This window comes from Papaver somniferum, chromosome 11 (genome assembly GCF_003573695.1).
Source record: "Papaver somniferum cultivar HN1 chromosome 11, ASM357369v1, whole genome shotgun sequence".
Lineage (NCBI taxonomy): Eukaryota > Viridiplantae > Streptophyta > Magnoliopsida > Ranunculales > Papaveraceae > Papaver > Papaver somniferum.
The window spans coordinates 101,866,377-101,936,916 of NC_039368.1; the positions used below are offsets into that span (position 1 = coordinate 101,866,377).

General features: G+C 36.7%; 1 protein-coding gene and 1 non-coding gene across 2 annotated transcripts; one reads left to right on the forward strand and one right to left on the reverse strand.

The window, feature by feature from the left end:
- The first annotated feature begins 43,528 nt into the window (after positions 1-43,528).
- LOC113323880 (cationic amino acid transporter 7, chloroplastic-like) lies at positions 43,529-46,475 on the forward strand. Its single transcript, XM_026572227.1, has 5 exons — positions 43,529-44,020; positions 44,122-44,344; positions 44,448-44,799; positions 45,066-45,297; positions 45,778-46,475. Exons 1-5 carry the CDS (start codon positions 43,621-43,623, stop codon positions 46,347-46,349), a joined length of 1,779 nt encoding a protein of 592 aa, XP_026428012.1. The 5' UTR covers positions 43,529-43,620; the 3' UTR covers positions 46,350-46,475.
- A 25-nt stretch (positions 46,476-46,500) lies between these two features.
- On the reverse strand, positions 46,501-46,574 carry TRNAT-AGU. Its single transcript has one exon. It is a non-coding gene; the product is annotated as a tRNA-Thr (tRNA).
- Positions 46,575-70,540: the final 23,966 nt, after the last annotated feature.

Genomic DNA, 70,540 nt, shown 5'->3' on the forward strand with positions numbered 1-70,540 from the left:
CTTTGACCCCATGGCACATGAAGAGCAGTGATGAGAGGTGGAGAAGAAGATGTATTCCAACACGTTGACATCATGGTACATGAAGAGAAGTTATGAGAGGTGGAGAAGAAGATGTGGTAATCTAATCAACTAAGTATGTGATGTTGATCGTACATGTAAGACATGTAGGTTTCGGCCAATCACATGCAAGCTATTCTGCAGGTGGGCAGTGGAAGGTCAAGTCTCATATGACTTTCCAGGAGAGAAACACTCAAATACTAGTATGTGGTGCTCTTGATTCAATAAATTATGTCATCAGGTTATTAAATGAATTTGATACATATAAAATATCGTTCATGAAAACATGGAGGTACCAAATTACACCACCAACATTTTTTTAGGCAAGCTTTATGGACAAACCCAATATTCAATATTCCAAGAGTTAAACTTAATGAATCTCAATCGAGAAAGAATATCTAGAGTTATATCATAACTCTCAACTTAGAACGTTTACACACACACAAGTCCGTGAACTTTATTTCCGGGTGAGAGAACTTGGGTGATTCCAAAGAACAATTTCCCAAGTAATCAATCAAGTCGTATCCAACAAACAAGGTCAGATGTATCTAATATGATTGATTAAGGTACAACCTGTGATATTTCAATTATAAGGATACACAATATAATGCGGAAAAGAAATAACACATATACCAGAAGTTTTGTTAACGAGATAACCGCAAATGCAAAAAAAAAACCGAGATCTAGTCCAGATTGAACACCAATTTGTATTAAGCCGCTATGAACACTAGTCTACTACCAATTAACTTCGGACTGGTATGTAGTTGAAACCGAATTAAACCCTCCCAGCAATTCAGTTACAGTTGTGTTCCTTATGCCTCTTGAATCCCATCAGGAAACCACTAAAATTGATTCCCTTAGCTGACGTCACACCAACTAAAAGTTACTTCAACTCAATTGAAGATTTTAAACCAATCTTCCTCCCACAGATTAAGCCTATATGTGTGATTTCCCTTATGATCAAAAACTTTGATCAAGGTGACTGAAACCGATAGAAATAGACACAGTTTATCTAACCTCAAAATCCAGACTTATGCAACCTGAAGTGCAGCCTAGATTAGTCAACAAAGTTTGAGACAAAGACAACTTTGATGATTTCTATCTATCTTGATCAAGAGAAGATAACTGAAGTCTTTTTGTCGCTGAAAACCCTAAAAGGGTTTTAGGAAGAGGACGACTCTAGTTACAACTAGGACACACCAAGAAAAGAAGTGTCGGGATTCAAAAATCCTAGTTGCTTGAGATTCCCCTTTTATAGACTTTCAAAGCATATGTTGCTTTAGATTTAAGCTCAGATAGCGTTGGAACCAAGCAATCAATAAACACCATTAGATGAATCTTTAAAAAAAAAAAATTCATAAACAAGATATACACTCTGGTTAGGTGAAACCGTAACCGAACTGGGTATAAAGACTATGTTCAAGGTAGTTAGCCGAAACTAGCCGATTTGAACTTACAAGCTTAATACTCATTTTCATGAACACTTAAGACTTAACTCGAACCACAATAAAGTGATCAAATATGTTTATGGTGTTTATAGAGATTATTCAAATGCAAATTATCTCAGAAAAACAATTTATGTGAATAATAATTTAATCGACATGGAAAGTAGGTGTACAAGGTTCAAATACCAAGGCCGTTCGTGAGTCATTTGAGTCACAGTACGTGTACCAGTTTACATACTACAGACATTGTCGAGTTCCGAAGTCAACACAGAATAATTGGGACACGTATACCGGTTTGCATACCATGACCACTTACAGAGTTCTGGAGTGTTGATGGGTGAAAACGATTTGTAAGTTTTTAAGGAAAGGTAGAGAGAAGAGTGGTCGGTCCCTTTCGAACGATCAAATTGCTAAAACCCTTTTCAAACAGATGCAGTGCACGAGAGTTCTTTGATTTAGAGAGATCAATCTGTATGACTCCGGCCTAAACCAATACAATGGTCGTTCCGGATTCAATTCGGTCACAAATAGAAATGAGGGTCGATCTGTAGGAGGGAAAGCTGAGAAGTGTGTATGAGATCAATTGAAAATGCGGGTTTACAATAACCACACCCAACAATTCGTTTGGCAATCTGAGAGAACTTACTCCAATACACTTTCTAGAGAATCAACTAGACAGTCAGACTCAATTTAGATTAAAGTATATCAAAGAGTTTAATATTTATAACTCTTAACTCAATCTGCAATCAGCAAATAGAAATCTGCGAGCCTGATTGAATATAAGAGGAATTACTTGAACAATACCAAAGACCAATGTTCAAGTGCCAATCAATGTAAATCAACAACCAAAGGTTGGATATTCTAATTAATGATCTTAACGCGCAACCTGTGATATTTCAATTATATAACAAAATATAATGCGGAAAAGAAATAACACGAACACCAGAATTTTGTTAACGAGGAAACCGCAAATACATAAAAACCCCGGGACCTAGTCCAGTCCAGATTGAACACCACACTGTATTAAGCCGCTATAGACACTAGCCTACTACCAATTAACTTCGGACTGGACTGTAGTTGAACCCTAATCAATATCACACTGATACAAGGCACAGTTTTGTTCCTTACGTCTCTGATCCCAGCAGGATACTACACACTTGATTCCCTTAGATGATCTCACCCACATCTAAGAGTTGCTACGACCCAAAGTCAAAGACTTGATAGACAAATCTGTCTCACACAGAAAAGTCTATAGGATTGAATAAATCTGTCTCCCACAAAAATACCCAAGATTTTTTGTTCCGTATTTCGATAAATCAAGGTGAACAGGAACCAATTGATAAGCCAGACTTATATTCCCGAAGAAAATCTCAGGACTATCAATCACCTTACAATAAACTTAATCGACTAGCGAAACAAGTTATTGTGGAATCACAAACGATGAGACAACGTTTGTTTGAGATTACTTTTCAAACTTTCCTATCGGAGATATAAAATCTCGAGACAATTATTTCAATTGCACTCAACACGATAGAAACAACAAGATCAGATCACGCAACTACTAAGATAATAGTTGGGTTTGGCTTCACAATCCCAATGAAGTCTTCAAGTCGTTTACCTACAGGGTCTCGAGAAGAAACCTAAGGTAAAGGAGAATCGCCTCTAGTTATACAACTAGTAACACACAGGAGGCGTGGGGATTAGTTTTCCCAGTTGCTAGAGTTCTCCTTTATATAGTTTTCAAATCAGGATTTGCAATCCAATTTACCTTTGTAACAAAGCATTCAATATTCACCGTTAGATGAAAAACCTGATTCAACCAAGCTAATATCTTTCAACTGTTAGATCGAACTTAGCTTGTTACACACAAATGAAATGTACCCTCATTTAGGTTTATGTAGCCGTACCTAAATGTGTACACCATGTTGGTTCACAAATAGTTAACCGAGGTTAGACATATGATTACTCTCATATCAACCTTATTCATTTTAACCATAACTAGTTTAAATGACTCAAATGAAACTAGTTTTAGAAAACACAATTGAAATCAAATCGGTTTGATTCACTTGAATCAATCCTGAAAATTATAGCCACGATTTGCAAAGATTGCATTCCTTATGATTTAAATGTTTAAGTTCATGGACTTGACTGATTTGAAAAAAGTAACCAGCTTAAGTATGCGTACTTAAGCAACCAGTTTTGAGTTTGTAAAGTTTCCAAACTCAGCAGAAATTTTCGGTTCAAAAACTTCCTCCAGTATGCGTACGGGTACGCATACTTAAGGTGACTGGTTTGTGAGTTTTTCCAAAACCAAACTCAGCAGAAATTCTTGGTTCGAGAACTTCCGCCAGTATGCGTATAGGTACGCATACTTAAACTGTCTCCTTCACCAATTTCGTATACACATATGCATACTTTTGGCTTCCGGTTTATGGACTTGTACACTAATGTGCGAACACATTATATATGCTTATATAGGATCCCATGTGCATAGGTTCAAATCAAGCAAGTAAGGAGACCCATCACCAATGCCAAGTCGATTGCCACGTTAGCGTTATGTGCCACGTCAGCACCGTATGTCATGTCAGCATGACACGTCAACAATATGGTTGACCGGAAAGTGCCATGTCAGCAATGAAGCACCACATCAGCAACACTGACCAACCAGCGTCTGCCACGTCATCTACTAATCCAGTCAGCTAGACACAATCAGCGATAATGTTTCTGTGCGGAATATTCCGTTACAGTTGGCATAATCCTGACGCCGTTAGCATATTCCTGACGTCGTCAGTTAAGTTAGACGTCGTTAGCGCTTCAGCGAATCAGATCGATCACAAATGACGGCGTTAGCGTTCCCGTCATCTTCTCAGTCACCGGTCATCTTATCTGGTAACGGTGCACCATCAGAATGGCCGCCGGCTCAACCCGGTGGCCAGAGCCGGCGGCTAATCCGTCCGACTGTTGGTGATGATTCGGTGTTTCGCGTCTTGGTGTATTTGCATAGGCCCGGGATATTTACGCCCCATTTAGTTGTTCTGCAGGATGTTTGCACCCCAAGCCGAGCCAAGCCACGCTGAGCCAGTTAGCCGAGTTGGAAGACAATCAAGCCATAAGCTCGAGATATTTCCTCCAAAGATGGTTACATCATCAACTCTTTATTTCAATCATTGAAAGATTCTTCTATAATGTTAATAGTCGTTTTCACACACTATCAACATCAAAGCAATTTTCAAGATATTGAAATAATCAATATTGAAACCTTCCAAGTCTTACACCAAATGATTGTATCACACAAACTATATAAGATGTTACTCGGCAATTTTCTCATGATATAAGATGAACTTGGTCGAAGCGAAAGCTTACCAACACATATTTCAAGAAATATGTAGGCGAGATATACTCAGCTCGAAATCTCAAATGTGTATAGAGAAAACTATATTGTAACACGACTTGTGTCTCAATATAGGAGATAGTAGAAATAGACTTTTCATGTGATAGATAAGTTCAAGTCTCCACATACCTTTTGTCGAAGAAGTTCCACAAGATCCCCTTAGTAGTTCTTCGTCTTCAAGAGATGAACATCGAGAGATTTAAGATCAACTACACTATCTATGTCCTAGTCCGAGACATATACAAATAAGCTATAAATCAAGACTTATAGTTTTGATCACTAACATTGACAAACATGCTTGAGATAGAAACGCATGCGAGTTTGACCGAACAATGCTCTAACAATCTCCCCCTTTGTCAATTTTAATTGCAAAACTATCAATACATATGGATTACAAAAAAGATAAAAAATAAGCTTCTTATCCACATGCTTGATCTCCTTGGCATCTTCAACGCGACTCGAAATCTTCGTCACTTCCATACTCCATGATCCTAAAGGTTTTAAGTTCAGCATCATAGTTGTTGAAGATCCGTAGCTATAACAATGAGGAAGAAAAATGTTCTTGATCATAGTTATACATTGTCATAGTATTATTACACAGCATCAGAGTTCAATTGTATCACAACTTTGACAATAACACTATGGTGATATGCATCACTCCCCCTTAGTCAATACGTATCTCAACATGAAAACCACTCCCCCTTACATACTGATCCGTAAACCATATGTATTTGTAGTATGAACTACACATTAATTCTCCCCCTTTTTGTCAAAAAAATTGGCAAAGGTACGAAAATTAGTGGGATCCTAATGAAATTTCCACGGAGATACATCATGACCAAAAGGTGTATTAACATACCAACAAATTTAGATGCAGTCATAAAACTGAAGCTAAATGCATTCATCAAGGAGTTTATAAAGATATAAGATAACCCCTAAAAATTCCACAGCCGCACTCCCCACAAAGATTTAGTAATTAAGGACAAGTTCAAAATGAACTCTCCCCCATAAAATGTCATCCCCGAAGGAACAACAAAGGCGACCTTAATTTCACAAGAAAAGAAGGATTTCTTTTGAACAAACAAATCACATGAAAACATGAATTTGTATCCACAAAATTCAATTGAAATAACCACAAAGGAACCCATAGTTAGTTCAATCAAACAATAACAACCAAATTAACCACAAGAGAACCCATGATTAATTCAATTGGAATACACAACCAAATTAATCACAAAAAAATGATAAATTTAATTGGTGATGCTCGACGTAAGCGAACTTACCGAGCAACAACTAAATAACCAAAAGAGAATGATTAATTTAGTTGATCATGTTCGACATAGGGAACCTCACGGAGCAACAACTAAGTTAATCATAAGAAAATAATCAACTCAATCGATTGTGCTCAACATAAGAAACCTTATGGAACAACACAATATATGCACAAAGATTTTGGATCGGAGATCGACCAAATACTGCGGAATAGACAAGGATTCATTCTATTTTGCATCACTATTTGCCTAATGACATATGATAGACTTAATCCTTGTAAACAAAAGTTTTATCCTTTCTTCCATCAAAACCATGACATACAAGGCTTTAACTTTTGTAATGTCAAAAGTTCATTCTATCTTCCATCAATACATTCATATCGACATAATAGAGATAAAGTTTGAGCAAGTATGGGACAATCACATGTTCACGGACGTAAACAACATATCCCATAACAATGTGCAATATATAAAATCATAAGGAATAAAATTGCAAAAATCATCTTCCAAAAAATACTTTAGAATTTAAATAAAGAAATCTAAAAACAATGAAGATGAAAATTGTTGGACATATAATGGCTATTCCAAACCCTAGTTATTCTTCTAAAAACACAAAAAGAAGATTTAGTAGACAATAAAAATCAAACAAGATCAGCAACCATGGACCGGACAAGGGCGAGTTCATCAGTTGCTTTCTTTAGCTCATCCTTCAAAAATTATAGATTCCTTGGTGCAATCTCGAGATGTTCACGCACGACCTCAAAGTCTTGAAGAAGATTTCCAACAAATTGAACAGACATCTGAATTGGAAGATCTTTTTCATGATCAATTGCTTTATAGCAAATAACAGGAATGGGATCATCATCAAGTGAAGAAGTCATCTCATCAAAGTTGTCTTCTTTTTTGCTTCCTCCCATCGTGCACTTTCTCAACCAACCTTTGGAAGAACTCTTGGTGTTACCGTACCAGTATACGTGTATCATAACTTGATACATATTTAAAGGAAAGAAAATTCCACACGAGAAACTAGGGTTTCTTGTATACGCTTGGTAACGTCCCTATGTGCATATGTACAGGGTTAAGACCCATGGCGAGGTCGATTAACAAATGGAGTAATTAACTTAAGAGAATAACAGGGTGACTCAACTCATTCAAGGAAAAATAACTAGTGCATCTTAAGAAGGCATTAAAACTGATTTAAGCAACTACAGGAAGAAAGAATATTATTATCGCAATGCAACACAGACCATTTTTCAAGAAGAAGATCTTCATTGAGAGTTATGTGTATCTTCTCATTGGTCTACAGAGAGGATACACATAGGTAAATAGTCAAGTTATATTTTGATGAACATGAAGTTCATCAGAGGTGTTGACACACTCTTTTTTACTCTCCTCCCTTATACTAGAATTAATATGAGAAAGACAAGAGTTACCTGGATCAGCTGCTTTCCTTGCCTTCTTGATCTTGCGCTTGAGACCATTGATAGTGGTCTTGAGTTTCGAGACACGATTATTAATATGAATGTAGTCAGGGACACTTACTTCAGAGGCAAGATCACTGTTGAGCGAAAGAGAGGGTTTTGAAGAAGTTTTCTTTCTTCGACATCTTTTCCTTCTTACAGGATTTTCAGATATATCAGTCATCCATATAACCTTGTTTCGTTTGAAGGAACGGTTATATTTATCCTCAAGAATTGGTCCATTGAGACACTTTTCTTGATTGTGGAATAAGTTTCTACCTGAACACAGAGGAACTGGTCTGACTACTTCTTTGGACATCCATATGAGAATGTTGTGAAGTTTTTCATTCCTTAGACGAAGATAACATCTTTTTTCGATGTGACCTTTCTTACCGCAATAAAAGCAGTTGGTTGGACGATTCATATCCGTACTCAACTGAGTTGTTCTTATAGGCTCACGTTTTTGACTTTCAGATACATCTACGGCATGAAGAAAGTTTTTTGCCTTGACAAAACACATCTTACCATTACTTGGAGCTTGTATTCCTTTATAGCCCAGACCACGTGTATCACAATGTTCTTTACATGCTCCAAGCATATAAGATAGCTTTGTAGAGCTAGAATTAATTTTTTTCAATTTTTTTTCTAATGCCTTGACCTTTTTATGAGCCGCACTCAGATCAGTCTCCAATTGTTTTTCTCTCATGATAAATGCCTTTTCTCTGATGTTAAAACACTCTTGTTGGGAGACAAACTTGCATTGATTTCTGCTAGTCTTTCTTCCAGCGTAATGAGATTTTGTCGAAGCTCATCACATTCAGAATTCTTTGAACATATGTCTTCGTTAATATCTTTAGGAGAAGCTTGTAATAAGCTAACATATCCCTTAAAGAGTTTTCTCAATTTTCGGTTTTCAACACAGAGAGGAGTTAAAAATTTAGTCAAGCAAGATGTTGACTTATTTTTCTTCAGGAGATGATCAAAGAGAATAATATACTGAGAAAATTCTTCTTCGACACTTTGTCCTTCTTCTGAGTCATTTTCATCAGAAAGATCATCTAACTGTTCATCAAGACAGGCTTCCCAGTTAAATGTGAATCTAAAAGAAGATGCAGAAATTGCATTCTCAGTGGAGCCAGGACAATTAACCAAGTTGGAATGTCCATGAACTGGTGGCATAAGTTCAGAGATTTTTTTATCCATACAGATCGCTACAAACACAGACTTATGAGGTCTTTAATGTGTTTTCCTGCTCTGATACCAATTTAAAATGCGGGGGTACAACAACTACACCCAACAATTCGTTTGGAAATATGAGAGGACTTACTCCAATACACTTTCTAGAGAATCAACTATACAGTCAGACTCAATCTAGATTAAAGTATATCAAAGATTTTAATATCTATAACTCTTAATTCAATCCGTAATCAGCAAATAGAAATCTGCGAGCCTGATTGAATATAAGAGGAATTACTTGAACGGTCCCAAAGAACAATGTTCAAGTGTCAATCAATGTAAATCAACAACCAAAGGTTGGATATTCTAATTGATTGATCTTAACAGACAACCTGTGATATTTCAATTATATAACAAAATATAATGCGGAAAAGAAATAACACAGACACCAGAACTTTGTTAACGAGAAAACCACAAATGCAGAAAAACCGTGGCACCTAGTCCAGATTGAACCCACACTGTATTAAGCCGATACAGACACTAGCCTACTACCAATTAACTTCGGACTGGACTGTAGTTGAACCCTAATCAATCTCACACTGATTCAAGGTACAGTTGCGCTCCTTACGTCTCTGATCCCAGCAGGATACTACGCACTTGATTCCCTTAGCTGATCTCACCCACATCTAAGAGTTGCTACGACCCAAAGTCGAAGACTTGATAGACAAATCTGTCTCACACAGAAAAATTTATAGGATTGAATAAATCTGTCTCCTACAAAAATACCCAAGAGTTTTTGTTCCATCTTTTGACAAATCAAGGTGAACATGAACCAATTGATAAACCAGACTTATATTCCCGAAGAACAACTTAGGATTATCAATCACCTTACAATAAACTTAATCGACTAGCGAAACAAAGTATTGTGGAATCACAAACGATGAGACGAAGTTTGTTTGTGATTACTTTTCTATCTTGCCTATCGGAGATATAAAATCTCGAGCCAATTATTTTAATTGCACTCAACACGTTAGAAACATTAAGATCACGCAACTACAAAGATAATAGTTGGGTCGGGCTTCACAATTTCAATGAAGTCTTCAAGTCGTTAACCTACAGGGTCTCGAGAAGAAACGTAAGGTTAAAGGAGAATCGACTCTAGTTATGCAACTAGTAACACACAGGAGGTGTGGGGATTAGTTTTCCCAGTTGTTAGAGTTCTCCTTTATATAGTTTTCAAACTAGGGTTTGCAATCCAAGTTACCTTGGTAAAAAATCATTCAATATTCACCGTTAGATGAAAAACCTGATTCAACCAAGCTAATATCTTTCAACCGTTAGATCGAACTTAGATTGTTACACACAAATGAAATGTACCCTCATTTAGGTTTATGTACCCGTACCTTAATGTGTACACCATGTTGGTTCACAAATAGTTAACCGAGGTTAGCCATATGATTACTCTCATATCAACCTTATTCATTTTAACCATAACTAGTTCAAATGACTCAAATGAAACTAGTTAACAGTTGTTCAATTGTTTAGAAAACACAATTGAAATCAAATCGGTTTGATTCACTTGAATCAATCATGAACATTATAGCCACGGTTTGCAAAGATTGCATTCCTTATGATTTAAATTTTTAAGTTCATGGACTTGAACGATTTGACAAAGTAAACAGCTTAAGTAGGCGTACAGGTATGCGTACTTAAGCAACCGGTTTTGAGTTTGTAAAGTTTCCAAACTCAGCATAAATTTTTGGTTCAAAAACTTTCTTCAGTATGCGTACGAGTACGTATACTTAAGGTGACAGGTTTGTGAGTTTTGTCAAAACCAAACTCAGCAGAAATTCTCGGTTCAAAAACTTGCGCCAATATGCGTACGGGTACGCATACTTAACCTATCTCCTTCACCAATTTCGTATACACACATATGCATACTATTGGCTTCCGGTTTATGGACTTGCACACTAATGTGCGAATACACTATATATGCTTATATCCAAAGATGCTTACATCATCAACTCTTTATTTCAATCATTGAAACATTATTCTTTAATGTTAATAGTCGTTTTCACACACTATCAACATCAAAGCAATTTTCAAGATATTGAAATTATCATAATTGAAACCTTCCAAGTCTTACACCAAATGATTGTATCACACAAACCATGTAAGATGTTACTCGGCAATTTTCTCATGATATAAGATGAACTTGGTCGAAGCGAAAGCTTCCCAACACATATTTCGAGAAATATGTAAGCGAGATATACTCAGCTCGAAATCTAAAATGTGCATAGAGAAAATTATATCGTAACACGACTTTTGTCTGAATATAGGAGATAGTAGAAATAGACTTTCTAAGTGATAGATAAGTTCAAGTGTCCACATACCTTTTATCGAAGAAGTTCCACAAGCTCCCCTTAGTAGTTCTTCGTCTTCAAGAGATGAGCGTCGAGAGATTTAATCTCAACTACACTATCTATGTCCTAGTCCGAGACATCTACAAATAGGCTATAAATCAAGACTTGTAGTTTTTATCACTAACATTGACAAAAATGCTTGAGACAGCAACGCATGCGAGTTTGACCGAGCAATGCTCTAACATCAATGATGATCGAGGATTGTCGATTCTTGGAGATTTCTACAAATTAGTGAACTTCTGAGTTCAGATGAGATAAGTTCTGATCGATTTAGTGATAATTTCTTGTTCAGGCGAGAATCCTTGTTGTTCAATTGTGGATCGATAAACTTATTTATATTGCAAGAGTAGTAGACACATTGATCCCCAGTAAGTGTGAAGGTTTCTGGTGTGAGAGACTTGGAAAGTGGGAAATCGTGGTCAAACCAGGTCCACGTGCGTGGGAGAATTGGTTGATTGTCCATCCACTAGTTTGCTAATTCCTCCAACTGTTTGCACGACTTACTCACATTTCTCATTGTGGGTCTACACACGTGTCGTAGGCCGCCAGACCAAAACCTTCGTGAATATCCCCCCATGTGACATGATTGATGTCTCATGAATATGGAGTTTGCAAGGATTACGTGTATTTAATTGGTCAATTGTTGACCTGGATAAACTACGAGCCGTAGCCTTGATGAGTCGAGCATAATGAACAAATAAGATATGCTCTGAGACTCACGAATTAATAATAAGATGCATGCTAGTACAGTAGTGATGCTCAGACATAGAGTCTTGATGAATTGAGATATATCATTTTACCAGTTGAGGTAATAATGATATTCTGATAATTTGGATTGACGCACGTCCGATGAGATTTCTCAATCATGGACCTATCATGATATGTTATCACGTAAATATTGAATGCTCGTTTTCTCGAACCATGTTTCTCAGTCGAGAAAAAATGCTAGTAGAAGGACTAAACATTAAACATAAATTAAAATATTGATTGTTGGATCAATAATAAAATTATCGAAATATCGTAAATTCGACACCCTAATTTTCGAGAACCATGAATGATGAAGATCAAGAGTAATCTAATGCAGGTCAAAGAATGTCGAACAACCAATGGGAATGAGAGCCGGTCATTCATGATGGATGGATGCTCGTGCGGAGGAATTTGCATGAATTAGGATTCATTGGAGAATGATGAACGATATGAGTTATTATTACTGAAATAATAATGGAGAAACGTGGGACCGGCCGGATATGATGGCCAAGGGACCGTCCAGGTCCGGCCATGGGGGCGCATGGGCCACCATGACTCTCGCACATGCATTCCTATGAATTTTAAGTATTTTGTTGCTCGTTCGAGCAATATTAATTCTTGACTTTCAGAAGAGTTTGATCTTGACTGAAACTCTCAATTTGGTCGTACGATCAATATTTTAGAATATTAAAATAATAATATTTTAATATTTATCGTGAGATGCCCGGACGGTAATGGACCATTTTACTTTTGGCTTTTTTGGAGGTTTGAGCAATATTGGAGAAACATGAAAAAAATAGGTTTTTTGCTCAAACGAGGGAGGTTCCATGAGATGGGAGAAATAATAGTAATAAAATAAGTGATTGGGGAGTTATGGGACCGACCACTCCCGTGCCATGGACGAATGGCTGGTGGGTCCGGTCCTGTGACGCTCTTCCCTATTTTATATTGTTATTTTTCAATTTTTGTGAAGAAACGTGGAAAACTAGGAGTTTTGCTCAAACGAGGAAGTTTTCTCAAACAAGGAGTTTTCAGGAGATAAGGAAAAATAATAAAATAAGATAAAAAAAAGAAAATATGGAGAGACGTGGGACAGGGCCCACCGGGCCGGTGGGCCCTGTCCTGTGTGTGCCTCTTTAATTCTTTTTTGTTATTATTATTTTCTTCTCATATTTTTCATAGGTTCCATATTTCCTCGTTTGTGCATCCAATATTGTGAAATATTAAATAATGTTATTTTAATATTATTAATTAAAGAAAACCTAATAGTCGTGGGATTAGGTTTCTGAGAGTTGAGCGATATTTAGAAAAATATGGAAAATAGGAGTTTTTCTCAAACAAGAGAGTTTTAAGAGATGAGAGAAATATTAATAATTGAATAAGGAAATAGGGAGGTGTGCGGCCGGCCGGTGGCCCGATCCTGTGACACCTTTTCCCTATTTATAATAATAATTATTATTATTCCTTAGTTCCTCATATTTCCTCGTTCATACACATTTGGTTGCTCGTCTATGCATATTTTGGTGCTCACTTATGCATACATGGGTGCTCGTTCATGCATCAACTGAGAAAATCCATAAAACGGAGTACTGAGATAAAATCTATGAATGGTTCTATAATAGCATGCAATATGTCTAGGAGCATTATGTTTATCCGAGAATCAAGGTGATGGTAGAAACATCATACTTGTTCTGAATATTATTTTTTCATAGTCAGAGAACATTGAGACATCCTACAGACATTAACGCTCTATACTAGCATACAATATGTCTAGGAACCGTCCAATCAATATCGATTATATACAAAAGTTTTGATGAAATGTGCGAAGTATTGAAAGCTCAGTTGAGAAGCTTTAAGGATCACATATTCATGCATGCTCTAAGAGGTTATAAACTCAGTCAAATTTGTGAAATGAGCTTTCACGTCTGAATCCTAAAATATAAAATTCACATACGTGTCTGAAATATACAAAATTATGATTTTACGATTTTATCCTTTGTCGAAAATCCGCCTATTAGAGCATAGCTAGGTTGAACCCACCAAGCGTTAGTATGTCAAGTTTGGTTGTCATATTTTAGTGAACGAAAACTCATTTAAAGAGTCGCTTGATTATTTACTAGAGTCAACTTCGTATAGATTAGCTAGAAAGTTACTAGGATATGAGACTTACAAGTATTACGTGAAGACTTGAAGAATTTGAAGAAGTAAAGAGCTACGTCGACGACATCATCCATCCTCTTGAGGTTAGTAATATTTGACTTGAAATGTTTCATTCCTAATGTATCTTTCAAGTCGTGCATATTGAAAACATAACTGCGAAGATATGAATGATTATACTCTAGTTAGACATAGTATTAAGAAATTACAATACGAAATATAACGTATATCTTTTGAACGTCGTATATGAGACATCGACATAATCGTATGAATGCTATTGTGATTATGTATGGGTATGGGTGAAGATTTCTTCCTAGGAAACAATAATTTACATTTGTTTAAAGGAAGTACATTTCATAAACTTGTTTTATGAATCGAAAGGGAAATCGCTAGGCTTATTGGTATTGTTATTCATTGCAATTTGGATTACCAATATGTTTGTTTAGTATAACCGCTCATAACTTGTTTATGTATCTTGGTAAAACTATTCACAATGGAATAGGTTTAGTTGCTTGGTCTCAACTATACGAAGTTGGTTTAGATTTTGTATAGAGGATTAATTCTGAGAGTATTCAATTCTGGACAAGGTCCCAGGGTTTTCTGCGTTTGCAGTTTCCTCGTTAACAAAAACTTGTTGTGTCTTTTACTTTTATATTTCCGAAATTATAATTGATTTATTATAATTAGAAGTAAAATACACAAACGTTAATTCCTAATTACTTGATAGCAATCCGATTGTGTTTGGTTAAATCCGAACCTATTATGAAGTAATCATACTTTGTTGTTGTATTGTCTCGATCTTAAATCCATAGTCAATCACACAAGTTATCTTGTTGTCGTATTGTCTCGATCTCGTATCTATAGACGATCACACGAAGAGTGAACCGATTAGTTGTATTGTCTCGACTCAGTCCATAGACAATCACTTTTGGGGAAAGGACTTATAGGTGGAAAAGTTTTAGATTGAGGTATATTTTGGTACCCTCGTATTTTCAATTGGTATCAGAGCAGGATGATGGGCTATGTAGGCTCAACAAATTAATCAAGATATTTCCCACTAATTAACTGGTAATATAGCGGTAGTAAGAGATCAGAGAGCTATGTAATTGATAGGGTTATTTGTATTAGAAAAATAAAGTAAATAACAAAGGGGGTTTTGTTGTGAGATAAATAGAAAGACAATAAAGAAAAGAGATGATTACGGAATCCTTCACCGTTACCAAGCGTTAACAGGATTAGAATACTTATCTATCGTTCGTATGAACCATTCATCACCAACCTAAGAATAACAGCTAGAGCAGTGTTATCCCTAAAGCTCCTTGTGTAACTTGATACCGAAGCGCTCGCATATCAAGTTTTATCCAACTGAACCACCAAGTAGTAGCGCACTCAAGGTGTAACCCAATCAGAAGCCTTAAGTTATGTGAACTTAGGTTGATCCTAGCAGTTAGACTCTTAGCGCAAGTTCCACTTACTAGTGTCGTCTTCACACACGATTGCTCCAAAAAATCCCTCTGAGAGGTCTCATGTTCTCTACTTGTGTAAGGGTTATTCAACAATTACACGGATATCCTAGCCCATTACTAGAAATATAATGATCAATAGATTAATTCAATTGTACACTTGAAAAATCCATAAATCAATCATAAACCCTAAATATAGTGAAAACAAACGATGATGATAAAAACTATCAATAGACTTGTATAATTAATAAAGCTTCAGGCTTAGAACACCTTAACCAACAAAGGATTTAGCTACTCATACTACAAAAAAGATAAAGAATGGTGGTTGCCCCCTAAAGAGGTAAACTATAGGTTTTGATGTGGAACTTTTGATATGAAATCGATCTCTTTTACATGACCTGATACCTTTTTATAGGTTTACATTGCTTGGCCATCAAGTATTTAGTTCGGTTCAAGAATCCGACCCGAAAATACGAGATAAAAACTCTCAAACGTGACCTTTGGCCTTCCAAGGTATTTATACACGTTTTCCTACTATCTAAGTATGCCAGTCTGCGAACTTCAAATTCCAGCAGAAATTTTCGGAATTAAAGTATGCGTACCCGGTATGCGAACCTTACTGTCTTCGGTATTGATAAAAACTTGTTTTGGATACAACTTCTTCATCCGAACTCAGAATGACCTCATTCTTTTTGAATTATTTTTATCTTTCAATTTTTAAGATGATAAGAAATCCTTAATTTGAATGAGTTAAGATCGGTCTTTGGCCCTTCTCTTGATTTTGAGCGTTTGGCTCCTTTTCGTCGCACTTCTACCACTTCTCTTGGACTTGGGAACTTGAATACTTGGAATACTTCTATTCTTATCTCTTTTCAGCACTTTGTAGCTCCTTTTTGGATGATTCACCTAATTGAGACAAATAAGAGAAAACCAAAGTAATAATACGAAAATATGCAAGAATAATAGCTAAAGCAAGTATGGAATGGACACTAAAATCATATGAATTATGTACTTATCACAGGAAAACACGAAAATATCTAAAAATCTGTGATTTGGTGCGATCCAACCTATAAGTATTGAATCTATATATGATTCGGTTAACATAACGACATGATTTGACTACTTCAAAAACTCGTGGTGGAAGACACGAATGAAGTATGTAATACTCTTATTCCTAAATGTATTAGGAATTGGAATTATATCTATGAATGTATTGAAGGACATACATAATCCGTTGGATATCATAGGATTGTATATCATTGACATGGATACTAACATATGTAGTAACAATGATACAATGCTCTATGAGACAGGTTGTGTCTCGAAAACACATAAGATTCCTCACAGAATTTTTTATTATATGAGCCATGGCTATTGTGTTATTGAAAAATATGGAATCTTAAATATATTTTGGATATCCTTTCAAAGTATATATATGTACATTTTCATATGATGCGATTTTGGAAACCTTGTAACCTTACAGTGAATAAATTTTCAGTTAATAATTCTATTAATAATGGATTGCTTCATACACCTCACAACTGTTTTAATGAAGTAAGTGATCTTTTGAAATATTACAGAATTTATGATTCTAATGGTATTTTTAACAAATATCATATTATGTTCAATTTTTTTTTAATTTTTTTTTGCTAAGCCCAATGTTCAAATTTATCTCTGCATACTCTATTAGAAAATTCTTGAGTGAATTTCAAATGATGTTATCAAATTAAAAGAGTAAACAAATTTTTGGACAGAAACATAAAATCAATTCGAGATAAAGATCCAGACCATGAAAAAATGGTTTCCCAAAAGAAATACCTAGATAAAAAAATCGGAATTGTCTCCCCACAAGCTTCGGTTTTCGATTTTGGTAGAATTTCCTAAAACTAGTTATTTCCGGTTTTGGATATCTATTCTTCCTATAAAAGATAACCTCTTGCTATGTTTACAAACATATTGGGGAAGATTGATCGAAACCGTAACTAGGGTTTTTCATATTTTCGCAAATATGAGAAAAAAGAAATCAAGTGACACATTCCATGGTGATCCGGTCAGATGGGACGATATTGATAGGATCAGATTTCCTAACAATATTGATGACAAGCATGAAGTTACTCAGTTTGTTGAAAGCTCGTGCTTTAGGAAATACGAAACTCTCAAAAGAATGGAATTTACTACTGAAAAGGAATTCGATCCAGATGTCCAAGATAAGTATTATGTGAAGTTTGTTCAAGTTCGGAACTGGGGATAGCTTTTTGATTTTGAAAAATATTCACCTGATATGGTAAGAATTTTGTATGCAAATATTCATAACGTTGATCATAAAAATCTTACCTTTTTTACTCTTATTGGTCAAGGACTCTACTATGTTGATCGTAGGACAATATCTAACGCTATTGAGTACAATGTGGAATGTAATCACTTGATTACTGGAGTTGAAATTGAACATGATACCATTTCAACAAGTCTCATTGGAAAAAAGACTGAGTGGGAGAATGGTAGATTACCAACAAAGGAAATACCTTTTTATCTAAGGGTATTCGGTAAACTTGTTTTAGCAACCCTATTTGCAAGTACAAGAGATAAGTCAGTTTGGGATAAGGATTTTGCAGAATTCATCTATTTCTTGTTAAAAGAAGATTCTCGAATTGATCTTTGTGGAATTATTGTCATCTAAATGATCAAGATCTCAGATTCTTTTTCATCTTCAGGAATTAAGAGACATCTAGGTTTTCCAGTATAATTACAAATATTTGTGAATTCATAACGGGAAATGATTATGATGACATGAAAAACACTATTACTGTCTCTAAAAAGACTATATGTCAAATGATTGGAGGTCAAACCTACAATAATATTATTGAAAGAGTTTCACCAAATTCCAACAACAAGTCTCTTCTAGTTCATCTTGAAACTCTTGGAAAACATCTTGACTGTTTTCAGAAACAGATAGAATTTTCTACTCGAAAAGATCCCGAAACTCATAAAGGTATCCTAAAGATTGATTCCGAGTTTTGGAAACAAGAATCGAAAATAGAAGAAGACAATCGAAAAACACTTGATGACAAGGAATGACTCTTCGAATAATTGTCGTCAAGGAAAAATAGAGATCAGTTTTTGATTTCTTGCAATTATTGTTTAAGGTCTGTTATGAATAAAACTATCTATTATTTATGAATAAAATTATTATTTTTCTTGTGATATTCTTCGATTACATAGCCTGTGCTTGAATGCTTTATATTATTGCTATGTATGTTTATGGGGTGTTTGAGTTCGGTTTTCATAACCTTAATATTCGATCTCATATGGTGTGAACCCTTATGGTTTGGGTGACTTTTTGGTTTAGCAGGATTAAGTTCTATCCCATGTTGGTAGGCTTTATCAAAGGATCATAAGGGGTTCCGATTGAAACTCATGTGGGAAAAAGTCACAATATGTTGAATCGTTTTTGGTTTAACATAAAAGCATATGTGTTTCGGGGTTTCAACTTTTGCATCGCATTGGTTAAAACCGATTTTCAACCTTTCTCTGGTAAAGGTTGGTTTTTGTTGTTGTTTTTTTGTCTTGCAGGAGGATGAAAACACAGTGATATTCCTCCCAGAAATATGCGAAGAAAAAAGTGAAGAGGATGCGGAACTTGAGGTAACGAATTTTTTAGTTAATCGTTTTCCTATTTAAGAAAAACCTGATTTTATTGCATATATTTATTGCTTTTGCTTAACAAAATTTCTGTACAATCGATGTTTATTACATTATTTGTGTATGGATGTGTTTGTGATTAAATTGTTTCCGGTTAAGAAAAACTATTGTTATCTTTCTTTATGGTTTGGTATCAATTTTTTAGGCTTAAGAAATTTCGGTGCAATTGCGGTACTATAATGTCTATGTTTGTTTCAATTGCTTCCAGTTGAGGTAAATAATTATGCAAGGTGATTTATTTGGTTTGTATGAATTGTTTATGGCTTAAAAAAAAGGTTTTCACGAACCAATTGTTTAGTCCAATTCCATTCCGAATAAGAGAAACTAAGTTAAGTCTGATCTTAGTTAAACTTATCAAACTGGAGGTTTCGATTATTCAAGTCTAATCGAATGCCTTAACAAGGATTGCTAGTTACCTAACGTAGTACTTGTCTTGTTTAAAAGTGAAAGGTCTACGTTATTATTTGCATAATTAGAACCTGATGAGAAAAATAGAGTTAATTCTGATCTTTATTTTGGTCTTATCGAACAAGCGATTGTATTTGTACAATCAGTTTAGCAAAAGAACTAAGGTGCTTAGTCAATTTTTGATTTGCTAAACTATTATGGAAAATTGCTTCGGACAATTGTTTCCTTGATAACATATCAAAACAAAATTACTTTGTAGTTTCCGTTTTGATATTGGTTATCTAAAATGGTGTGTGGAACCCTCGTGCTTAACTCTTATATGTTATGCAAGTCTTTTAAGATTTGTAAGATCCTTTCGGTTTGTCTTTTATTTGCTCGTACCTTTGCCATTTTGTGACAAAAAGGGGAAGAAATATATGGAGTAAACAAGTGATTTGGTATCACTAAGGAAATCACAATGGTGCTTAAACGTTATATCTAACAAAAGAGTAAAGCATAGACTAAGGGGGAGTAACATATCATATTGATACTTGTGGTTATCTTAACTACAAAGGGAATAACAAAGACGTGCAGATTGAAAATCTACCCATCTTACCTTTAGGGGGAGTATTAGCTTTGTTATTATAATGTCAACAATGGCATTTATGGATTTAATGTATACAGGTTATTGTGTTGTTGAAACTTGGAACGAAATTTATATGTAATGAATTCTTGTAATTTTTTTATCCATATGGTGTAAGAGTTTTTCACTAAAATTGACAGAGGGGGAGATTGTTAGAGCATAGCTCGGTTGAACCCACCAAGCGTTGGTATGTCAAGTTTGGTTGTAATATTTTAATGAACCAAAACTCATTTAAAGAGTCGCTTGATTATTTACTAGAGTCAACTTTGTATAGGTTAGCTAGAAAGTTACTAGGATATGAGACTTACAAGTATTACGTGAAGACTCGAAGAATGTGAAGAAGTAAAGAGCTACATCGACGACATCATCCTTCCTATTGAGGTTAGTAATATTTGACTTAAACTGTTTCATTCCTAAAGTATCTTTCAAGTCGCATATTGAAAACATAACTGCGAAGCTTTGAATTATTATACTCTAGTTAGACATAGTATTAAGGAATTACAATACGAAGTATAACGTCTATCTTTTGAACTTCATATATAAGACATCGATATAATCGTATGAATGCTATTGTGATTATGTATGGGTATGGGTGAAGATTTCGTCCTAGGAAACAATGTTTTACATTTATTTAAAGGAAGTACAATTCATAAACTTGTTTTGTGAATCGAAAGGGAAATCGCTAGGCTTATTGGTATTGTTATTCATTGCAAATCTTTGGATTACCAATATGTGTGTTTAGTATAACCGCTCATAACTTGTTTATGTATCTTGGTAAAACTATTCACAATGCCTAACTTTTGTATTGGTATGACTTTTATTAGTGAAACCGGTCTTAAATAATCACCTGATATGGTATGATCGATATATTGTAACTGGTATGACCAACTCTAGACATTGGGTAACCGATCCTAGTAAGAGGTGCAGCCGATCACAAGTATGTGGAATCGATCCTTGTAAGAGGTGCAACAAGTCTTAGTAATTGGTAACCGATCCTATGACTTGTGCAACCGATCACAAGTAAAATACCATAATTATATGGTAACCGATCCTAGTACCTAGTCAACCAATTTTTGGAAAGCTAGTGTGACCGATCCTAGTACCCACATGGAGGTAGAACCGAAACTTTGTTTTGATAGAACCGTGAAACCCATTAATGGTGATTTGATAGGATAATCAATCACATAGTTCTTGGAAGTCAGATGAACCAATTATAAACTCGCTTGGAAATGTGGAAAATCGCTTCCAAGATTGTAAATATGAAAAAGGATTTACAAAGAAAAGATGTCGACATACTTTGAACATGTGCAATAATTCTTACCTTTTATTGTTCAAAGATATTCCTTAATAACTAAAGGAATATACCAGATCGAAATAAATTGAAAATCTTTTAATTAAGGTTTTTAGTTTTATATGTTTTTAATTTCCAGCAATTAAATACATATCTTTAGAAAATAAAAATTGGTAATGTGCATTTACTAATTGGAGATTTTCTACTGATATTTTCGATTTTGGAAATTCATTGGTGTCGAAACTGCCTTGGTCTATAAATATTGAAGTTTGCATTTCAAGCAAACTAATCCTCAGAGCCATCAAAACTACCTAGTTGTGTTATTACTGGTGGAGCCGTCTATTCGGAGAGGAAAGTACCCTAATTAGGTGAAATCTCTTACGACCGCTCGTTTTAAAGACTTCTTTGGGATTGGGAAGCTCTACGAGTACCGTAGGTGGGAAAATAGATAATTGCAGTTTATTATTATCTTTCGATTGATTTGATTGACTAACGGTTGTTGAACTTTGATTGCACCTACTTTGTTTATGCTTGAGAATCTTGTCTTCTGATATAAGATTCACTCAAACTAGATCGAAGTATCGACGGGGATATTTCGAACTGTTTGTAGATCTAAAGACGTCTTGTGATAATCCATCGTTAACAGACTCTGTTCTGTGTGTGAGTGATCACAAGAGATTCAAGTTGTTTGTGTGCAGGTGTTTATTGAAGATCTAAAAAGATTTGAAGACAAAGAAGATTTCTTATCCGAGTTCATAATCTTTGGTGTGCACAAAACTTGATCGGCTGGGGATCCAACTATAATCGATTTATCTTTGTGATAATCTTGATTGATTAGTTGAGTAAATCGGCATCAATACAATTCTTTGTGATTAAGAGTATTGATTGCATAGTCTAGACAATAACCTTGGTAGTTGTTAAATAGATAGATCCAAGAACCTGACAAAGGATTTTATTGGGATAAGCGGTAGAGCCTTTTGTCACATTCATATCACTTGTTTGAAAAGAGTTGTTACCTGACAGATTTGTTGTTACTTTACTGTTTGAAATACAAACCAAAGGAATTTTTCCAAGTGCGTGACTTAATACAAGTTGGATGCGCAGAAATACTGAGGGAACTAAGTGAACTATAGGTTTAGTTGCTTGGTCTCAACTATACGAAGTTGATTTAGATTTTGTATAACGGCTTAATTCTGATAGTATTCAATTATGGACAAGGTCCCGGGGTTTTTATGCATTTGCGGTTTCCTCGTTAACAAAATCTTGTTGTGTCTTTTACTTTTTTATTTCCGCAATTATAATTAGAAGTAAAATACACAAACGTTAATTCCTATTTACTTGATAGCAATCCTATTGTGTTTGGTTAAGTACGAACCTATTATCAAGTAATCATACTTCGTTGTTGTGTTGACTCGATCTTGAATCCATAGTCAATCACACAAGTTATCTTGTTGTCGTATTGTCTCGATCTCGTATCCATAGACAATCACACGAAGTGTGAACCGATTAGTTGTATTGTCTCGACTCAGTCCATAGACAATCACTTTCGGATAAAGGACTTATAGGTGGAAAAGTTTTAGATTGAGGTATATTTGGGTACCCTCGTCTTTTCACCGCCGTTAACACGGAGTTAACAGAACAATTTTTAGGTACGTGTACCGGTTTGCATACCTTAAGACTTTAACTGGTTTCGGATTCAAAAGAACTTTTCTGGTACGTGTACCGTATGTGTACCAAACCGGTTTCATGACTACAGTTCGTTTACGGTTTGCATACGGGTATGCGTATCGATCCGGTTCACGAGTCAATAGATTTTATTTAAAGTATACATAAGAATATGTGTACCAAAAATCCGTTTGTCTATATATAGATACTCAAGTACGTGTATGAGTACATGTAATACGACTCCAGACTTATAACAGTTTTCTTTGTTTGTAAGACTGATAACACTGTCTTGTATCCGAATATAATAGTTTCATATTCCTTTCTAAATCAAATCAAAAAATTCCTGAATAACATCAATGACACATATTATTGTTCCAGGCTATTTCCGAATGATAAAAACTTGAGTCATGATTTTGATTCCGAACAATAAACCGTCCTTAATTGAAATACATCAAGTATGAAAAAATGTTTATTAAGCTTAGTTATTATATTTCGAGAACTAATTACCAAGATAAACTTGACTCGAAATTCTTGTGTATGCATAATAGTCTAATTAGTTATGCGACATATTCTCATAGATACAAAGATGAATATAACTTGAGATATAAATGGTTCATTCTTCACTTACTTCTTGTCGATGAAGTTCTCGAAAAGCTTCGGTTGATCTTTGCCTTCAAACGCAATGATGACTGCCGCAATGTTCATATCTCAGCTACACTTCTATCATAATCTGAGACTTAACTAATTGTAGACCAAGATATAGTTTTGACAACAAGCTTGAGATAGCAAAACTTGTGAGTTCACACCTAAATAGATGTATTCATTTTAAAATTTTTCCCCATTAATAGATGACTTATATCAATAAAAAAATGGGATATTTCTAAAACTACCATTTTATTTGATTATTGTTAGTGTAAGAAATATGTATAATTTGATAGTCATGTTTATATTCCTTACAGAGGTATTTTAAAATTCTTTTCACTATACAAATCACAAAAGTTTGATAAAATTTGTGATTGTCAATCGTAGCCACTAAAATTTTGCCGGCAGCAATTATGCAATACATGCATAATTAATGTAAATATAGAATTAAACGATCATTAATCCAATTTACGAAAATCCATAACCTAGCTAGGTAGGTTTATCTTTTTTATTTTGTCTCATTTTAAGTTTTTATCAAATAAGTAGACTTGGTTCACTTGAAGATTCAAGTTGATCCAATTGGGGGAGGCAACGAACAATATGTCGCATCTTATGGTTACTTTCTTCTTATTTTCCCTCTTTTAACAAAAAAAATCATGATTGTACTATGGTTTTTTTTCTTTCTTTTCTTTTCTTTATGTTCACCCTTTAAAAACACGATAAGGCGTATTGTTGTAGTAGACAAACATTCTATAACTATGCTTCTTCTGCGGGGAAGTTCTTCTTTCCTATGTGTTTTGAAATTTTAAAGTTTTAACTTTCAACTACAAGTTTAAGAAGTAATTTTAATATTTTTTTTAGAATTTTCTTCTAAAATAAGTATTTACCGCTAAATTTATTGTTTGTAGTTTATTTATAAGAAAATTTGAGTTTTTTTTTCATGATACTAGATAGTGATGTGGATGTCGAATGTTATCTTTGAACTATAAATTTGAACTATGCATGTACTAAATTTGAACATATGATTCTCTTTACACTACCGGTCGCTCCAACCACGGTGTCCAATATATGAACGAATGATATAATTCCAATATTGATAACAATAATGAAGTAGGTAACAATGATGATGAAAATGGAGGCTATTATGATGATACTTGTGCGAACGAAGACAAGCAGTATCCCCATAACGATGACTATAATGAGGAAAAGAACCGCCGAGAATATGAAAATTACATGAATAGATTGAAAAATGGTGGTGGTCGTAGTTGGTTCGCGTATCTTTTTAAATGATGAACACTAGTTTAGTAATCTTATGTTTTTTAAATTTGAAGTTTTAATGTAGTTTACTTTTCCTGTATTATTTTAAAATTTTAATTATAAGTTTTAAGCTTTTAATCAAGAGAAAGAAAAAAACTCAAAAAAAAAAATGGTACGAAAATTATTTACACGATTATAATGTGCGTGATAACGGGAAAACAGTTCTAAAAGACGCACACTAAAATGTTATTTAGATGAAAAACATTAAAACTATTTTAGAAAAACGGTTATAACGTGTGTGAAAACTGAAAAACGGTCCTAAGAATTGTTGTTATTTCCTATTTATCGGTATTATAATGGCACGGGGTCCGGAGACCCTGACGGACATGGTATACGGGTGTGACAGTTTTAATGGATTTTTTTCCCCAGTAAAAACGGGTGTTTTTCAAACCTTGATTCAAAGATCATGTAATATGAAATATGGGCACCAAATAAGTATAACACTTTTTTTGATTTCTTTGATTTAGTTCCCTGTACTTAACGTCATCCTAAATTGACGATCAGTTCATATATGATAATACAACAAGAGTATTCCAATAAATCAATATAAAATGACCGAATGTCGATTACTTGTTTTTCATCACAATAAAAACAGTCGAACCGAATTCAAACACAATAATCGCACATGCATAAGGTTTAGTTTTTATCCCCTTTTTGGTTTGGATTGTTCATAAAAAGAATTCCTTGTTTTTTTTTGATCATCTCGAACAAGATTAAGAAATAGAAAAGAAAAGGAAAATGAAGAAAAAAGAGACGACCGAAGATGGTGGTGGATTGGTGGAGACGGAATAATGCAGGTGTTGGTCTGCGGGTGTAGAGATGAAGAAGAAGAATGATTTAAGCAGGTGTTTAGTTGGATGGTTTTATTCAGTGGGTGAAAATAAAAAGTCAATGAGTTGTAAGGAAAAACTAAAATCACAACCATTATAGTCTTCTCTACCCTATCCCTCATATGTAAGGAAAAACTAAAATCGCAACCATTATAATCTTCCATATCCCTACATGTGTAGGGATATCCCTCATTTTCTCTACAAGGTGGATCACATCTGATCTGGGTAGTAGGGAAGGAAAATCACATGACTACTCAGTTGTCGTATGAATTTACGCTTTACGGTTACTCAGTAGCCGTAGCATTTTACACGGCTACTGAGTTTCCTTATCTGGTTTTTAAAGTTTTACCTTAAAACTTTCCTTTTTCACTCTTTTTTTTTACTAAAACTCTTTTTTTATCTCTTATGTCTCTTTTTTACCTATTATATATATCATTTTATTACCCTAAAATATCTTTTTTTACCTAGACAAATATATTCCTATTGGAGAAAAAAAACTGTGAAAAACGGCAACTGAATAGCCGTATGACACTATTCATACGGCTAATGAGTTTCTGTATCGTATAAGGAAGGGAAGAAATGGCACCATAGTGAGGTTGCCTTCCTTGTGATATCCCTTCCTTTTATTTGAGGGATAGGGAAGGGATGCCCTTCACCATAGTGCTTGGCTTAAGAGATGTGAGAAATTTTATAGATGCTCTCATTTTCTCTCTCAAAAAACAAAACCTCTAGCCTTCATCAACCTCTTGCTCAAATTTGGTCATTTTTGGACCAGATCTGAGCAAGATTACTTTTCCTTTTTAAGTTTTAATCAAATAAAACATGTTTTCTAATGTTTTTATGTATTTTGGCATATTTCTTCGCCATTTGGAGCGAGCTTTCTTCGCCATTTTGGGCGATTGTGTCTTCTTTTTGCAGGAGATTTCTTCAAATCTTCATGGCTAGATCATGGCTTGCTATTCTCGATTCAAAAACATCAATCATTCGACACGATATCTCTTTGAATCTTTCTTTAATCTAAGAGATTTAGGGCATCCAGATTCGTTTGATTATACAAAATTACGGGCAAAGTACTCATTTCTTTTAGGAGTATCTCTTATCAAAGAAGAAAAAAATCAGATTAAATGGTGGAATTGATCCCGGATAATACCGTCATTCTTCCCTACTACTACATAAAAAAGATTAGGTATCTTTACGGTTCATGGCTAGTTCTCTTTGCGATATACTTATAATTGATATACTTGTAATTGTATTAAGAGCATAATTATTTTGTATTTTGATGTTTTCGTTATTCTTGTAAGCGATCATGTAATCAGTATTTTGATTTGAATGAATTAAAATATGTTGATTGACCAAAAAAAGAAGAATTTTTTTTACAGATAAGTAATAAGTATAGATGGTAAATAGGTAAAACCTGTTGTTTTTTTTTTCCTTAAAATATTCGTTAATATAGTTGGAAGCCTAACAAGCTAGCTCCAACAACATACTACTACATTAATTGAACAAGTTGATGTGCTAACCTGCCAACGAGTCTCATGAGTAACCTAGCCAAAGGAGCCGAAACAGATGGGGGCTGAGATTGTGTCATAAGGAGGGCAAGCTGACTCTATCTTCCATGTTAGTTCCTGCAATATTACGTCATTGGGGGCTCGAAACTGGGACTTCCTGAACCGCATGAAATTTAGGGAAACAAGATTGACCAACTGAGCTAGTTACCCGTTTTTTAACTTTTTGAATTTTAACTTTTGAAGTAGTTTTAGGAACTGTTGGAAAGATATTTGGGCCGATAACGAAAGCTAGAACATACGCCCGGTTATTATGGGTGCACAAGTTTGGAGTTTGGACTCGAAAATATACCCCAACGTTACACGATCCAAAGTTCAAAACGAACCATAGCTGGCGACTGGTTTGAAAGGAATATGTCGCTTCTTTTTTCTAGTTCTTTTTTCGGTTTCTAAAAAAATAATCTGAAGTACAATAATGGGGGTTCATAATTGTACTATGACTCCTTGTCTTCTGTTTGGGATGACACAATCTCCTCCCTGGCTTATGTTACAGGACTATAAATTGTCAGTGTTTTTGGAGATGTACTATGTTTAATTTCTTCGCTTCAAACTGTACCATGTTCACTACTTAACCGACATTTTTAAATCGATATCCTTTCTGGACTACATCCATTATCAAATACCAATACCATATATATAACCTTTCCTGTTATCATAAGTCATAATTAATCAACGGCGTGGTTGCCTTAATCAACTGTTAACTATGTGGTGAAAAATGTTGTGGTTGCAGGCTGCTGGATTTAAATTCAAGATTAAACCCATCTGTCCCTGCAAAGGTCAAAGTGATCAACGAGAAGTGCTCCACGAGGCCCCACAATTTGACGTAGTACCACTTGTTACCGCGGCGAGGTCCCTTGGTAGAATTATTACTAGCCACCCTTTCGCATCCATATCTGGATTGTAGCCAAATTTGGCATCTCAAGTAACATGGTCCCCATTAAAGCCTAGTTAGTAGCTTCCTTCTTAGCAACGCTAGCACTTGGCTCGGTTACTATATTCGATGTCACATACCCCTTTTTCTCCGCGGAAATCCAAAAGGCAACTATCAATTTAATACTGAATTACTTAATAAAAACTACATATAGGGTTAATCAATTATCAACTATCAATCACGTAGACTTCGTTTGAGTTAAATATATCACAACCCACTTACCCAAATCACATGATAGGGTAATTAATTTCTCACGTATACTACTTCCATTTTTTCAAATAGATACTTTCACTTTTTTAATTTAGTTTATTTTTAAGCTAAATTAAAAAAATGAAAATATCTTTTTTCTAGAAAGACAAAAACTGAGGGAGTGTTTGTTAAGAATTAAAAGAAAAAAATCATTTGAGAAATTATAAATTACATGATTAATGCATGTAGGTTTTGCTTGAATTAAGTAAATACATCACTTCCATCCACGGAAAAAAAAAAGTAAATACATCACAACCCACTTACACACGTCACAAGATAGTATTACAACCATTATAAGAATTTGAGAAATCCTAAATTTCATTTCATATCGTCCTAACACTCTGTTTTGGAAAAAAAAAATTATAAGGAAACAGCGTACAACAACGTAGTTACCCAACCGATACAAACTGATCTTGGCAGCTGCCTCTCTAGTCACATACTTAGAACTATGTTGGTTAAAAAATTTCCAAACGTTATGTATGTACACCTTTCATCATCCACCACGTGTACAGAAAGAGACACGTGGAAGACATGCAAAACAAGATATCAGAACATGATAACAAGCATCCCATCAGAAGATGCCACCGGTCAGCAGATCTGACGGTCAGGGACAGAGGATCACAGAGGTATGATGGCTTAGAGGAGCACCAGATAATACCCCTTGGGTGTTAATACATCCAATCTCGAGGAAGATCCCAGATCAACGGCTGAGAGGAAGTTTGACTGACACAGATGTGACCAGACAAAGAGACACTTGTCTGACACGAGCAGACATCCATCTACCCGTATTAAATATCAAAGAGATATACACGTGTCAATCAGCTCGTGGAACAGGCGGGGATAACCCTTCGTATTCAAGCTCAGACCGCAGCATATGCCGAAGACCTCTGCGTAATGGGCACAAAGCACAAGAAGATAAGATTACAACGGCACCTCAGAAGTAGGACCCACGTTCCAACCCTATAAATACCCCTCTCCACTAAGAGAGAAGGGGTCGACCAATCCAGAGAAATTATAGGAGAATATATGAGAGAGAAATAGGAAGAGTAAGTAATCCCCTACTTCCGCAGACCTATGTATACTCTAAAATCATCCGCCTATCTCTGTAATCATTCAATACATAGTGAAACACCAACCCCGTGGATGTAGGCCTTAGTGCCGAACCACGTAAATCTTTGTCTTATTTACATTTCAGCACTTTACTTTCAGCGTTGAACTTCATGTGCTTTACATTTATACTTGATTCTCTGTTTATTCCTTTATACGAACATTATTTATGATAATATTCGACTAGACAATGACAAGCTCGAAGGCTTTGAGTCGATGAATCGATATAATCATCCCTTTTACGCATACGACGTACAATTTTAGAATTAGAATGTATGCGAATATTGTTTGTGAACACGTGGATGGCTTCGTGATTTATGTGTTCACAATCTGGCGCTAGAAACAGGGACTTTTTCCCGGTAAAAGATTTATCTCATCCTGTGATTTCACCTTAAACGCGCATTATGGTTGTGCCCTATTCTGGGTTCAGCGTGCTTTCAAAACCTTTTTTTATTCTGGGTTCATGGTCTTCATTTTCACAAACACCATTTCAAAGCAGACAAATCCACGGCTATCTATCAAAGATTTGCACGTGAGGCGTTTTTCTTTTAAAACTAAGACTTAATAATCCAGATTCATGAGTTCTCGCTACGGATCTGCCCTTTCAAGAGTTTTCCTTTTCAAAAGTAGTCTGAAAACAAGGTCCATGATTGTTTATTAGAGGATTTGTATTGCGAAAACTAGACCGATGGAGTCTTTATGTTTCTCTTTTATTAAGGCCCTTGGGCAACTCATTTCCTTTTATTCCACAAATTTTGCGGATACAAATGGCACTAACCCGATCCTCGTGGATATCTTTGGTTCTCTTTATTTATTTCCCTATGCAGAAAAGGACTAAAAATGGAAAAGATACTAGAGGCAGGAAAAACCAAAGCCTCATCAAAGGAGACACCGAGGATTACCCTGGTCATGACCCGAAGCAAGCAGAAAGGATACAAAGCTAAAACAGCTACTCAGAGGCAGGATGCTGCGGAAATCACCTCACTTATGAACACTAACTCAATTGCAGCCGCGACTCTCAAAGCAGCATCCATAAAGAACAACGCAACTGTTGCGGCCCTCCAGGCTACAGAAGCTAACAAGACTTTGGTTTCAAAAAAAATCCATCAACAAAGAGAAGGGGTGGCAGAATCTATGACACATCAGCCCGCACATCCACCAGTCTTCGGAATGCCGTCAACCAACGGTCAGAATCAAACCATACCAGTGGTTTTAGTACCGCGGGTGGAAGCTCAACCGAGGGGACCAAACTTGGAGATACCAACAATTGAAGTTGATCCTCTACCACCCTTAATACACACAGTAGACGAAGGGGGAACTATGGCCGTAGGGGTACAAGATGGAACTCCCAATCAGGGATCAAACTAGTCCCACCGACTGATGGTAGAGCTCGAAGAATTGAAAAAGAGCCAGCAGGTCTATGCAGATGCCGTAGCTCTTCTGTCCAGGGAGAACCAAGACTTGAAAGATAGGATTTCCCAAAGCCCGAAGACTAGCCAACAACTGGACGAAGCAAATTCTAAGGAACCAGAGCCTAATCGAGACCGAAGAATCATCCTAGCAAACGCCGCTAGGGGAAGCAGTGCATCCGATCCGGAATATGCCGCCGAAGACTTAGACTATTATGACAGTGAAGTTCGAAGAAAGAAACGCTCAACTGAGCATGAGAACGCGGGACATTACCGCGCAATGGAAGAGTTGCGTGATGAGATGATGGCTGAGATCAGGCAGTTAAAAGCCAGACAAGGCGGAGGAAGGCTTGAAGAGGTGATGAGAGAAGCTAACTCCACGCCCCTAACTCATCGCCTGGCAAATACCCTCATTCCGTTAAAGTGCCCTGTCCCAACTTTTGAATGCTATGACGGATCCAGTGATCCCGCGGCACATATCCGGTATTATAATCGTATCTTAGCCCGATGGAGTCAAAACGACGCCGTCCTCTGTAGGTATTTCCCATCAAGTCTGAAGGTATCGACTTTGTCTTGGTTTGACAACCTGCCACCTGATTCCATCAACTCCTACGATCAAATCGCAGAGAAATTCTTGAGAACCTACATGTAGAACAAAGTTGTCAACACCGGAATGGATAAAAAAATTTCTCTGGCAATTGGTTACAAGGAGAACACGAGGGAATACACCAACAGATGGCACAAGATCTGCCAAGCCATAGGGAGTGTGGATCCCGTAGTAAGCATCAACTGCTACAAGTGAGGATTAGACCGAATGAGTCCACTATTTGTTGAGATCCACGGAAGCGTACCTAAGACAGAAGGAGACCTTCGAATAATTATTGAGAAGTATGCTCGTCTTGAAGAAATCCAGCGTGAGAACCCGAGGGCACAAACGCAGAGGTCTCACCGTACCAATTCCGCAGAACAAACCAGCGGGGCCAAAAGAAATAGCTCAGTGGAACGACCGCACGAAGATAGGAAGGAACGAAGAGATGAACGACGAAAAGACGATCGAAAATGCGAAGATCAGGTTTACACGAAGCTCAATGCTAGCTACGCTCGGATCTTGCGAGAGATCAAAGGAAGGGAAAATTTGGAGTGGTCGTGGTCTAAGGGAAAACAGCCCCCAAGGACCGAGAAGTCTAAAGATTACTGTGAGTATCATTGCTTCAATGGACACCAGACCGAGAAATGCAAAAAACTCAAAATAATGATCCAAAAATTGATCGATACTGGCGAACTCAAGCAATACATACGAAAGGAAGTCACCGAGGACAGATCTAAATGAACCAAGCAAGTCCAACTTCTAGAGGGAAACCGCACAATCAACACCATCTCGTGTTCCGAAGACGCAGGGCCCTCACTTACAGCGCATATAGTAAAGAGGCTATGAAAGCAATTCGAAGACCACTGCGAATTATATAAGATTGATGGCGTAGAGGTGGACGAGCACGAAGAGTGGATGGACGCACCTATCATCTTCGATACTGAAGATATCGAAGAAGATATGGAAGACCATAACGATCCCTTGGTCCTCACACTACCAGTGGCCGGATGTAACCTCAAAAAGATCCCCATTGACGGGGGAAGCTCAATGAACGTTCTATTCTACGACGCCTTCAAACGAATGAAGCTCCATGATGAACAGCTGATGACCTCTTATTACACCATCTACGGGTTCAACGGAGCGCCCTTAAAGACATTGGGAGACATCGTGTTGCAGGTGAAAGCCGGGCCCATGAAAGTAGAAACAAGATTCAGCGTGGTAGACGCCCCATCCCCCTATAACGTCATTATTGGACGAAAGTGGGTAAATAAACTCAAGAGAGTGGCAGCAACTTACTACCAGTATCTCAGGTTCCCTACACCCGAGGGAGTAATGGAAATCAAGGGAGATCGGGTCTCTGCAAAAGAGTGCTAGGCCACTCAGGATCGTATCAACAACGAACAGGAAGAGCAACGAAAAAACCGAAGGATCAAAAATAAAGAAGCTGCAAAAGAAAAGGCCATAGACCTGTTCCTCAAGAAAACCGCAGGGAAGGGCTTGACAAAAGATGATAATGTCCTTAACACAGAGGCAAGTACTTCAGCAGCCAACGAAGGACAGAAACATACCAAATAGCAATTAAAGAACGTCCCAATCCTTGGGGACCCGAAGCCGGTGTTCACACCAGTGGAGCCCGTAAAAGAAATCAACATAGGAACGGAAGAAAACCCGAAGATGATCAAAGTAGGGACCATAATGGACGAAAAAAGAGAAGATTCCTTAACCAAATTACTTAAAGAATACGCGGATGTATTCGCCTGGAAGTTAGGAGACATGCCGGGGATTGATCCAAAAATAATCCAACACGAGCTGCGCATCAAACCAGGCACGCCACCTTTCAGGCAGAAAATAAGAAAAGTTGCACCAGAGTATCATAAGGCGGTAGAAAAAGAACTTCGGAAACTACTAGAAGCAGGCTTCATCAAGGAAGTCAAATACCCTACATGGATCTCCAACATGGTCGTCGTTCCTAAAAAAAATGGAGGGGTTAGGATATGCATCGACTTTACTAACCTCAACAAGGCATGTCCAAAAGACAGCTATCCCCTACCGAGCATAGATCAACTGGTTGAAGCAGTGGAAGGGTACGAAGAGCTGTCATTCATGGACGGATATTATGGTTACAACCAAGTAGCCATGGAAGAAGAAGATCAACTACACACAGCATTCTACACCCTGCATGGCCTTTATTTCTACACTAGAATGCCATTTGGACTTCGAAACGCAGGGGCAACTTATCAGAGAATGGTCGATGCTATCTTCAGGCCATGGATTGGTAGTACCCTAGAAGTCTACGTTGATGACATGCTCGTCAAAAGTAGGCTGCGCAAAGATCACCACCAGGACCTGAGAGATATTTTCGAAGTAATGAGGAAACATCACATGAAAGTAAATCCAGAAAAATGCACCTTCGGTGTCACCTCAGGGAAATTCCTCGGATATCTGGTAACAAAAAGGGGTATTAAGGTAGATCCCGCGAAGATTCAGGCCATAGTGGAAATGCCATCTCCGAAGAATTTAAAAGAAGTGCAAAAGCTCAATGGGTCCTTAGCAGCCTTGGGCAGATTTATTTCCCGATCCTCGGACATATGCAAACATTTTTTCAATATTCTCAAAAAAGGGAGTAAGTTTGAATGGACCGCAGAATACGAAGAAGCCTTCCGAAGAATCAAGGAATACCTGGATTCAATTCCAATCCTGCAGAAGCCTGATCCTGATGAGGTTTTGGCATTGTACATAGCAGCGACAGAAGACGCAGTTAGCGCAGTGTTGGTCAAAACAAATACGAAGATAGAACATCCTATCTATTATGTCAGCAAGACCCTCAATTCTGCGGAAAGGAATTACACGAAGATCGAACAACTCATCCTGGCATTAGTATGGGCTACTCAAAAGCTGAGAACCTATTTCCTAACTCACTTCATCCGCGTCCCATGCAAAGCACCACTGGAAGCAGTCCTCAAAAGCGTGGGAAAAGTAGGTAGAATAGCTAAGTGGAACACCCACCTGGACCAATTCAACATCATTCATGAAATTCAACATTCCCAAAAATCCCAAGTATTGGCGGATTTCTTGGCAGACCTCCCCCTGGACAACGATGAAGAGATTAAGGGAATACCAGAAGCCGACGAGGAAAGCAAGGATCCAGTTGATGTCCTCGAACCCGCGAGTCAAAGACAATGGGAAGTCTTCGTTGATGGTTCCAAAAATAAGGAATGGGCAGGAATAGGCATTGTCATCACCACCCCAACTGGAGAAAGGATCGTACATGCACTCAGGTTAGAATTCAAAGAGCATACTAACGACATCGTCGAATACGAGGCAGTCGTACATGCCCTCCGCTTGATAATAGAGATGGGGGTAACTGATGTAAGACTGACAAGTGATTCGCAGCTTGTCATACGTCAAATAGGGCTCGAATACAATGTGTACGACGACACCCTCTCAGCTTACATGGCCTTGGTCCAAACATTGGCATCACAAATTCCGAACATCAAGTTCCGGCACTTATGCAGAAGGGATCTCAGGCACGCGGATGCCCTAGCATATATATCATCCATGCTGAAGGACAAGAGTATCGAAGCTATCAAAATAACAAGGGTATACGAGCCTTCGATTTCATCACAATTTTCCTTTGCTACAAATCAAGATACAGTAGGAGAAAATATCGAAGATCAGGTGGGAGAAGACATCCGTGACGATTTTGACGAAGAAGATATCCTGTCGAGAGCAAGTCAAGACGAAGATTTCAACAACGAAGATGATTGGAGAATGATGATCCATGCGTTTCTAAAGGATGGAACCTTACCCGCGGATCACAAACAAACCAGGAAAATACTCTCCAAAGTAGGAAGATATGATCTTCGGGATGGGGTCCTGTACAAGAAATCTTTCCTCGGACCATTACTACGTTGCTTATCCAGGAAAGAGGGGCATCGAATTATAAACGACATCCATTATGGTGACGCATGGAATCATAGCGGCATGAGATCACTAGCCGACAAAGCAAAAATGCAAGGATATTACTGGCCCACAATGATACAAGATGCTGCAAGAATGTCCCGACGATATGAAGAATGTCAGCGTTTCGCCAAAAAGATACACGCACCAGCAACAACGTTGAATTCTGTGGATAGTCCGTGGCCATTTGCAAAATGGGGCATAGATATCGTTGGGCCTTTCATCGAAGGATCAGGGAAAAGACGATTTTTGATAGTAGCCACGGACTACTTCAGTAAATGGGTAGAAGCCAAAGCCTTAGCCAGGATCAGAGACGTGGACGTGTTTACTTTTATATTCCAAAACATTATTTGCAGGTTCGGCATACCAGCGGAAATCGTGTCCGATAATGGTAAACAATTACAGGGGAAAAACATAGACATGCTCTTCGACACTTTCAAAATAAGGAAAAACAAGTCCACCCCCATATACCCTCAAGGCAACGGACAAGCGGAATCTACTAACAAGACCCTCGCCCTTATCCTCAAAAAGCAATTAGACGAACACAAGGGGCGATGGTGTGAACAACTACACAATGTATTATGGACATACGGGACAACACGAAGATCTGCCACTGGGGAGTCCCCATTTCTCCTCACTTATGGAGCTGAAGCAGTCATCCCAACATAGATCCTCATGCCAACCACAAAGACCGAAGCATGGGAGAAAAATCTCACAATAGACATGATGTTAGAGAGACTGGACGACCTGGAAGAAAGGAGGGAAGCAACATTGCAAAAGATGGAAAATTATCAACGAAGATTAGCGATAGAGTACAACAAAAAGGTTAAGCTTCGAAATTTTATAGAAGGTAAGTATGTGCTAAGAACAATCCCGCAGTATCAACGAGAGAAGAAATGGGGAAAGTTAGCACCTACATGGGGAGGACCTTTTATAATACACGACATTGCGGGAAACGGTTCCTACTATCTTCGCAATCTGAAAGGCGAGGTCCTCCGGCACCCTTGGAATGCTAAATGGCTCAAACCGTACTACCCATAGGAGCAGCGCAACTTTGCATCTGCGTGAAGAATACCAGAAGAAGAAGGCAGCGTAACCGCTTTACATGTTTCTATCTCTGGACGATGAGTAGCAGGCCTCAACCTATCAATCAAACAAACTTTTTGGGAAATCTTCAAGGAAACGAAATGGTCAAAAGGCCCGCTGGGTGAACGCATGTACATTACATAATAAATTAACAATATTGGGGAAAGTAGTTAATCTACAATCTCTCAGGACTCCCCTATCAGTGTCTATGAGTGTAAGACCAGGGGGAAGGCACCCAACATAAAGAGATACCCAACCAATTTTAAGGCAGCGGGTCGACGGAATGGGTGCATGTAAATATTTCAAATAAGCATCCCATATCCTAGAACGCTGCCTCGACCCCCACCGTTTGGGAATCCTCTGGCCCAGGATTCTCCATCTTGACAGGTCTCAAGACGATCACAAAGGTATTTACCTTCGGTGTCGCACCCAAACACTCTCTACTTTTTACAAAGCAAGTTATTTATAGTTTAACACTTCACAATACTTAAAATAAAGATGAATTGATAACGTAGATATGCCAAAAGGATGATCCATTTCATAAAGAGTTGATTATAAGTTCAGCAAATAAGATAAAGCAGGAAACACATCAAAAAATGATCTGAAATTATATAAGCAACAAGGATCAACTTTCTATGACTAATAAAAGAAATCTACTTGGACGATACAGTTCCATCAACAGGGTTGTCTCTGCAAGATGAAGGTACGCTACCACCTGAAGAAGGCTCAGAAGAACCAAGCAAGGGCGCGGGAAGGGGACGACGCAGATAATTCTTGACAAGACCATGTTCGACTTTAAGATCAAGTTCAATCTTATTTAGGACTTTGTTGGTCACTTCAGCCAACTGACATCGAGCTTTATAAGTGATAATAGCGGTCCACTGGTTGGCCTTAGACAGCAATGCAGATAGGCGTTCCGCCTCTTTGGAGGCAATCTCCGCTGCTTCCTCACGAGACACGGCCAACCCTTTGAAATAATTGGCTTGTCTTTCCTGCTGCACTAAGGCATTGAGTTTTTTTAAGCTCATCATTTGCTCCGTGAAGCTGTCCCTCGAGTGCTGAAAACAAGAAATACCAAGAGATTAAAACGAAGAAATAACAGAATCACACTCGATAAAACGAGGTTATACCTTAGACATTAGCCGAAGCCTCTTCATACTCATTAACAACTGCGTCCCGAGCCTCATCAATAAAGTCATATTCGTCGGATAGTTTCTTATAATCCGTTTGAAGGTTCGTAAAAGAAAATTGACTCGTGTCTAAGTCTACCTGCTTCATTGAATCCAAGTGATGAAGATGGTTGACTTCGACATTCATCTCCCCCATCCTTTTATGGAGTCGATACACATTCACTTCAAGATCTCTTTCAGATTCCACTTGGCGAGCAACATCATCTCGAGACGCTGCTAGGGATTTACTAAGAGCACCAACCTCAGCCCTAGCATTATCTCTTTCCTCGGAAATATGCAACATACTATCCCTAACCCCGGGGCATAAGAAAGAATGAGCCTATTGTAACTCTCCTTCCAAAAAGGGCACTCTAGCCTCTAAGTCCGAAGCATGTCCTCGAGCATCACGCAGGTTGTCACGCGTCCATAGCAGCGTACCATTAAACAGACAACGGTCATGATTGTACTTATTTTGCATATCAACCATCAATGTTCGCTTTTCACGCCACTCAGCTGCTAAGGCGTTGTGCTCATCAGCACGAGCATTCCATTTTACGGCTTCGCTTTTCAACTTACCCACCAACTCTGCAATGCGGGATTTTTCTGTCGTTCCCTTTCTTTCCGAAGCCATATGAGCTCGGGGACTCCACCCACTGAAGATAGGGTGGGGATACTGAGACAGAACACCAAAGTACAATATATGTAATCACGAGGAGTAAAAGACCAATAAAAAATACGAACCTGTGAGGGACGATACATTTCTGCGAGCTTGCTCCAATTCGTTGCGGACTATAGAAAGTTCCGAACGGAGACTCTCCTCGGCATTACCCAGCCGCTCCTTTTCCTTCAGGAGACCCTTCAGTTCACTTATTTCCATCTCGGCCGCAGATAGTTCTTCTTCTCTATGACGAAGCTTAGCCTCCAACTTTAAAGACTTTGCTTTAAAGAATTGGTATAGAACATGGTTGTAATGTTCGCTCCTCATCATCTATGTCACAAACGACAAACATTATTATACCCAAGGGATCGGATATCGCGAAGAATACAATGTTCGTATATCATGAGGGAATCAGTACAAGGATTTACCTCTAAGACACGCTGCTGGGGAAAACCGTATTGGTACCCATCAGCTATGGCCATCATATCAGCAACAGAGGAGGGAGGGTCAACCACTAGGTTAGCTTCTAAAGCTCTCAGATTCTTCTCCCACATCTCAGCAACGCGGACTTCAGAAGACACTTGCATCATCTGACGAGTATAAGCGTTAGAATTCTTCTCACCGGGGACCACTGGGGCAGGGTTGGGGACGAACATCAGATTTTTCTTCTTAAGCCAAGCCAAAATGGCATCTTCGCCTTCAGGCATTAGAGAGTAAGGGAAATCCTATGAAGGAGATTCAACCGCAGACTTCCCTTTGGATGTTCTCCCCTCACTCGCGCAAGTCTCGAAATCACCATCCTCAGTATGACTACCGGCGTTTTCAGCCTGCTGACCGGTGACATCTTCTTTACCAATATCCCCAAGCACATCCCAATAATCATTTGGGGAAAGCAATGAGAAGTCTTCGGCAAGACCTATGGCAGCATTCACATCAAAGGATTCCCCCACAGAATATATCCTACCAAAAGAAAATTCAGGGGAAATAACGGGCAGAGTACCCACACCAACAATATTATCGCCAACAGGGGCAGATCCACCCCCGCCAGTACCACCAACGGCAATATTACCCTCAGACTCACCATCATCACCCGCGGCAATTCCTTCTTCACCATCACACCCGCGGCAACTTCTTCTTCACCATTACCACCTTCGTCATCAGGGTGAGAAGTGTCGGTACGCTCTTCTCCATCGGACATTTCTTCATCCTCAGCATACCCTTCGTTTACAGGACTCGTAACCTCCTCATAAACCTCAGCCTCACCGGTAACCGCAGTAGAAGATTGTTTGGGTCCAAGTTTCTTCTTCTTCGACACCTACAAACCAGTAAACATCCCCACAAAGGCTCATTTTTTCCTCACTTCAAAAATGAAAATTATTTCAAGCAAGGAAAAAGGGGCAAATAGTATAGAGAATATAAGAAGAAACTATACCTTGGCAGCAACAGCACTCTTCGGTGGATGGGTAACACCAGAACCCTCCTCCTCATATCCATCAACGACATCAAGAGCGTAAGGAAAATTCATGCCCGCGAAATTCGGACGCCAAGGATAGAAATCTCCATAACGAGCAGGAGGAGTTTCACGAGGCTTGCTGTTTTCAGAAGGACGCCAACCGCGCGGACCAGGAATTCAACCATAAGCCCAAGGACCAACTACCTCAATAATAGTAGCATGCCATTCATAATCATGATCACGCTTAATCCTTTCATGAGCAGGAAAGAGTTTCCGTTTAGCAGATCCCTCAGTACCAGGAACATACTTCAGCTTGGCATCACTCACCTCACTCAAAAAAAGAATTTCACCACGGGGAGCAGCAATATTACGAAGACTAACACTCCACGGCTTATGGTTTCTACTGTTGACATAATCCCCAACTGTTAAAATTCTGAGGAGTGTACCACTCTCTCTCAGCAGGATTTGGAACATAGCAGGTCATCATAGTCTCTCCCTTGCTTCGAAGGTAACATTCCTTCAGTGAACGAAGATAATTCCCAGATAGTTGTGACACAGAACGATTATGAGTGTTTGTGGAAGAGCCTTAGCGACTAGCCAACACGTCATAATAAAAGGAGTCACCCGACTTATATAGGGGAAACATGAGACCCGCCTCGAAGGCTCCAACCGTAGTCAATAGATGAAACTCGTCAAACTGATACTTAGCAAGGAGCTCGTAAGTGATATCATCGTCAGGGGCATAGAAGCGAACCTCAAAAGCTTGAAGCTCATGTTTTTCCTTGAACATCTCAAGATCAATATGCTTGAAAGTGACCTTCTTCTTACCAACTGAAACACTGCGTATCACGGGGACAGTTTCTTCTTCGTCTGCGGAATCAGAAGTAGGACTCAATTCCGAAGCTTTCCTTTTGAAGGAAGATTTTTAGACGGATCAGCTCTCGACATAGTACCCTTGGAGTACTTCCCTTTGAAAGAAACCGTGGGAGGAGGCGGAAAAGATTTCTGCGGAGGCACTGAAGGAGGAGCCATAGAACGAAGGGGCGGAACATCCAATGCTTCATTACGAGGAGGAGGAGCCCGCGTACTCCTCGAGTCATCACGAGGGGGAGCCTGCGCACTCCTAGAATCTTCACGAGGACGAGAAGGGGCATGGTTAACAACATACCTAGACCTAGAAGGACCCTTCGGCACATCCCCTTTCTTAGTAGGAACAACCTTCACACCAGAGGAAGATGAAACCCTATGACCCCGAGGATCCGATTGCGAAGACTTGTAAGGACCTTCTCCAAGTGGAGATCTGTTAGAATCTCGACGCGGAGGGGATCTTGGCGGAATAGACGGCGGGGTTTGGTAAGGAGCCCGCGGATGATCAGACATGTCTATAAGGAAACACAAAAACAGTTTAGAGAAGAATACATGGAGATCACTAAAGATCAAAAAACCCATAATTGATGGTTCATCCGGATAAACATTAAAAACCCTAAGAACTAAAAATAACCAGAAATACTCCATCAAACTTCAGGGATAATACTTAGATACAGACTCATATACTTTGTAACAAAGAACGGGGGCAAGCATATATGCTTCGACATGTGTGTTCTTCATCACAAAGCCAAGAATACAGCAGTAGGAAACAAACGGGTAGATACATAGATAAATCAATGATGAGCAGCTAAGGAAAAACCCCATACCTGTATAGAAGAGGACGACAAGCACCAACCACAGTCGAAGAAAGGAGGATCGGAGATATCAAAAGCTAGTTGTCTGTGATACAGGGGCAACAACAATCGAGAGCGAAAGATACAGAAAATTGAATGATGTTATCTTCCTCACAAGAATGACGATAATAAATGACTAAAGAACAAGAATAGAAAACAAGAAGAGGAACACTGACAAGAAGAGGATAAAAGTTTTTTTTCACATTCTCTTTCCTATTTATGAAGATAGAGAAGACAATAACTGTCCCTCGTACCAAGGAGCAGTTATGGGGAAAGTTAATGCAAAGTGGGAAACGTGCCCGTATTTATAGGGGAAGTTATTTCAGGAGAGATAAAACGTGTAGGACGACCTTTCTTCTTCTAAATTGCAAAATGCGCCCAAGTCAGAAGAAGAGGGGCAAATTGTGTGTACACCTTTCATCATCCACCGCGTGTACAGAAAGAGACACGTGGAAGGCATGCAAAACAAGATATCAAAACATGATAACAAGCATCTCATCAGAACATGCCACCGGTCAGCAGATCTGACGGTCAGGGACAGAGGATCACAGAGGTATGATGGCTTAGAGGAGCACCAGATAATACCCCTTGGGTGTTAAATACCAAAGAGATATACACGTGTCAATCAGCTCGTTGAAGAGGCGAGGATAACCCTTCGTATTCAAGCTCAGGTCGCAGCATATGCCGAAGACCTCTGCGTAATGGGCACAAAGCACAAGAAGATAAGATTACAACGGCACCTCGGAAGTAGGACCCACGTTCCAACCCTATAAATACCCCTCTCCACTAAGAGAGAAGGGGTCGACCAATCCAGAGAAATTATAGGAGAATATAGGAGAGAGAAATAGGAAGAGTAAGTAATCCCCCTACTTCCGCAGACCTATGTATACTCTAAAGTCATCCGACTATCTCTGTAATCATTCAATACATAGTGAAACACCAGCCCCGTGGATGTAGGCCTTAGTGCCGAACCACGTAAATCTTTGTCTTATTTACATGTCATCACTTTACATTCAGCGTTGAACTTCATGTGCTTTACATTTATACTTGATTCTCTGTTTATTCCTTTATACGAACATTATTTATGATAATATTCGACTAGACAATGACAAGCTCGAAGGCTTTGAGTCGACGAATCGATATAATCATCCCCTTTACGCATTCGACGTACAATTTTAGAATTAGAATGTATGCGAATATTGTTTATGAACACGTGTATGACTTCGTGATTTATGTGTTCACTCGTTAATTACAATTAATGATTTACACGTCTTTCCTAATATTTAAGTTGAAATGGATAATGTGATCCACATTTAGTTACCACAAGTGGCAAATCTCGAGGAAGTACGCCTGATTTCATCATCAAAACGGGATTTAGTCTTTTAGATACAATGATATAAACCATGACAATAATTGGCAATTTAGATATTAACGAGGGAAAAAAAAAAGAATTTAATGAATGAATTACCTAAAACAATTACCGTGGAAATCTCCCAAATCCACGTCACCTCCGTTATATGAGGTACCACACCTCCACCGTTACTTTTTATACAAAGTCACACTCATCGTCACTTCTCTCTCTTATTTTCTTCTGTTCCATTCCATTCTTCTTTAAAATCGTGTTAGATAGAGAGACTGAGGGAAGAAAAAAAGATAGAGATGGGAGAAAGCCATGGATCATCGTCAACACCATCATCGTTTTCAAGTTTGAGATCATATGGGAAAGCAATAATTGAGATCCCTAAAAGATTACACCGAAGAGCCGGTTCGGTAACAACGACATTTGAGGAGATGAGCCGAGTTAAAGCACGATCCGGCTCAGACATGCATAAAAGTTTAAGATGGTATGATTTGGTTGGGTTTGGAATTGGTGGTATGGTCGGTGCTGGTGTTTTTGTTACTACCGGTAGAGCGACTAGACTTTATGCTGGTCCTGCCGTTATTATTTCTTATGCCATTGCTGGTCTTTGTGCTCTTGTCTCTGCTTTTTGTTATACGGAATTTGCTGTTGATATGCCTGTTGCTGGCGGTGCTTTCAGTTATCTCAGAATCACCTTCGGTATGCACATTTTTATTTCAATTTTCTTTTTTCTTTTTTTCATTTATATATTCTGCCGTTTTTAGTGATTTTTTTTTTGGGTTTGGGGGTTTTTATTACAGGGGAATTCGCAGCGTTTTTAACTGGTGCAAATTTAGTGATGGAGTATGTTTTTTCTAATGCTGCCGTCGCTAGAAGCTTTACTGCCTATTTAGGAGCAACTTTTGGGATATCTGCAACAGAGAAATGGAGAATAACTGTTTCTGGACTTCCTGATGGGTTTAATCAACTTGATTTCATCGCTGTTGCCGTCATTTTGATCATTTCACTCATCATTTGTCAAAGGTAGTTCATGCAATACTTGGGTTTCAACAATTTCCTGAAAGAATTCAGAGAATTTATTCAACTTGAAACTTACTCTGTTTGTTTTGTTTTTTTTTTGTTACAGTACAAGAGAAAGTTCAGTGATGAATACGGTGTTGACAGCTTTGCACATACTGTTTATAGGATTTATTATAGTGATGGGATTTTGGAAAGGAGATTCAAAGAATTTTACAGAACCAGCGAATCCGGATAAAAACCCAAGTGGGTTTTTCCCGTACGGAATATCAGGAGTTTTTAATGGAGCAGCAATGGTTTATCTAAGTTATATCGGTTATGATGCTGTTTCAACAATGGCTGAAGAAGTTAGAAACCCAATAAAAGACATCCCAGTTGGTGTTTCTGGTTCTGTCTTTCTTGTCACCATACTTTACTGTTTGATGGCTGCATCAATGTCTAAACTTGTTCCTTATGATGCAGTAAGTAACTAAACAACCCTACTTTCTATCTTCCTTCTCCACTTTAGAAGAAAAAGGAAGAAAACGCCATTAATGTCTATGTTATCTCTTCTTATAACCTACACTACATAAGCAGGCTAATCCTAGCTAGGTTTCAAAAAACATTTAATTTTCCAGAACGGTTACAGTCGTATGATATATGGGGGTCAATGCAAAAGACAATTTTACCCTTAGTCATACAATTGTAGAAGGAAATCCTTATTATTGTTTTGATGTGAAATGTGCAGATAGATACCGAAGCACCATTTTCATCAGCATTCAAAGGATCAGACGGCTGGGGATGGGTTTCAAATGTAATAGGTGGTGGGGCTAGTTTTGGTATATTAACATCTTTGATGGTATCGATGTTGGGCCAAGCTCGTTACCTATGTGTAATCGGGCGATCTAATATTGTCCCATCTTGGTTTGCGAGGGTCCACCCTAAAACGTCAACTCCTGTCAACGCTTCGGCTTTTCTAGGTAAGATGAAGTTTACGAAAAACACTCCGTACGCCTCTTTTACACTTTATCTTTGCTTTATCTAACGTAAGCGTACCGTAGTTCCCCACATCCTTTGTCCAGGTAAGCTAAGGCCGTTACGCTTGGGCCCCACCTTTTGTTACTTTCACTTTCTTCTGGGAACCGCAGGATTACTGATTGAATATTTTTTTGGATTAGTCACTGATCGAAGGAAATCCTAGTGAGCTGTGACCCGTATTATTAAATTAACATGTGTAAATAATATTGCCACTTTCTATATAAATTGGTTATACTATGATTGAATGTTTGATTAAATATCTCTGGAATTTGCATGTGATTGTCGAAAGTTTCTATGAAGAATTCAATCTAACGAATAAAATTTCCTTTAAATTTTGATTGCGTTTTGTTTCTTTTTTCAATTGGATTTTATTTATGTTTTATTAAGATAATATATTTTTTTAATGTGATATCATTTTGCAGGGCTTTTGACAGCAGTGATATCCCTGTTTACGGACCTCAATGTCCTCCTAAATCTAGTATCGATCGGTACACTATTTGTCTTCTACATGGTAGCCAATGCAGTAATATATCGACGATATGTTTCGATTGGAACGACAAATCCGTGGCCGACATTTTCGTTCCTTTTCTCCTTTTCCTTCATTGCCATTTTATTCACTTTCCTTTGGCAATTTGCTTCACCAGGGAAGACAAAGTCAGTCATACTTGGTACTTGTATGGGTATCTTGGTTGGGATTTTACTAGCTTTTAACATGCTTGTTCCTCAAACCCGTAAACCTGAGTATTGGAGTGTTCCTCTGATGCCATGGATTCCTTGTATTTCCATCTTCTTGAACGTTTTCTTGCTGGGTTGTCAAGATGGACAGTCTTATATCAGATTTGGGATCTTTTCGGGGGTCGTCGTTCTTTTCTATGTCTTTTACAGTGTTCATGCAAGCTTTGATGCTGAAGGACAATGTTGTACCCAAAACTATAAGCAACTTGAAAGAAATCCCGAGAAAACTACTGTAAATGGAAGTATCAGTAAAGTGTAAAAATGTAGAAGATTTTTTTTTTTCTGTTCCAAGGGTGAGATAACCACACCTGGGAACATTTAAGCTAGATTTTGTAAGTGAAAAATGTAAACCCATCAGTTCATTTTCCATCAAAAAAATGATAAAAGAACCATATTCAAAAAATTGAAAATGCTTTCATTGAGAGTTGAACTCAAGACCTCCCGCTTACTAAACGGGTGCTCTAACCAACTGAGCTATGAAAGCTGTTTGTTTGATTAAACTGTTCAATATTTCAGTTTTCATTTCACTATTCTCGTCTAGCAAATATCAAATGAGTTCTTATGCCAATGGACCAAATTGCAAACTCCACTCTAATTTTCTTTTTTGAAGCAACATCACTCTGATTAGTATTCAAATGATTCAAAATCAGAAAGTATAAAAATCTGACTTTACATTTATATAATTTTGGAAAAGGCAAAATCGGATTTGAAAGTGTTGAGCTGCTCTTTAAAATAATCATACAAACCACCAATAGGTACGTTCTTTTTGCTCACCTGCTTAGGTACATTCTAATTGCTCCAACTTCATCACTAAATTAACATCCTACTGTGTTTCGTGTATATATAATTTAAACTGTGGAGGAAATATTCTCTAAATATGCAGTGTTCTTAATCAAGCTACTAGTTCAATGACAATGACACAAAATGATAAAAAAAATAGGAGTACTAATTAAAGATCGTTTCTAAATTTAGGACGAAGAATCTCTTTCTAAAAACAAACATAATAGTAGTTGTTATTTGGGGGTAAGTGACTCCTCCCTTCATACAACAGAGATTTAATAACACTTGGGTCAAGGATTCAATGCCAGGAAGCCAGGGTAGCCCTATGCAATGCAATACAGAAAAGCTAATTGGCCCTCTTGCTTTAAAAACGGTGATGCCCGTTCCGGGACGTTAACCAGTATTGGCCATTGGGCGAGGTAGTGGTACCATGGAATATCCATCAATTTGATAAATAAGAAGGGACCACGGAGAAGCTAGTTAAGTAGTACAATTTAACAAGGGCAACATTTAATTTTAAATTCGGTGGTGCGATTCCAAAAGACAAAATAGCTTGAAAATACTTATATCTCTTCATAATCGGTAATTAACTGTAAAGTTTTTGTCTACCGATTACAAGTTTATGTAAGAATGGGATATTGACATAATCGATAGCCCAATAATATATAATATCTACCGATTATTGAAATAGAAAACTTAATTTTATTTGTGTTTTGCAGAGGAAAACGAATTTAGGGCAACCGTCTATAATCTGTAGCAAATGAACATCATATTACTACCGATTATGGTTTCATTTTTACTGTTCTTTTGAACCTAAATAGTCTTATAATCGGACACAATATTTTATCCTTTTCTACCGATTAACCTGGGGTTTTAAAATCGGTAGGTTAGGTGAACTTCATAACCTTCCGATTGTATGGTAGTTTCCAAATTCAAAAATTTTGAGATTTTTTCAAATTTCAATTTTGGGGCAACTCCATAATCGGGAGACATGGTAATAACTACATACCTTCCGATTGTATGGTAGTTCCCAAATTCGAAAATTTTGAGATTTTTTCAAATTTCAATTTTGGGGCAACTCCATAATCGGTAGGTTAGGTGAACTTCAAGGGGAAAGGGAACCGATCCTAGTAAGGGAAAGGGAACCGATCCTTGTAAGGGGTGCAATACATCAAGGGGAACCGATCCTTGTGTAGGGTGCAGCAAGGGTTATAGCAGAAAGGGGAACCGATCCTATGGACATGTGCAACACATATAAGTTAGATACCATATATATGTGGGGAACCGATCCTAATACCTAGTCAACCGAATCTTTGGGAAGCTAGTGTGACTATGCGTAGTACCCACATGGAGGTAGAACCGAAACTTGTTTTGGTAGAACCGTAAACCCGTGATTGTGATTAAATGTTGGTTTGATCAATCATATAGTTCTTGAAAGTCAGATGAACCAATTCTGAACTTGTTTGAAAGTGTGGAAAATCGGTTTCAAGATTGTAAGTGTGAAAGAGAACTTACAAAGTAAAGATGTCGACAAACTTTGAACACGTGCTGTGAATGTTTATTTCTATAATTGTTCAAAGATATTCCTTAACGGCTAGGGGAAGAGAATCCCAAGATCGAAACATAAGTAAGTTAAGAATATTTTAATTAAGGTTATTAATTTATCTTTGTAGGGAAATTACAGAATTAGTAATGTGCATTTACTAATTAGATTTTTTCCGAGAGATTTCGATTGTTAATTTTGGACAGAGCATTTCCAGGAATTATGAAAACCGAATCTGTGCATTTATGAATATCTTGAGAATATTTTCGGTTTTGGAAATTCCTTGGTGTCCAAACTTCCTTGTCTATAAATACACGAAGTTTGCCTTTCTAGCAAACTAATCCTTCGTAACAACAAACTTCCTCTTTTGTCTTTGTTACTGGTGTAGACGCCTATCGGAGAGCAGAGTGATCTAATTAGGTGAGATCTCTTACGACCGCTCGTTTTAAAGTCTTCTTTGGGATTGAGAAGCTCTAGCGCGACCCGTTGGTGGGAAACTAGATAATTGCGGTTTATCTTTTATTTCGATTGATTTGATTGACTAACGGTGGTTGAAATCTGATTGCACCTAGTTTGTTTATTCTTGAGAATCTTCTCTTCTGATATAAGATTCACTCAAACTAGTTCAGAGTTTCGACATGGATCTTTAGACTGTTGTTAGTTCTAAAGACGATCTTGTGATAATCCATTGTCAACAGACTTCGTTCTGTGTGTGATTGATGACAAGAGATTCAAGTGATTGTGTGCAGGTTTTTATTGAAGATTTAAGAAGATTTGAAGACAAAGAAGATATTGAAGATCTGACTTGGGTTTTATAATCTTTGGTGTGCACAATACTTGTTTGGGTAAAAGAGGATCCAATTATAATCGGTTTATCCTTGTGGTAGATTGGATCGATTAATTGAGTATATCGGCATCAACAAGGTTCTTCGGATTAAAGGTGTTGTTGGCTTAATCTTAATCGATTACCTTTGGGTGATTGAACATAAGATAGATCTAGACCCGACGAAGGAGTTTATGTTGAGATAAACGGAAGAGCCTTTGTCCGACTCATATCACTTGGTTGAATAGAGTTGATACCAAACAGATTTCTTGTTCCTTTACTGTTTGGAATACGAACCAAAGAGATTGTTCCAAGTACATGACTTATTCATAAGTCGGAGGCGTGGGAATACAAACGGAACTAGGTGAACTATAAGGTTAGTTACTTGGTCTCAACTATACGAAGTTAAGTGTAATTTTGTGTAGTGGCTTAATCCTGAGAGTATTCAATTCTGGACTAGGTCTTGGGGTTTTTCTGCATTTGCGGTTTCCTCGTTAACAAAATCTTGCTGTGTCATTTACTTTTATTTTCCGCATTATAATTGTTTTATTATCGTTAAAGTAAATTACACAAACGTTAATTCCTATTTACTTGATAAGCGATCCTATTGTGTTTGGTTAAGTCCGAACCTTTATATCAAGTAAACATACTTCGTTGTTGTATTATCTCGATCTCGTATCCATAGACGATCACACGAAGTGTGAACCGATTAGTTGTATTGTCTCGACTCAGTCCATAAAAAATCACTTTTGGAGAAATTTGGAGAAAGGACTTATAGGTAGGAAAAGTTTTAGCTTGATGTATATTTGGGTACCCTCGCCTTTTCAATTGGTGTCAGAGCAGGCAAACACGAAAAGATCTAACAATTTGTGTTGGTGCATCCGACCTACAAGAAATGAATCTAATGTCCGATTCAATTAATGTCACAAGATTTTCATAAGATCTTTCACAAGACTCTGGAGAATACTCCACAGGTCTTGTCAAGATCTTAGACAACGTGATTGAACAAAACCAGTCGCTAGCTGATGTAATCAGTAATATCATGAGTGATAAAAAACTGGCAAAAACTTTAGATGGTTCCAAGGATCCTTTAAACTGTTCAATTTCGACATCTAGATGTTGTAAACAGACTAAGAAGAAACAATCCAGGAATTTCCTTCAAGAAGGATGGATTCATTTATGTCAGAAAATTTGTTTAACAAAACTTATGATTAATCGCGTTATGAATCTTCATAAGATCTTAACAATCCTTCTTAAACCTGGTGAACAATGTCTGGGAGCCTTTGCTTTAAAAACAACTTCACCATTCCAGTGGTTCCTCGATAGTGGTTGTAGTAGACATATGACAGTTGATCTCTCCTGGTTCACAAGGACTGAAGACTATAAGGGAGGGTCGGTAACATTCGGAGATGGAAGCAGCTGTCTTATTAGCAAGAAAGGTACAATCAAACTTCCTGGTATTCCTGAAATTCATGATGTTGTTTACGTTAAGGTTATGAAAGCAAATCTTTTGTATGTAAGTCAAATTTGTGATAAAGGTAACAAAGTTATCTTCAATATGAAAGGCTGTGATATTGAAGACAAGTCCGGAAAAATAAGTTTTCGAGGACGTAGAAGTATGAATAATTGTTACCTTCTTGATATACAGTCCAATCTGTATTGTAACTTGACTAAGGTCGAGTCAACCCATTTGTGGCATGAACGGTTTGGTCATATCAACTACCGCATGCTAGGAAAGCTCATTAATCGTGAACTTGTCAAAGGTGTCCCAAAAATCAACACTAAAGTAGAAGGTGTTTGTGGAGCATGCCAAAAAGGTAAGCAAGAAAAAATTCCATACAAATCTTCTCCAGACATAGCCACTCGTGCTCCTCTAGATCTTATTCATATGGATCTGTTTGGTCCAATCCAACAAGCTTCCGTTGGAAGTAATAAGTATTCCTTAGTAATGGTAGATGATTACACTCGGTTCACATGGGTTTCTTTTCTATAAAAACAAGAATGACACTCTTGAGGAATTCAAAATTATTGTGAACAGGATGCAGAATGAACAAGGTCGCAAGCTTAAAAAAAAAGCGATCGTGGTACATAATTCAAGGATACGAAATTATATGAATACTGTAATGAACTAGGGATTACCCAACAATTCTTTGCTCCCATCACACCCCAATCGAATGGTGTAACTGAGAGAAAGAATAGAAATATTCAAGAAATGGCAAGAGTAATGCTTCACAATAAAAACCTACTATTAAGTTTCTGTGGGGAAGCTGTTTTTACAGCCTGTTATCTAATAAACAGAGTTTACTTAAGATCCAAAACTCTGAACACTCCATATGAACTATGATATGGAAGGAAACCCAATCTGAGCTACTTAAGGGTTTTCGTAAGCAAATGTTATATTCTCAAGGATAGGGAACATAGGGGAAAATTTGATTCCAAAAGTGATGAAGGAATTTTTCTTGGTTATGCCTCTGATAGCCGTGCCTTCCGGGTATACATATCAGAACCAAGGTCATGATGGAATCTATTAATGTTGTTATCGATGACATTAGTGACTTTTGTCAAGACATCCACACTGCAATAGAGCTTCCTCCCTATGAAACTGTTATTAAAGAAAAACAGACTGTAGAAGAACCATCCGTGGTTCCTCTAATTAGTGACATTGATGACAAAGATGATAATGAAAGTATTTTTGAACAACCTAATGATGTTTACTATAGTGTTAAAAAACCTGCTAAGTGGGTACATCAAAGACACTCTACTGAAGACATTATTGGAGATGCCAATGCAAGGGTTATGAACCGAAGAGAACTTCAGAATGTCTGTCACTATTCATGTTTTCTGTCGTCAATAAAACCAAAGAATATTGAGAAAGCACTTAGTGAACCTGCTTGGGTCAACTCTATGCATGAGGAACTCAATCAGTTTAAAAGGCAAGAAGTGTGGGAACTTGTTCCAAAACCAGCTGGGGTCAACATTGTTGGAACAGAATGGATCTACAAAAACAAATCAGACGAATTCGGAAAAATTGTCAGAAACGAAGCCAAACTTGTTGCTCAAGGATATTCCTAAATTGAAGGTATTGATTTTAATGAAACTTTTGCTCCTGTTGCTCGTTTGGAATCTATTAGACTTTTACTTGCTTATGCCTGCTATCTTAAGATTAAATTATTTCAAATGGATATCAAGTCTGCATTCTTAAACAGAGATTTAAAAGAAGAAGTATTCGTAGCTCAACCGAAAGGGTTTGAAGACCCATTGTTCCCAGATCATGTCATTAAATTTAAGAAGGCCCTGTATGGTCTAAAACAAGCTCCACGATCTTGGTATGACAAATTGACATCCTTTTTACTTCAAAAAGGATTCTCTAGAGGTGGTGCTGATAAAACTCTTTTTACCAAGTGGTGCGGCAACCATGTCCTTATAGCTCAAATATATGTAGACAATATCATATATGGATCCACCTCAAAAACTCTAACAGATGAATTTCTAATCTTATGAGTGGAGAACTCGAAATGAGTAATGTTGGAGAATTGTCATATTTTCTTGGTTTGCAAATACAACAACAAAAAGACAATATTCTTCCATCTCAAGAAAAATATCCAAGGAACCTTGTTGAGAAATTCGAACTAAACAAGTCAACTCCTATGGCAACCCCAATGAAAACTACTGGAAAACTTCAATCCAATCCAGGAGAAAAATATGTTGATCAGAAACTCTATAGATCCATGATCGGAAGCTTGCTGTACTTAACTGCAACAAGGCCAAACATTGCTTTCAGTTTGGGATGTTGCGCCAGATTCAAGCAAATCCTAGAGAATCACATCTTAAGGCTGTAAAACGTATCATAAGATATGTTGGTGGTACTGTAGATTATGGTCCATCATACTCTATGGATACAAACAATAATCTTGTTGCCTATTCAGATGCTGATTTGGAAGGGTGTGTAGAAGATCGAAAAAACACCTCAGGTGGTTGCTTTTATGTTGGTCAAAATCTTGTTGCTTGGCATAGCAAGAAACAAAATTCACAGTCTTTATCAACCTGTGAAGCAGAATACATTGTTGCTGGTACATGTTGTACCCAACTATTATGGATGAAACAGATGCTCATCGACTATGGAAGAAATATTCGAACTATGAACATCTTTTGTGATAACTCAAGTGCTATTCGCTTGACTGAGAATCTTGTTGAACATTCTCGTACTAAACATATAGACATTAGATATCATTTTATTAGAGAATTGTATGAGAATGGTGTTATCAAATTGGAGTACGTTCCATCTGAGCGTCAACTAGCTGATATTCTTACTAAACCCTTAGATAGAGCAACTTTTGAAAATCTAAGGAAATCCATAGGAATTATCAAGGTACATTAGTACCGTGTGGAACCCTCATAGTTTGGGTGACTTTTTGATTTAGCGGGATTAACTTCTAGCCCTAGTAGGTAGGATTTATCAAAGGATTATGAGGGGTTCTAATATAAACAGTATGTGAAAAAGTCACAATATGTTGAATCGGTTTTGGTTTAGCATAAACGCGTATGTGTTTCGACGGTTTTCAACTTTTGCTTGCAATTGTTAAAACCGGTTTTCAACCTTTCTCTGGTAAAGGTTGAGGTGTGTTGTTATTCTTTTGTTTATGCATAAGGATGACAACGTGGTGATATTTCGATATCAATTCTCCCTGGACGAAGATGCTATCATATTGGAGAAGTGGATGCGAAATTTGAGGTAACAATCTTGTTAGTTAATTGTTTTCCCGTTTAAGAAAAGGCTGAGTTTATATTATATATATCTGGTACTTTTGCTTAACAAAATTTAGGTTCAATTGATATTTATTCCATGATGTGTATGTGGATGTGTGTTTCAATTGGTTTATGTTAAGAAAAACTATTGTTATCTTGCTTTATTGTGTGATATCAATCGTTTAGGCTTACAAAATTTCGGTACAATTGATGTGTGTGTGATTCAATTGGTTTCGGTTAAGAAAAACTATTGTTATGTTGCTTTTGTATAGTTTCAATGGTTTAGGCTTACAAAATTACGGTGCAATTGCGGTACTTTTAATGTCTATGTTGTTTCAATTGCTTCCGGTTGAGGTGAATAATTAAGCAAGTTGATTTATGTTGGTTTGTATGAATTATTTACGGCTTAACGAAATAATATGTGTACGGGATGAGTTTTTTAGTCCAATTCGATTCCGGATAAGAAACTAAGTTAATTCTGATCTTAGTTTGTCTTATCGAAGTGAGGTTTCGGTTATTCAAGTCTAATCGAATGCCTAAACAAGGAAATGCTAGTTAACTAACCTAGTATTTGGTTTGTTTAAAATTGAAAGGTCTAAGTTTATGGATAATTAGAACCTGATGAGAAAAATGGAGTTTATCTTTATTTTGGTCTTATCGAATTAAGCGGTTGTTTTTGAACAATCGGTTTAGCAAAGGGACTAATGTGATTAGTTGTTTTTTGGTTTTCTAAACTAAATGGGAAAAATTGTTTCGGGCAATTGTTTCCTTGGTAACATATCAAAATAAGACTACTTGTAGTTTCAGTTTTGATATTGGTTACCAGAACGTGATGTGTGGAACCCTCGTGCCTAACTCTACAGGTTTGCAAGTCTATTCTGGGATTTGTAAGATTCTTTTCGTGTTGTCCTTTATTTTTTCGTTTCTTTGTCATTTTTGTGACAAAAATGGGGAGAAATATATGGAGTAAACAAGTAATACTGACATTTATTTTATATTAATTGGTATTACTAAGGAAAAGAACATTGGTACTTGAATGTTTTATCTAACGAAAGAGTGAAAGCACAGACTAAGGGGGAGTAACATGTCATATTGATTAGTATAAAAAATACGTGCGGATTGAATATCTACCTATCTTCCTTAGGGGGAGTATTATCTTTGTTATTATAATGTCAACAATGGCATTTTCAAGGATTGAATATAAGCAGTTTTACTGTACTATTGAATCGGGAATCAAGTGGAGTGTAATGAATTCTTGTAATTTGTTTATACATATGATGTAAGAGTTTTTTCACTAAAATTGAAAAAGGGGTAGATTGTTAGAACATTGCTCGGTTGAACCCACCAAGCGTTGGTATGTCAAGTTTGGTTGTCATATTTTAGTGAATCAAAACTCATGTTAAGAGTCGCTTGATTATGTACTAGAGTTAAACTTCGTATAGGTTAGCTTGAAAGCATTAGGATATGAGACATTACAAGTATTGCGAAGTCTTGAAGATGTGAAGAAGCAAGGAGCTACAACGACAACAATCATCCTTCCACTTGAGGTTAGTGATATTTGACTTGAACTGTTTCATTCCCTAACGTATCTTTCAAGTCGTGCATATTGAAAACATAACTGCGAAGCATATATGAACTCTAGATAGACATAGTATTAATGAATACAATACGAGGTTTATTGCTTAACCATTAAACTTTGTAGATAAGACGTCGTCATAATCATTCGAATACTATTGTGATTATGTATGGGTATGAGGTGAGGATTTCATCCTAGGGAATGATGTTTACATGTGTTCTAAGGAAGTAAGTTCATAAACTTTTTTGTGGACCGAAAAGGAAATTCCAGGAGTTATTGGTTTTGTTATTCATTGCATATCTTATGACCAACCAATATATGTGTGATAGAGTATAACCACTCACAACTTGTTGTGCTCTTGGCAGAATTATTCACAAAGTCCTGACTTTTCTATTGGTATAACTTTTATTAGTAAAACAAATCTTAAGTAATCACCTGTGGTATGATCGGATTATGTCTGCCTTGGGGAAAGGGAACCGATCCTAGTAAGGGAAAGGGAACCGATCCTTCTAAGGGGTGCAATACATCAAGGGGAACCGATCCTTGTATAGGGTGCAGCAAGGTTTATAGCAGAAAGGGGAACCGATCCTATGGACATGTGCAACACATATAAGTCAAATACCATATATATGTGGGGAACCGATCCTAGTACCTAGTCAACCGAATCTTTGGGAAGCTAGTGTGACTATGCGTAGTACTCACATGGAGGTAGAACCGAAACTTGTTTTGGTAGAACCGTAAACCCATGATTGTGATTGAATGTTGGTTTGATCAATCACATAGTTCTTGAAAGTCAGATGAACCAATTCTAAACTTGATGTGGCAAATCGGTTTCAAGGTTGTAAGTGTGAAAGAGAACTTACAAAGTAAAGATGTCGACAAACTTTGAACACGTGCTGTGAATGTTTATTTCTATAAATGTTCAAAGATATTCCTTAACGGCTAAGGGAAGAGTATCCCAGGATCAAAATATAAGTAAGTTAAGAATCTTTTAATTAAGGTTATTAATTTATCTTTGTAGTGAAATTACAGAATTATTAATGTGCGTTTACTAATTAGATTTTCCGAGAGATTTCGATTGTTATTTTTGGACAGATCATTTCCAGGAATTATGAAAACCGAATCTGTGCATTTATGAATATCTTGAGAATATTTTCGGTTTTGGAAATTCCTTGGTGTCCAAACTTCCTTGTCTATAAATACACAAAGTTTGCCTTTCTAGCAAACTAATCCTTCGTAACAACAGACTTCCTATTTTGTCTTTGTTACTGGTGTAGCCGCCTATCGGAGAGGAGAGTAATCTAATTAGGTGAAATCTCTTACGGTCGCTCGTTTTAAAGTCTTCTTTGGGATTGAGAAGCTCTAGCGCGACCCGTTGGTGGGAAACTAGATAATTGCGGTTTATCATTGTTTTCGATTGATTTGATTGACTAACGGTGGTTGAAATCTTATTGCACCTAGTTTGTTTATTCTTGAGAATCTTCTCTTCTGATATAAGATTCACTCAAACTAGTTCAGAGTTTCGATAGGTATCTTTAGACTGTTGTTAGTTCTAAAGACGATCTTGTGATAATCCATTGTTAACAGACTTCTTTCTGTGCGTGATTGATCACAAGAGATTCAAGTGATTGTGTGCAGGTTTTTATTGAAGATTTAAGAAGATTTGAAAACAAAGAAGATATTGAAGATCTGACTTGGGTTTTATAATCTTTGGTGTGCACAATACTTTTTTGGGTAAAAGAGGATCCAATTAATAACCGGTTTATCCTTGTGGTAGATTGGATTGATTAATTGAGTAGATCGGCATCAACACAGTTCTTCGGATTAAAGGTGTTGTTGGCTTAATCTTAATCGATTACCTTTGGGTGATTGAACATAAGACATATCTAGACCCGACGAAGGAGTTTATGTTGAGATAAACGGAAGATCCTTTGTCCGACTCATATCACTTGGTTGAATAGAGTTGATACCAAACACATTTCTTGTTCCTTTACTGTTTGGAATACGAACCAAACGGATTGTTCCAAGTACGTGACTTATTCATAAGTCGGAGGCGTGGGAATACAGACGGATCTATGCGAACTATAGGGTTAGTTACTTGGTCTCAACTATACGAAGTTAAGTGTAATTCTGTGTAGCGGCTTAATCCTGAGAGTATTCAATTCTGGACTAGGTCTCGGGATTTTTATGCATTTGCGGTTTCCTCTTTAACAAAATCTTGTTGTGTCATTTACTTTTATTTTCCGCATTATAATTGTTTTATTATAATTAATGTAAATTACACAAAAGTTAATTCTTATTTACTTGATAAGAAATCCTATTGTGTTTGGTTAAGTTCGAACCTTTATATCAAGTAAACATACTTCGTTGTTGTATTGTCTCGATCTCGTATCCATAGACGATCACACGAAGTGTGAAACGATTAGTTGTATTGTCTCGACTCAGTCCATAGACAATCACTTTCAGAGAAAGGACTGATAGATAGGAATTTTTTTAGCTTGAGGTATATTTGGGTACCCTCGCCTTTTCATACTCCTTGTAAGATCTCGAAGAAAACTTTAGGAAATAAACTGGCTTGGGTAGCTTAACTGGTTAGAGCAAATGACTGAGAATCCCTGTGTCAGTGATTCAAATCCACTTCTAAGCACCAGACGAGATTAATTTCCTTAAGTTCTTGCAGGTTTAGAGATGAGATGTAGCACAGTCTGGTCAACACATCTTTTATTGGCATAAAGGTCTGTAGGTTCTAATCTTGTCACCTTGACTGTAGATGCTCTCCTTTTATTGGTGTTGCTAAATCAATACATGATAGTACTAAAATTTTGATTATAAAATATAAGTCATGTCAGTAGCAATATATATGATCACCAAGACTCTAATCCTGTAGTAAGTTTGTTCGCATATTAAGTCGAGTTTGGAAGAATTACAAGTCTGAACTCATTGATCCAAGCTTCCCGAAAAAGTAGGACCTTGGAGAGACTTAATCTACTTTGGTTGTGATTTTATGCTTAGAACGAGTTTGAATACCATTTAACGATTCATAACAACCTATAAGTGAAAGATATTCTAGTGAAAACACCTCATATATATCTCAATAAATGTTGTTAATACTTACAACAACCTCCAAGTGAAATGTTAACATTCACAACAACTTGTACGTGAAAGATATCCAAGCACAAAAACACCGACACATGTCTCTATTAAAGTTTTTAACACTTACAACGCCCCCTACGTGAAATTTTAACATTTACAACACCCCTCTACATGAAATGGAGAATAAATATAAATTAAAAACCTTTTTATTCCTTTCAAGCATTTATCGAACAATTGAGATGCATTTTTTTGGTGCGGAAACAAAGGAGTTTCAAATTCATTTTTTTTTCGATAAAGCAGAATAGATCAAGAAACCGGGTCAGGTAAGAATTCAGCTAACTAATCCAATCAAATATCTCTTCGAAAAATTTCAAAAATGTGAAAAAATACAAAACACGTGTAGAGAACTGGTCATTCTAGAAAGGCAACACTCCCCTTTTCTTTCATCTTCTAACCAATTTATTTTCCTAAAACTCTAGACTTCTAATCAGAACTACTTCTCCCGTGAAACCCTCGCGAGAACAAAGAAGAAAAGAAATTTTAAATACGGTGTATCCATTGATTGAAGCTAGTACAAATATTGGTGCTCAATTTGAGAAAAATTCAGGAAAATCTCGATTGTTGTTTGCTGAAATAATTGTAAGATGCAGGGTAAAATCTTTTAAATTGGATAAAATTTGAAACATACTGGTTAGCTCATCCATTTTTTGTTCTTATATGAAAAATTGGTGGCACTCAATTGTATTCGCAAGGAATCCAACTTATATATTGTGTAAGAAACTACAAAAATTGAAGCACTTCTTGAGAAGTTGGAGTAAAGAAATATGTGGGAAAGTGTTAGAAATGAAGTTGGAGTTAGCGACAAAACTGAATGAATTTACTAGAGGAATGTGGACCTTTACAACAACATCAATTCAGTGAGAGGGTAGAGATTAAACTATAACCAAAGAATATCAGTATTGACTATCAGATGAAACTATTTTCTCGGGTTTTCCCTATTTCCCATACCCATTTTCCTAGATCTCATTCCCATTAATTCTCATCCCAAATTATCTTTATTACCACCCAAATGAATTCTCGAAAATCCTAAATACTCCCTCTTGATTTTTTTCTTTTACCCATAAACTAAACTCCACCTCAACAATTAAACACTAAAAAACCTTAAGTTCAAAATCAGTTCTTCTTCTCCATCTCCACAAACCGACAATCCATTTTCTATTCCGTCCATTATATTTTGATCATTTAATTAACACTTTTATTTAGGTATTTAATACATTAAGTATTATTTCTTATCTTAGGAATGAAAAAGCTGAATACTTATTTCGGTTACTAAATTAGTTCAGTAAAATTAATATAATGATTCAATATGGTTCAATTATCATTTTGATATTTTTCTATATAGATTTTCAATAATATAATTTTCCACATTAATTTTTTACCTATTAATCATCGTCAAATAAAGTATATGTGTACTATAACAATTAAATAAAAATCTAACCTAGGATTTCAATTTGATGTTTTTTGGACAGTTTAATGTAAAAGGAAGACTAATGAAGAATAAGAGAAATAAAAGTGGTAACATTCATAATCAGAGTTAATTTAACTTTTGTAAGGGGTAACTAGGAAAAAAATAGAACTAAAAAGTGAGTTGACTTTAGAAACTGTGAGGGGGAAATAGGGAAAACCTTATCTAGAGCAAAAGCTCAATATTATGCCGAGGGAGATGATAATACTAGATACTTTCATGCTTTAACAAATGGGAAGAACGGAAAACATACAATCCATAAGCTGGTCATAAACAGAAAGGATAACTTCTGTCAACAAAATATAAAACAAGAATTTCAATATTCTTTTATTGATCTTTTTCGAGACAAACATTCATGGAGGCCACAACTTGGTGAAATAACAAGAATTCTGAGAAGAAGAAGATCTGGAGAGAAGCATCGCTAAAGATGAAGTTATTGCAAAAATAAAAGGTTTCAAAGATAACAAATCCCCGAGGCCATATGGGTACCTGATGAATTTTCACAAAGGCAGCGTGGGAAATAATAAGAAAAGAAGTGTTCGATGTTATTCAAGAGTTTTATGAATATGAAGAAATCAAATGGAGAGTTAATGTTTCATTCATAAGTCTTATTCCTAAAAAAATTTCAAAGTTATTTGCAGAAAGATCGAAGACGGTGACCTATCAATTAATTTAGAAAATCAATGAGCATTTGTGAAAGGGAAATAAATATTGGATTGAATTCTTATTGCTGGAAATTTGGTGGACGAAAGAATCAAATCAGGTGTTTCGGGTGTGTTACAATGTGATTTGGTGCACAATTGACCATGTTTTAGCTGCATATGGTTTTGGGTATAAATGGTGAAAGTGGATATCTTGGCTCGTCTCTTACGCACATCACTCTCTTTTAATCAACGGTATATCATCACGCAGATTCCAACCTCAAAATGCAAGCATCAAGTTGGGTCCCTCTCACCGTTCATGTTTATAATAGTATCCTAAATTCTCACAAAACCGATGAATAGAGATGTGTAGTTACACATGTTTAAAGGTTTTACCATTAATAATAACTGTTAGTTTCACACCTTCAATTTGTCGATTATATATTAGCATTCCTAGATGGAAGAGAATATGATATAAAAATATAGTTATCATATTGCAAGTATATGAATTTTTTAATGGTTTACAAATTAACATTAGAAAATTTGCAATATTTAGTATTAGGGCTTAAATAAAACTACAAGATATAGCAAACATTTTGGGTTGTCAAGTAGAAGTACCATCTCTGAAATATCTTGGACTGCCAACTAGTGATAGGTACAATTCGGTTGCAATAGGGAAGATATTATACAAAGGTTTTAAAAAAGACTGGCTCCATGGCGCAAAAATTACTATCAAAGGTAGTTATAATAGTTCTAATTAAGAATATACTATCTTCACTTACAATTTACTATATGTCCTTATATCATATGCATGCTACCATTAAGAAGAAATTAACTCAATTAATGAGATATTTTCTACGGGATCCATAAGAAATAAGAGGAAAATTTCATGGGTGGCATGGAAGAGAACTTGCAGAATAAAGGAGTATGATGGTATTGCTATTAAGTGATACATGTGTATCTTTATGTCTCCAGGAACTAGTGATCCTCAAGACGGATTGAGGATATAATTGTAATTTATGAGGGATTACTGATTTAAGGCAGTATTCCTACATAAGGAAAATATTCCTAGAAGGTTTGGGAAACCAAACTAAAGTAAAGAAGTATTCTTAGATAAGGAAATACTTCCTACATAAGGTAATATTCCTAGATAAGGAAATATACCTAGACAAGGAATTCTTTCTAGAAAAGGAATTATTCCTAGATAAAGAAATATACCTAAAAAAGGTATTATTCTTAGATAAGGAATTAGATTCCTAAGAGGTTTAGGAAACCGTTAAAGGTATAAATAGAGATGTTTAGCTCATAGCTAAGTCGCCAAGGTACAGAGATCAACACGTATCAAGTTGGTATCAGAGCAAGGTACATAGATCAACACGTATCAAGTTGGTATCAGAGCAAGTTCGTTTCTTATTATTCTGAATTCCTCCTCTATAATAATATTCGCCAAGGTACAGAGATCAACACGTATCAAGTTGGTATCAGAGCAAGTTCGTTTCTTTTAGGGAAGATTCTTGTGGTTTATGGTCTTCACTAGATCTCTCTACAAACATCTTGGTGAGTTACTCGAGAAGCAAGAAAACGTTTAAAGAACAAGAGAACCAAATATGGGAAAGTCAGTTGATGATCCTAAGAAAAGAGAACCACAAACTACGAAAGAGAAGGTGGATGCGCTACAGACAGACATGAAGTCTTATACACCCAAGTCGAAGACAAAGAAAAAGACTATGTTTTCATCTGGTGTTTTTGAAGAAAAGAACGAGGAAGAAGAAAAAGAACCACTCGAACAAGATTGCATTATGGATTGAACATTGACTAAGAAAAGAAGAGGAGTTATGGATACTTTTAAAATTAGACGTCAAGGTAAAGTTTCCGGCAAAGAGAGATGGTTCAGCAGGGTGAAAGGAACTCTTGGGTTCCTTAACTTCCAAATATAACTTTCACAGGAGTTCAAGTTCTTGAAGGGGGGCGCATGATACATATGTATCTTTATCTCTCCGGGAACTAGTGATCCTTAAGACGGATTGAGGATATAATTGTAATTTATGAGGGATTACTGATTTAAGGCAGTATTCCTACATAAGGAAAATATTTCTAGAAGGTTTGGGAAACCAAACCAAAGTAAGGAAGTATTCCTAGATAAGGAAATACTTTCTAGATAAGGTGATATTCCTAGATAAGGAAATATACCTAGACAAGGAATTCTTTCTAAACAAGGAATTATTTCTAGATAAAGAAATATACCTAGAAAATGTATTATTCTTAGATAAGGAATTAGATTCCTAAGAGGTTTGGGAAACCGCTAAAGCTATAAATAGAGATGTTTAACTCATAGCTAAGACATCTAGAGTGTGGTTTGTGATACAAACACACCTATATCAGAGAGAAAAGTTTGCGAGGCAATATTATTTATTGTAAAAGCAATCTTAGCAAAACAGTTTAAGGTTGATCCACTGTTTAGAGAGATTGTGAGCGTAATAAAGAGAGAATTGTAATAGTTTTCTTGTTCATAATCTAGAGAAGATATATTTCTTCGAATTTGGTTTCAAGTGTGTTCTGTTTTCTAGTTTTCGTCTATTATTATTCTGAATTCTGCCTCTATAATAATAGTCGCCAAGATACAGAGACAAATACATATCATTAAGAGTTTGAGACTCAAATATAGCGCGTTAATGGCGAAATGGACATGGAGATCCCATAATGAAAAGTATTATTTGTATAAGAGGGTTATTAAAAATAATATGGAAGGCTCGGAAGATGGTTTGTGGAGTCAGAGAGCCTACCAAACCACAAAGAAGGGGATTGTGGAAAGGAATACAAAAGCAGAAACACATAGTCGAGGAAATGTCTTCAACTAACATCGACAATGTATCCTCAATTATTATTTTGTAGTACAAATGAGAAGATGGATTGAAAATGAAAATTCAATTCCCAAAATCATACAGATTCTAACAATAAGAAAGCTATCATTAAGAATCAGATTTGTAGTGGTGTGTAGAAAATTGCATATAGAAGGTGTCCAATTTGAGTGGAAGTAACAGAGATTGTTGGTCTAATGTTGTTGGTAAGTGCTTGTTCAACTATAGTGAAAATTTGATAATTCCAAATGTAGTTGATAGTTAAATTTTTCGATAACTGGCTCAGCTCTTATAAATACAAAACCAATACCTCTTTCCATATAAAAGTGTATGATTAAGCATGTGCCCTTAAAGTTCAGTTCTTTGTGTGGACATCAATTCAAAATGCGATTCCTATAATAGATAATCTTAATAGAAGAGGATTTAACATATAAGAGAAGATGTGCTTCCTATATGCAGTTTGAATAAGAATTAGTCAACCATTTATTTCTCCGTAGTAAGTATTCATCCTCAATATGAAATTATTTTATGAAAGGTTATAATCAATTATTTGTATGGATAGAAATTCAAAATTCGATTCCTATAATAAATATTCTTATGGTGGGTTTGGATGCAGAATTTTCTAAAGGTGGAATATATGGATGGCGGAAATACAGTTTCCTTGATATGTTTGGTTGTCCAAATTCCTTCACGTTTCCCTCAGGATTTATAATTCCAAAAAATCCCCATATTGAACATTACCTCCCCCTCTAAGATTTGCTGGGAAACTTAGGAGGGATTTATGGACCAAAAAAAAAATTTAACCTTAAAAGTCATATTTTCTCCTTCTAAACAGTTTCCAAACTGTACATGGGATTTAAAACAAGGAAATTCTAAGAACTCCGGGAATTTTCACTTAGCTACCAAACACACAAGGAATTTTCATGATTCTCGGTATTTGTAATCACGTGGAATTATGTATCCTTTGGAATTGTGAATTATACAACCAAACACACCATAGTAGAAGAGGAGTTAGCGTACAAGAGAATATGTGTTGCCTATGTGCAGTTGAAGAAGATTCAATCAACCATTTCTTTGTCCTCTATAAGCAATTTCATCACTGTGAAAAGTTATGATCAGAGATAGGTGCAAACTGGTAACCTTAAGCAAGACCCATTATCATGAAAATTCAGAAGAGCAAGAGGTCTTGAGAGAAAATTACGGCCTTTTTATTCTTCGTTATTGTTTGAGTATATAGCAAACCTGGGATTTAAAATTTTGAGATATCGTATGAGATTCTCAGAGTTCAGGTAACCTTCTTATGCTATGCATCTAAGTTTACGTCTATATATCTTCCATGACTGTCTCTTTCATCTTTGTAATTTGATTCCCCTGAAAATTGGTTTCTGGTGTAACTTTATTTGATCCTCAATAACATACATTCACATTTACATTTATGAAATCCCTCCTGCCAGTTGATCAACCAGGGAACTTTTCCTTCGATATTAGATATAATTCTCAATTCAATATCGGAAGGAACATATAGCTGATTTCAGCTATTATGTGCTCATGATTCCCTTATGCGCAACTGGTCTGTCTATTTCGAGATCCTCCTATCGGGACCTTTAAACTCATGGATTAGTGTAGAATACAAATGAGTTTTGGGTGCAAACATACTGTTTGGTAAAATTACTCCTCAAGATATAGTTTGTTGCAAGTGTATTTTTTGTAAGTATATGATATCTGGGGTGGTTAGGAAATATGAGTGATTGTTTTGGTGAATCAATTAGATCGTTGTGGTCCTTGAGTACGTGTTTTTGGAATAATTTTTCTCGAACACTATTGCAGAGAAGATGAATGATATCTTGCGGACGTACTTGAATATGATATGTAATTCTATTCACAGAGCCGGTGTAATCGTGACAAACACAGTGAAGTTTTAGAGATTATGGCAAAAACGGCATAAAAAGGTACCTATCTCAAATTTTATATGGAATTTTACTGTTTTTAATCGACTGTTGTTCTTATGCTAAATTTTAGTTATCTTGCAGTCGTTGTAGTACCCGTGTTAGATGTCTTTAATTTTAAGGATATATATTTTTTAGTTTAATTTGTCATATTTTGCATGTTTTTTTTTATCTATTTGTCCGTGTTAGGACCCGGCACTGAAACTAGAGGATCCTATTACTAAAGATAGATAAATTGATCTTTCGATTGGCGATCAACCACCTTAACCCGTTGAGTTGTGGATTTGCCACCAAATTAAGCATAACAAATGAACAATTAATAGTATTGCTTCATTGATTGAATTAAACCCTAGAACAAACTATGTATTTGTATATAACATAACTTAGAAGCAAGTAAATAAATACAAACTAATTCCTAAGATAACTAATTGGTGTTGGTATCCCAACATCCCCAACAAATAAACAAGTGAACAACAACATACAAATGGAGGATATGCTTTGATTTCTGGTTTGTAAAGGGTGTGTGCAAATCTAAAGTAATTCATCTCGACATTGGTAAAGAAAAGATAGAAGGATACGTGATTACATAATCAAACCAGATGTCAATAGATTAGTAGTATTAGAGAACTTAAAGTACAAAACCCACAAAGGTATGAGCAAAGACACTGGACTAACTGTGTAATATAGTTTGAAAGAATCTCATAAGATCAAGACACAAGCAAGTAAAGAAATATAAACTAATTCCTAAAACAAATAATCTCTCCTAATTGGTGTTGGTATCCCAATAGTCCGTCAAAATTTGATCTACGAGAGATTGGATATCCTCTAGGATCAGATAAAGTGATCTAACTCATTGTTCGTAGCTTGGCTCTTCAGTAAAGTATAATGTTGGTCTACCATTTGTTGATTGTTTGTCGAACTCCAATGTAACCTAATTAAGAGATTACACAAATGATGATATGAATTAACCCTTATAAGGCTAATTACAATGTCAAAACTTTTTAAACATCACCTACTTAACAGTGTTACTCTTTTTGTATCAGTCAATTTGTATTCGTAGTTTGATATAGCTGGGAATTGTGGTGTCAGCTATATGTAGCTATTGGAATTTGGATTACAGGTCAACCTGGAAACTATACCTAACTGGGTAAAAAAGCATTTTAGACTTACTTAATCAAGAATATGACTGAGTTTGAATACCAGGCCTCCTTTTTTTCAAGATATACCTATTTTGGTACCAGATTGTATTGGCATTCTATTTGTTGGACTTCAAGCATTGTATTTCTTGTAGGATAGCATATATAAAGCTTTATGAGATGAACTTAAAGTATCTGTAGGTACTGACTTGGTTAAATCTAAGCTTACGCATTTCAAATTTAACGCTGGCCTTTTATCACCTCCTTCTTAAGTGGAGCAAGGACAGATTGAAAGTTTGAAGTTGTTAACGAAACTGAAACTGGAATGAGGTTAAGTCATTGGGTTTGATGATTTTGAAAATCGGTTGTTGTATCTCGGGATTTCCGATTTCTTTCCTGTATGTACAATATTGATCATACCCATTAGATAGTCTGGCTTTACACGTCTTGAATGATGAATTCCTTCGATGTGATAAGCAGTTCGGTGTAATATGTAGACCATTATGGGGGTTTATATTAAGATAACCAAAAATGATAAGGATGTAATTGTGAAAAATATTCTAAATCAATTTCATGATGCTGATATAATTTGTTCTTTCTTTTCTCACTCATTGTAGTACACAGTATCGTTCTCTGACCAAACCCTTCATCAAAATTTAATTTGATCGACAGAAAAAGTAAATCTATCTTCACATCTTTGATCCTAGATTGAACATCTCACTAAATCTATAATAAGAAGAGCATGCTATCATATTAGTCTTTTAATCATGCTTACGCTGGTTCTATGGGCATGGAAAACTCTGAAGTTTGCCATTTTTACACCCATTGTGGAGCTGGCTAACTTGCCACTTAGCAAACACGGTCATGTTCCTACCGAGCGGTCGAGACTGCGGTCGGTCAAGACTACAATGTCTGGTTTTTTTTACACCGTTAACGGCTTCTATAAGACCCGCCGGTCTAGTCTACACCGCTACGTAGAATCTGATCCAATGACCATAAATCTTCCTCCTACAATACCAAATTCCCCTTCCATTTTAACTCACACCTTCTTCCTATTTTCTTAAATTTTTTAATGGCTCAAAATATGTATATGGCTCAGTTCATAGAAGAGCAACATGCGGCCGAAAATAAAAAAGTTGAACTTCGAGCTAGTGTGCAAAATGAAATAAGAAGAGAAAATAGTTGGAGAGTTGCACAACAGCGCAAATTTAGCACATTAGAAGATGAATGCATCTGCAGGAATTATGTTCACTTCACTAATCATCCAATCGTTGATGGCCCATTACCGACGATTCAATTTTGGGGACGCATTTTACTGAAGGAGTGCTCGGTTCTCCACAATTTTGCGATTCCATTCGGTGTTGAATGCTCGGTTCTCCATAATTTCTAAGAATGTTAACAAGTATATTGGTATAATAAGGGAAGATGTTCTAAACATGAGAAGTGGTGAAACCCTGCTGGAGATTGATCAAAGATGTCGTACAAAGTGGGCTCCATGACAACAGAAATCAGTTCCGATATGCAAGTTGTTATGAAATCTTAAAAGTGTTGCCTGATGTAGTTTTGAAAGTGGTAGTAAAGTTCGTCCAACTCGGACTTGATAAGATTTGGTTCTAGACTTAAAATAAAAATAGAAAATATATATACAAAAGGTTTGTCACAATGTCGAGAGAGACTGAGACTCGGGATTCCACCAAATTCAATTCATGTGATTCAAATAATAATTACAATCAATTATAGATCAAATATTAAAAATATGGACTCTTATTCTTTGCCAAAAAGTAGATTTTTGAAAAGCAATGATTGTAAGTCAAAAGCATGATGTATCAAAAATACATAGACCAAGCATACACCATCAAACGAAATCATACCCATTCAATAAAAATCATAAATCGATTAAAAATCAATGCAAATAGTCATAAAAGAATTATTAGAATTACCACATGCGTGAAATAGGGCTTTCTCCGTTATCCCAGTGTTTGGGTTTATCTCCTCACATTAATCAATTGCTCAAAATACATGTTTATAGCCCAAAAGTTGATTAAAAGATGAAATAGTACAAAAGCAGTGAGTTTAAGACTGCCAGAAAGGGTCACAGAAGAACGATAAATTAAAAGTGCTGCTACGCTGTTGTTTTAAGACCGTCAGCCGCTGGTCGTTGTCACTGTTGAAGAACGACTGTCAGTGAGGGTCTGTTCTTCGTGTTCTTCAGCAGCAGAAAAATATTTTGATCAAACTCTGATTTCTTCTTCTATGGATCTCCTAAGGTTCCCAAACTTTCGACACCCCTTCTATATGACTCAACCAATCTATTTATATCAAAAAGGGCGATTAAATCTCTCCAAAATCATCTCGAAATCTCTTATTTCTTTTCTTGGCAGTTACGGCAATAATCTTTTCTCTAAATCGTTCCACGCGTTTCTGAGCTTTCCCGATTGTCTCAAACTCTTCCTTAGATAGATATGTATCTTTGGAAACATTTTTAGGTCTTTAGTCTCTCTAGAACTTCTAAAAATAATCTCAATAGGGTCCCGTGTATAACTGAACTTATGTTTTGCTCCAAATCGATTTCTAGCCCAATTCACTCCATTCCAGCGCCCATACAAAGCCTGTTATGCTTAATCACGTCCAGCCCAACAAATTCCAGCGATTGAATCTCTCTAAAACAGCCGAGAAATTCGAACCAAGTTTCGCTCGTTGCTGCCATTTTTTCCCGCCAATTTCAGTTTTTGAACGTGAAGGGGAAAGGTTACCCCTTATCCAGTGGTCGCCCCTTATCCGACTTCTGGAGTCCGTATAACACTTGTCCCTTGGGTGCGTTTAGTAATTTTTCTGGGATGTTTTCAACACTTTTCTCGGGGTTCCTCCGAGGCATTTCTGGGATGTCACTGGTACGTCTGCTACGGAGGTTCAAATGCCACGTTTTGAGCCAATTTCGCCGCAAAAGCTTATTTTTCCAAAAACACCTACAAAGAGATAAAATACCAAAATAAATACAAGAATGAGAACTATCACTATATAGAATCGAGACAAATTAGACACAAAAATGTGTCTATCAAATACCCCCAAACTTATTATTTGCTAGTCCTCGAGCAAAACTAAAATAGAAAACAAAATTTTAACTCACTGTCACAGGTATCGTCGATTGCATTTAGCGTATGCAATAAGCCTTTAAACCCCTAGGTGTCCCTAGTAGACGAGTTATAGTCTCGGGAGGGCTTACAAGAGATATACCCACAAAACCTTTACTCCAGACCCTAGCTATCTACGCAGAACCTTGGAAGGCACTAAAGAATCTCCGTGGTTGACATACTTATTGACTACAGGAAGAAGTACCCTGATGCGAAATTCCAATTGTTGTACACGAATTTGTACTCAAGCATACTAAAATTCATATAAAGTGACAGATCTCTACTCAGATAGTCGCACTATGGACATCAATATCCGGAGTCAAAACTAATCACATGGATAGATCAAGAAGATGGATATAGAGAAAAACATAGATGGTGTTGATGTTTACTAAGTGAACGGAGTTTCTCATATCTGTCTGAAGGCCTCTGCCAAAATCAACCTATCCTAATGGATTGAGATACTAGTCTGACTAATATCAACACACTGGCATATACAAGGGAACCAGTGGTCGATAACCTAACTCTAGGTCAACACAACTGGCATATACAAGGGTACCAGTGGTCGACTTTATTGAATTTATTCCTTTTGGTCAAATGGTATGGTCTCAATTTTTTTTTCTCTTTGTTTTCCTCTTTTTTTTTTTTTTTTTTT

Excerpts from the sequence above, each read along its gene's own strand:
- LOC113323880 (XM_026572227.1), top strand. The coding sequence starts at position 43,621 with ATGGGAGAAAGCCATGGATCATCGTCAACACCATCATCGTTTTCAAGT. Across the intron at positions 44,800-45,065 it reads AACTTGTTCCTTATGATGCA|ATAGATACCGAAGCACCATT; the intron begins GTAAGTAACTAA and ends TGAAATGTGCAG. Across the intron at positions 45,298-45,777 it reads CAACGCTTCGGCTTTTCTAG|GGCTTTTGACAGCAGTGATA; the intron begins GTAAGATGAAGT and ends ATCATTTTGCAG.